A 72,089-nucleotide genomic window follows, 5' to 3' on the forward strand; every position below is an offset into this window, starting at 1 on the left:
ATAATTACAAAAAGGTATTTGATCTTTCATCTGACTAATGATTCCAAAAAGGTTCATCTAGAGGGAAGCTGGCATGACACTGAGTAGGGGACAAATGAGAAAAATGAGAACAATCAGAAAGTTACTTTTGCTCCAGTCGAAAATAGTGTGAAAAATTTGATGCAGCTGCTCCACAGGGACTCTGCAATGCCAAGACAGAGAACTTTGATATTACTTTCCTGTACCTCATGCTGCAACAAATGCTTGCCAAGATACATCAGATCAGTATTGACATTTACAGATAAACAACGGATCATGGAAGTTTGAAATGAACCTTGAGAGGAATAACAAGTAAAACATTGTCAGGACTTAAAATATCAAGTCATAAGGGGTAGAGGAAAAGAGAGAGATGACAGGGAGCAAGATGCCAAAACTAATGATAAGCAGAGTAGAGTACCATTTGGAACAAAAAATATATTACCACAGCTAGAACCTGATAAAAATTTCCTACAAGACGGTAACTAGATGTTTGGATTTTTAAGGGCACAGTATTCCAGTGGAATAAGAAATGAAGACCATTCGTCCTGTATCCCAGGTTTATAGGCCAGGAACACCGTTCAACAGAAAGGAAATGTGATCTTCACAAGTGTTTAAGACTACAAACATCAATATCTCATGAAAGAAATTTGGTGGTTACAAAGCAGAGTTTAGATAGCAAAGAAGAGTGAATACAGTTTTACAGGCTAGTATCCAAACATATTGTAACTTGGTTCTGCAAAGGATCCTCATCACCGGAATTGAAACTGTGCTTCAAGTCCAATTTTGAATTTACTATTCAAAATGTTCATGGGACATCTCACTCTGATACTTAAGCATCAATTAAAATCTGCAGATGGTAAAATTTAAAGAAACAGTTAAGTAATTTTAGCTATTTCCCATGCTTAATTTACTGAACTTTAACACACAAAGCTCTCAGGACAAATATACTCAAAGTAAAACCAGATTCTGTCTCTTGTGTTCTCACATAGATTTTTGAGAGACTTTTTATCTCTTTGATGAAATGAGACCACTTTTGCCTCTTCACTATCTTCCCTGAAGTTGACATTGTAGCCTTCCCCCACTGCCAGCAGCTTAAACTGTCATCTAATCCCACTGCATCATTTTAGCTACTGGCCTCTCCTGTCCATTTGCTCCTGGGGTCTCACTTGCTTTTACTCTGGAGGCTCTACTTCCTTGTCAGGACCAAACAGGGGAACTGGGATCAGTCCTGAAAGTGGGTGGATGACCACAAGAGAGAGACGAGTTTAATATCACATAAAGAGAAAAAAACCTGCCAGCATTCAAAGACACTTTTCCTCTGTTCTGGTGGCCAGAACACCTTAAAAGTACAAGCAAAAATCCACCATAAAGTAGCTCCATAGTAAACCCACAATGGTGGAACTAAGATAACAGGAATGAATAGCAATACATTTATGAAAGTTGACTCAAAAAATAAAGAGAGATGCCTTTTGAGAGAAGCACTGAGTAGTAGGGGATATTAGGATAAAACTAAATAAATGTTGAGTTCATAATAAAATCACATTGTACAAGAAACTTTTTTTAGTGGTGTGTTTACAGGGCTCTATTTAGACTGGTGAATGTCTGGAATATTGTAACAGCAGAAAAAGGCAAAGAAAGTTGAGACAGCAAACTAGTAGTGGCTCTTGAACATATGGCTCACAAAACAAAATTAAAAATATTCGTATTCTCCCTGAGGAAATCAAATTTAAAAATGAACACAGCTCTGCATAAATACATGGGATCAATGAGTAGGCAAGTTAAGTGTTTAATTGAATACTAGCAACAAAGTGCAACGGATACAAACTAACAAATATGGCACAGTTATTTTCAAAATGTTTCATACTTTTGCAGTTCAAACATTAATCTGAAATATGTATTCCAAAAGCCTTTGGCACTCACAGATAACAGTATAATGATAATGGTATATATAAATATGTATATATAACCTGCAGATATGTGTGTGTATATATATATATATGAACACATGTACATATATAAGTATCCCAATTTACAGATAAATAATTTCATACAAGTAATTCGGAAATACAGTGATTAAATATTAGGGAAAGAAAAATCCATATTCATTCTGATATCCAACAGCCATCTGTGAGAACTTACAAGAAGTAGCATTCAAAAATATTCTAAATAACACACAGCCTGCACTGATCTTGAAATATCCTGGCTGAACTATCGCACAGCTCTGAGTACTTCTGAGGTAGTCAATGGATGATTCACAAATTTAGACCACATATATTTATTAGAAGTAAACTACACGGTAACAGAAGGTACTGTAAAAAGGTATTAGTTGTGATGAAAAATTGTAAACATTTGGGTCAACTTTATCAAATCAAAGAGAGTTGCCCCCCCCCTTGTAGGAAAAGAGTCACTTGAAAAACAGCAGAAGCTTTAGCTCCCTGGAGATGGACTTTGTGCATGCTTGAGGGGCTCTTGCAACAACAGAAAGTACTTTATAACTCCTAATTAGTTGGGAAAGTAAAGAAGATTGGAAAACTCAGTCCTAATTCAGTAGGACTACTGAATTAGTCTACTGCATCTACTCCAAACAAGTTTTACGTTCCCTAAGAGGGTTATTCTAAAATAGTTTCATAAAACAGGTTTCAGATACTTTGGCAAGGTACTTCATGATCCTGGTCCCAATACCTTATTGGTCTTTCTAACTGCACCCACACATCTGTTAAACTCTGCAGAAACTTTCATCCCTCTTCTGTCCCTCTTTCATCCCTCTTTCTTCTCCCTCCATCTCCTGCCCCTTGTCACTGCTGCCTCCTTCCTGCTCCTTCCCCGCAGTGCTGAGCCCCCCCCACCCAGCACGGCTGTCAGCCCAGGCCAGGGAATGAAATGGGATGAAAGAATAAAGGTGAGGACAAGGAGGCTTTATTTTTAATCTAAATCAGTCCTCTGATCTGATTTGATGCACTTCACACCCTCATAAGCAATTTTCAGGGACTTGGCAGTAGAAGATATGGTCAGGGAAAGATACTACTTAAACTGTCACTGTGGTATCAGGGAACTATATTCTCATTTTGTGCTTTAACCAGGTGACAGCTCAGTAAAAGAGTAAGCATGATAGCAGATACAGATGGACAATTCACTCTATCCCAGTATATTGCCACTCTGGTTAAATTCCCCTAAAAATGCACATTTTATTTTCTCACTTCTTAAAGTCTTAAGATTTCCAAGTTATCAGAGTGTCAGAGGGATTTAAAGTGAGATTTCAGCATTCAGAACATTCTTAACCACTCATTTAGGTAACACAGCTAAAAAAACATCTACTACACACTTTATTGAGTAAAACAAAGACGAGATTAAAATAAAATTAATCTAAGATACCATCTATTATTTCATCTTAAATCTATAAAGAAAAACTGTTCGCCATCACCCGATCAATTTAATATTACTCTAATGATCTTAAAAAGCACCTCTCTCCCAATACAATAATTCATGGAAAAAATGCACTCTCTCACATGTACTCTGAAGGAAAGGTCCCTTCTCCTGGGTTCAATGTATTTGGTTGCCTTTCTGTAAGTGCTCAAATCAAGGTAGATTATAACTCCATGGATTAGCTCTAATTAACTTTCAGAGTTGCAGCAGTGTGGCCTGGCATGAGGCAACGAATGACTTGGGCTCACAGGCTGAACACCTGCAAGAAGGAATTTCTTGAGCAAGGCATTAGTATTGTCAGGGTGGATGGAAAAGGAAAGGATTTGAGCACAACTGGCCACCTGAGCTCTCCCTGTGAATAAAAACAAGTGCCATCACTAACCTTCTGTTTCAGAAAAAACAGGGGGTTAGGTCATCCTTAAAGCTGGGATTTTAGGTCGTCTCTAACCTTTTGAATGTATATTGGTAAAAATAATCTCTTTATATGTAATAACACTTTATATTCTGATCTATTTTTACCCATTGATACAATGGAGTAGAATTTACTCACACTATACTTTCAGCTAACCTTCATCACTATCACTTGTAACACATTTCTTTCGTTTTAAATCCCCAGAAAATTTTTTACATCCACAAAATATTTGCTTAATGGCATCTGTGTGAATGCTGAGTCATCAAAAATGTACTTAGTTATCACTTTTATTGCTGTTGAATGTGGGCTAATGGTATATAAATGGGAACTGAAGAAATCTCTCTGCTTTATTTTGACTTAGCAAGACCAAATGTAGTTCATACAGCCTCTGTTTTATCTTTACTGCCGTTGCCTCACTTAGGTAAAGTTTTCTGGTAACATTAGTAGGAGAAATTATGCAATCTTAGCAGTAAGAAATTCTGCTACACAGTCTGACCTATGCAGTTATCACAGTGCAGGCAACAGAGAGTCACGAGGAGCCAGAGGTTTCTGGCTGCTTTCACGTCAATGTTTAAGTTCTGGTATTCAAAACCAAACTCCTAACAGCCATCATTGAAATTAGAGTTTTTAACAGGGTGAATTCAACTAAATAAAATCATTCTCCATGTTAAGTTACATCTTAACTTCCATAGGACCTTACATACCTTCTAGAAGAGAGAAAAGGATATAACATCTAAATTTTATGTTACTCACCCGCCTGTACTTTTCTATCACGACAATTAGAGAAGAGAAAATCCTGTACCAAAGTTTGGCACAGCAGACATTTGGCCTTTAGTGTGATTAGGTTCTTCTATTTGAGTAATGGTCCTTGAAAACAGAATATTGTGTGTTACTGAGGGCCAAATCTTCAGATGGCATAACCTGGCATAACTCCATTGAGTCAGTGATATGGATCATAAACCCTCTGAGCAAAAGATGTATCATTTTATGCTTGGGATGCACCACTCACATTTTGCCTGTTATTGTAATTCAGCTGGATAAAAACTGCTACCAGCTGAAAACTGAGCCTTTCCAGGAAAACACAAAACCAGCTCCTAAGTAAAGAGTCCAAAGAGTAACTCATTGGAAAAATTAATCATCTTATAGACTATTCTGGCAACCATTTCTAGCAAGTTCAGCACTGACATTGTCCTATGGCATTTTTTCACTCCGTAATAGTGTTCATTGGTAAGAGAACACCATAAATTCCTTTTCATTAACATGTAGAGTTTGATTTTAAGCCATGTTTTCCTGAGGCTGGCTGCTGGTTAGTGTGAGTATTTCCATATGATGGAAGATACTAATGAAAAAATCATGCACTGGGACACCAAAAAGAGAAGGAGGAGTACAACAGTAGGAAAATTATTAATAGTGCATCCCGTGTAACAGGGATAGCTTTTAGACATTCAAAAAGCTAAAAAAAAAAGAGGAGGGAAGGAAAAAGATATTTACTGACAAAAAGTCAGCATTGCAAGAAGACAATCCAGCAGCCCAAATCTGTTAAGAAAAAAACTAAATAATTGCTCATCTAATTCAAAACTGAGCAAGCTGTAAATTGATCCTGCAACAGGAAACCGATCAAGTGGTTAAAAAACCAGGAGGGGGAAATTTTCTGTGGTTGCAACTGGATGCTTTCTCATTTTCTCAGTTGCAGAAAACCAGGAGAATTGGAAACTAAACCCACAGGAATAAAAGCTATCATTTGCTCCCTGAGCATATTCAGTTCTGACTGCCTGCTCCTAATAACCAGCTTGTCACCAGAAAATGTTCCTTATTAAATTGTACATGTCATAAATTATTATTATACTAATGTTTCTCTGTTTCTGGTCATATTAATGTAACCAGACTGGCATTGTATTCGCCACACTTTGTACTTTAAATGTAAGTATTATCAATTATTTTCATTACAAAAGTGATGTACTGGTATTAATCCAATTTTCCTACCACCAGCTTTGCTCTTTTTCGGGTAACCCAGGTGATTACACTGACAGACAGAACAATCTCTGCTACCAGACTGTGGCCATGTTGGAGTTAATGTAACTTTCATGCAAGAAAGTCAGAGGGAGAGGCAATAGGAGAACATTTGACAGCAACAGAATTCAGAGTTTACTACTATAATTTCAGAACATACAGGGGGAAATGGGTCTATCTTGCTCGAGCTAGCAGTGTCTGTTGTACAAGTACTTTGAGATTAGTCATATTAATGAGCTGTAACACATTTTCAGGTCTCTACAAGGAAAGCTGGCAAAGTATGAAAAGAGAATGGAGACAAGGGAAAGTCTCAGCCAAAGTGAGAACAGAGCTGAGGGAACTACAGAAAGAAAATGAATCAAATTTAGAAATCAAATTGAGATATACGGTATCAAAACGGAGACAAATTATAAATGTATTTGTTATGGCCTCATGCTTTATCCTGAAATACTAATGCTGACAAATTTGAAAGAATACTTCAGTGTCTATTTCAAAACAATATTATCATTCACTGTACTCCTGTTTACACCTGAAACTCAGTTAGACCGTTCAATGACCCACGTGCTTTAATGGTACTTCCACACTAGATGTGATTAAGAGAAGGAATGCTAACAGAACAGAAATTTCAGGAGGCATTAATGCCTGTGAGAAAACAGGAGAGAAGAGGAGGGGGGAAACACAAAGAACATTTTGTTACAATTTCAGGAACCACCATCCCCTTTGGAAAACAGCCACTTTTGCATGCTTAGAGATAATCCTTCTTTCTGTGGTCTGTCTAGACGTACCTGTTGTCTTTCTTGGTGTCTTTAAATACTGTTCCTGCTTAATAAATTTATAGCACCTAAACAACCTTCACTTTCCCTTAGACAACATCTAAAGAAGGAGCATATGAGGAGTGTCTCAGGTCACTTGGTCTGTTCAAGCTGGAGAAGAGGGGAGACCTCAGTGGAGTTACAACTTCCTTGTGAGGGGAAGAGGAGGGGTAGGGACTGATCTTTTCCCTGGGGTGACCAGGGGCAAGACCTGAGGGAATGGTCTGAAGTTGTGTCAGGGGAGGTTTAGTTTGGATATTAGGAAAAGCTTTTTTACCCAGAGGGTGGCTGGGCACAGGAACAGGCTCCCCAGGGCAGTGGTCACAGAACCAAGGCTGACAGAACTCAAGAGGCATTTGCACCATGATCTCAGGCACATGGTGTGGCTCTTGGGGTGTCCTGCACAGGACCAGGAGTTGGACTTGATGATCCTCATGGGTCCTTCCAACTCAGCATTTCTACGACTCTGATTTCTATGATTCATTTTCTATGATTCTACAGAATCACTTCTATGATTCTATATGACACTATACAATAAAATGCCTGTATGATAACAGGTGTGGAAATGCATGAAATTGGGTATTTTTGTCTTGGCTTGGTTTTTTGTTTTTTGGTGGTTTTTTTTAAATCTTTTCTGTCTTTCCTAGCTACCATTATATAATTATAGAGTAAGGTAAAGAATGTTTAAACATCTTAACAGATAATTTTCAGATCTGTTTCCTAAATGTTCAAATTCAGAAGTGCTGGGGTTTGGGTTAATCACAATATTCCTGAAATAATCTCTGTCATTGACATAACGACATAAGTGCAAAGAAATCTAGAATATTGCCTTTTAAAAAGACATGGTAATGGTCAACATCAAATTCCCCAAAGCATGTTATCACTCACTATTTCTAAGGATTTGAAGATGTATTTTTAAAAAAATGGTGAGATGCAAGGATATTGGGTTATTTTACTCTGCTTTGGGAAAGGACATACTGCAAGTAGCACTTTATGAAAATCTCAAACCAGAGAATTCTTTCCCTGATCCTGATAAAAGCTGGAATAATAATAAAGAGTTCCAGAAAACCTCATTATATCACTAACAAAGAACAACAGGGGAAACATCAAAACAGTCTTTACATCAGAAACATACGCTATTTTTGTAAGTTGGATTCCAGAGAATATTCAAAAATTTTTTTGGATCAACTGTACAAAAAAGTAATGTTTTGAAACTGACAGTTTTCTGAAAGAATAACTTGTTTAAGTGCTTTCAATTGCTGACTAATTAGTTAGACTATAAATGATCAATACTCACTTGTTATTATTAGAAAACTACAGTATATTTTTCTGATTCTTCTGAAAAAATAAGCAGAAGGATCTCAATTTAAAGCTGGGATTTCTGCCCATTTCATATTTTTTAATGTTCAACTTCTACTTTGCACAGTGTTTTGCAGAACCCAGGCCAGGCAAAAGTTCCTAATCCAAGGAACTCAAAATGCTTTACCAGAGCAGGGAAATAAAACATCATCATTCACATTCCACAGAAGAGAAGCCATTGTCAGAGGGAGATTTTAAATCAATTGCCTGAGGTCACAAGTTAAAGTCACTTGCACAATCCTTTGTTAAAATTAAAATTAAATCCCCCACTATTGTAATTTGAATGAGCAAACAGCCTTAGCATACTTTAGTAGTAAAGTAGGCTCTAAAATACTAGAGACTTATTTGCAAGACATCTGAAAAAAGACTGTAGGTCTTGACAGTAGTGAATAAATTGTACTTCCAGGAGTGGCACAAAAAGATGCAATCTGGACCTTGCTTTTCTTGTAAACTTAAACAGGAAGACACACTTTTGTCCCAGTCCTCTGATGATTGTGTGCAACAGAACCAGCAGTTCACTGTTTCACAGTCTACCTCTTGTAACAACTCAAGAGTTTCCAGCACTAGTTCTCTGTTCCAGACTTGTGTGGGTGCAGGGGACTCACTGGCCTCATGAAGACAGAACAGCATTTCCTCTTGCTGCCTCTGTCTTCAGACCTTCCAGAGCTGCTTGTTTCTCAGCACCACCTTTACAAGTTCTAAAGGGCATCTGTTGATTTTATGTTACACTTTTTTTTTTTTTTTTAAAAAATGGACTTTTAAACGAAGATAGCAACTTTGAGCCACTACATCTGTCTCTGTGAAAAAAAAAACCAACATATATCCTACTCTTCTCTGTGAAGGTTTAGTCTGTGTAAAGGCAGCAGCCAAGAAACCAGTCATTTTTCATGCATTGCAACAGATCTTCTTAACACTGTTATTTACATACTATTGATTTGTTATGTTTGGCCATCTGTTTGTGGGTGAAATACTGTTGGCATATTTCAATTTCTTTTGACTTTGCTTAAAAAGCTTACCAAAATCTTATCTTTTTCTTTTTTTCCCCTCACAAATACTCTATATTCTTTTCATCCTGTGGGGAAAATGCTACATAATGGTAATCCAAGACACTCACATTACCCTCACTGAAGTATCAGCAGTATGTTTCTTTGGGATGTGAATCACTGAATGCATGATTCTAAGTACTTCTTTCACTCTGGAGAGTTTATTTTTACACTTGTACAGTTAAATGGAAACCATGGTTTCACATAGTTTAACTCTATTTAAAATCCTCTAAACAATGCCAATAATTTTGAACCAGTTAATATCCTCAAACGATAGATCAAGATTGCCCAAAAAAATACACACTAGGCAAGGAAAATATAAAGTCTACATTCCACTTCAAATTCAGCTAGGAGAAGACTTGCTATACTAATACCCTGGAAGAAATATCATGTATAAATCCTTTAACAGCAGCTGCTTTGAACAGAGTAGCTGATGTGAAATGTCCTCTGATTTAAATCCAAGTCATATACAAAGTAATCCTCAAACAACTGAATCCTATTTAACTTCTCAAAACATCTGAATTTGAATGTAAGAAAGGCAAGCATTTTTAAAACCCTACTTTTAAATACACATTTAGCCTTAATCTCTTTTTTCTGCTTTTTTCCCGAAGTATACCACCTGTACAACCATCTCAATTATATGTTCATGTATATACATATATTTGAATGCATAATGTATGCAGCTTACTAAGAACAAATTCAAATGAGAATTTTCCTCAGTTCTAAGAGTATTAATACAGCTATCAATGCCTGCTTACTGTTTGGACAGCAATACCATGGACAGCTCTGTGCTTTTTAAAGTTGGTAAGCAGGAAATATTTATTTGGTATTCCTTTTCTTTTTTTTCCCCAATACAAGAAAATTAAAAACAAACAAACAAACAAACAAACAAAAAAAAAAACCTAAAAAAACAAAGAAAAACAAGTAAATCCCATTTCCCACCAGGCCCAAACCAAGACATTTCACAATTCACAGTAAGAGAACACTGGATAGCCACAAAAGAAAATAAGAAAAATAATTTATAGTAAGGCATATCAGTGTCATATCAACACTTAGACCTATTGGTATGGTAATGATTTGCAAACAAGTATTGGAGAAGGTGCAGAAGATTTGTGAAAGTCCTGGTTCAGATTACTTCTCTCTCAACTGGCCTGAGAGGAAATTTAATCTCTTTATTAATCCATCACCGCTCCAAATCTAAGAGGGTACAACTCCGCTATATGGATTCCAAGACCTGAATACCAAGAATGCAGCTCAAGGAGCTTTCTTTTAGTTACTGGCCTTCTGTCAGTGGCTATGTTTTTCCTGTCAACCTAAATCCATGACTGGGGGAGATGGCTATACCCTCTAGCCTACCCCACATCGTGTCTGGAGAGGACCCACCGAAGCTGTCAACTCCAAATCAAGGAATTTATTGATTTTATAGTTTGTGACACTCAGAAGCCTTCACTCTTAACCACGAAGGCCACAACCATAAGGATTCAAAAACTAGTACTTCTCCAGCTTCTTAATTTTCACTCCTTTGCTTGAAACTATCACACACATCAGAGTTGCTGAAAAGGATCACTCTGTTCTTCAGCCCCAGTTCAAAGCTGTGGCTTTACCGAGCCACAAGAAGAAGAAGCAAAGGTAGGGGCAAGAGCCCACTTCCATCAGCTTTACTCCACAGAAGGTAACTTCCACAAAGGACGAGGACCAAAGGTTGGAAGTGGTACCTTCTAAGTGACTGCAACAAGAGTCGCCAGCAACTATCCATCAGAGAACTCAGTGCCTCTGGAAGCTAACATCTATGCTCAGTGTCTCTATATTTTTCACTGAGTACTTACAATTTAAAAAAGTGGGAAAAATTATAAAATTTGCAACACTTGGTCTAACAGTAGCAAACTAAACTAATTTTATCTTTCCAACTATTCAGCTGCTTTTCACCGTGTGATGGTACTCTTTCTCCTAAGCAGTAATTCAGCCACTGTTTGGTTTTCAAAGGCTGAAAAACTTTAGTTTCTTTGAAAAGGTTTGTTGATACTGATAACTTCGCAGTGTGATGACACGCCGCTGTCGTGTCATTTTATTTGTATCAGACTGACGTCTATTCAAGCCCTAAAAAAAATAAATCTGTTGTGTACTTTCTAAGGTTATTTCTATGGAACAACTTTTAAAATAAAATCAATAAATAATGTGACACAAAGGTACAGTGAGTTGCACAAACTGCCTATGTATTGCTAGTACCAGTCTCCCTCAGGCTCATAAACTTCCTGTCACTTGTCCAGTAGTGTCCAAATTCAACACAAATTTGAATGATTCAGCTGGACACACTGGGACAAGTGAACTTAAAAGTAAACAGTGAGAAACAGTCCTCTGACGTGACATGAATTCTGAATTTTTTTCAAGTATGGGAGTCATTGAAACAGCCAAAATGAAAGTGACATTCAGAACATAGTGTATCTCTATACAAGATTTAAAAATGTTTCAGAAGATACCTTTCTTCCCCTCTGACAGCTCCCATTTTTAATTCAGCCACTTACTCCATTTTCGTGAGATAGAAGCTTTTTTTCCCCCTTTCTTCTGAATGCCAGGCTGTTAAGCTACCCCATGACATGCAGAGGGACATGACTTGGCATAAGCACATTCAGTGGGGTAAAGGCTCCCAGAAACACAGAAAGGAAGACAAGGAATTCAGCTCATGCAAGTAGGAAAATACTGCTAAATTCCAATGACTGTACTGACCCACACAACCCTGTGTAATTTCTTGCCACTTAAAATTGTGCCTAGAATAGAGCTATTGTCTAAAATAACTATGCTAGCACAGCTGTTAATGTGAATTCAGTCAAGCTTTGCAAAGGTAGCTGTAACAATACATCTTATACATCCTCCTGGATGGGATGTAGAGGTCTAAATTTATGGTTATGCTCATGGGTAAAGAAAACCTTAGGGTAGGGACACAAAAACCATTTTTGATACTGTTGCTGTCTGTTAGAGTGATGTTTCTATACTGACAATGGCTCCAATGTATCTGATGCTATACCAGTAGCAATTACATTAAGAGAAAGTTGTTTTCTGGGTTGGTCTAAGTAATATTGATGTAACACTTCTCTTGGCGTTAGCTTTATCAGCTAAATCATAGAATATTAGAATTGTTAAAGCCAGAAAAGACCTCTAAGATCATAGAGTCCAACCCTTATCTCATTACCACCGTGTTCAACACAAAACCATGACTGGAGTGTCACATCACACACCTTTTGAAACAGTGGCCCCTTTACCAGAGTTGGCATAACAAACACATGAGGACTAGTCATTTTAATGCAATATATACAATAATAATAATAATAACAATATTTGAAAAAAAATACAGAGAAACAGGGAAGCATGACTACTGTTTCTTCTTGCTCTCTGTTTCCTTGCTTTCCATTGACTATGAAGAAAAGTACATTTAAAATTGATGGGAGATAGGGGTAAAGAAAACTAGAAAAAAACTCCTCACTGAACTGGCTGCTGGATGAGGATTCACAATTTCTCATTTGTCCTTAGTGCTATGATTACACCTGGACAAGAAGACCACAAAATAAGATACATTTGTATGTATCTGTATCATATAACTATGAGAGAAGTAAAAGGAGAAAGAGAAACGAACAGTTATTCAGTAAGTTTAGGACCCCATAATATAGTGATGTCTCATCACCATCACTGAGCAGATCAATATCACAATCAATATTCTCATTTGCAACTTCATGGGTATTTACGGGGAACAAGGCATCACACACTTAAAAAACTCTCAAACCTCCTTATATAAATCATGCTTGGCAAATAGCAAATGCTTATCTGACTAACTTTTCTAATGTTTACCTAAAGGAAACTATCTTCCATCACTTAGAGTAATTCAACACCAGAAACCAGAATAACTGTTTCCTTCAGCTCTTATTCAAAAGTTCCCTCAAACTTTTAACTTGTAAGTTAACCTAAGAAACAACTACTTTGAGGTTTTTTTCCAAATTACCATTTAGCCTACTCCACGCACAGACAAGCAAAACACTGAAGCAGTATCTGAATGATAATACTCACTTGCCAATGAGCCACAGGTGCCAAGGCAGCAGCAGTACATACCAAACCAATGACACTCCCTTATTTCTCTCTGAAGGCTGTCAGTTATTTCATTAACAGTCATTATCATCATCCCCACTGTCTTTATATTCCTATGTGCAAAACTGTTCCACTTTTCTAGAAAAACAAGTGAAGAAAACACAGCCAAACTTTACCAACATAATCTTGTCTTTTCATCTTTTTCCATCCATAGAGAAACTGTTTTGATGGGAGTCTGCTTTACAAACAGAACAAGCAGTCCAACAAAACTGGTTTATTTGCCTGCTTTAATATTCACTGGTATGACGACATACACTTGAAGAAAGAACAGACAGAACTGAAACTTCTACCTGTGGAAATCCAGTTTCCTGTGACCTGAAGCAAAGCACAGTCCTCAGCTATTTTAGTGCAAGGCATATGTTGAACCACTCTGATTCGATTGCAGAGACAGTGGCATTGTATGCTGGTCAATTTATTACAATACCCTATTGCTCTCCTCCTCGACCCACAGATATCTACACTTATAAAAAAAGAAACTACATTTGAAAGAAGAAAGGTGCTCTTTGTAAGGTCAAGAGTGTGTTACACACGCTCTGAGCACAGATCATAAAGTAACCCAACATCAAGCTTGTTCTTTCAACTGTGCTCAAAACCATTCATTTGTTTTCGTGTTATAAAGAAAATATTGCACACATATCTGAGCAATTTTTATGATATACCTTATTTTCTATGTGAGGGTGACATAGCAAAAGGATATGCAGTTGTCTCCCCTATATATCTACATGGTTGATTAATTTTGTAATGAAATAATGATAAAATATGCAACTTGTGCAACCAAGAAGTTCCTGGCATTTTTTAAGTATACTTATACAGGAATACACACACATATAAAAATTGGGCACTTTGCATTAATCTGGAATGGATTGATAAAACACACTTTGGTTAATAACTTTGCTGAAAAATAAGTTGGCAATTATGACAAATCCAAATGTTTTCAACTGAAAACAAACACTGAGAAGGGTTAGAATAGGTGATTTAGTTTTGCTTCAAGAAAAATTCAAATTTTATGGCAATCAGTGAAGCAATATTCAGGTGACAGCCTTCTCTAACTTACATCTCCTTTCCATTCCCTTTTCTGCCTCTCACTTTATGTAAGTCCTGTAGCTAGGGTGCTGACATGAGTCCTAGCGTTGACTTCTTCGGCCTTAGTGTAAAAGGTAATCTTTTCCTAGTTTAAAGGCTGTCCCAAATGTTTGAGAGAACAAGCCTTCCCTGGAAGAAATTCCATTTTGTAAAAAATTATTTAAAATATACTAGAGCAAAAACCAGAAGGAACAAGTATGCAATCATGGAATTAGATGGTGGATGACAACAATCAGTCCAAGTATTTAGTGGATTTTGTGGGAGTCATCTAACCTCCTTAATCAATATAATTTTACACTTGTACAAAAATACCCAGAAGAAATTTGTAGATTTATTAAAAAATCTGGAAAACTATTCAGTCAATCTTCAGACTGATCCGAATCAATTAGTCCTTAGGGGAAATTCTGAACAAAGAAAATATTAGTTGCCCTACCCCAATGTAAAGCCATGTGTTAGTCCCTAACACAGAAGTATTAGTTGCCCAACTCAACAGTCAAAAGCTTTATGAGTACTAACAAGGAGATGTGAAGAAAACACAGCACAGAAAGTCAAAGAGGAATAAGAGGAATATGAAAAGGCACAAAAACTTCTCCACATAGCATACAGTGATGCACCGTGTTCTGTTCAAGAAAAGAAAAAGACATGAATGCATAATAAAAGCAAGCATTAATGCTGACTGAAACAAAGTGAGAAGACTGGGAGTTTCTGTTCTCCCTTATTTTCAATTCAGGAATGCCTTCTGATAAAACGAACACCAGTTTAATTATCTGAGGGGTTTATGTCTTTTAGTTTGTTTGGTTGTTTTTTTTCCCAGATACAATAAGATTCCTTATTGCTGAAGGATATTATTAAAACAGGAGAATTTTGCATGTTCAGCAGCGCTCTATATGGAACAGCAACAATTAATGACAACCAATCATTCTAGAAGTCTTACAAATTCAAATTGAGAGCCTAAAACATTAGATCCCAAATTCTGCTGCTTATTCACTGCTTCATGTTTCTAGTTTGAAGTTGAAATATAAGAGAAGAAAGGACCACAATAAACAAGCTTGGAAACCACAGCCTAAAAGGAACATTATTAAATGTAATAATAATTGAAGATCAATAAAGATTATGTTGGGAAATAAGTGTGGCATATTATAGACTTTCTGGTCTCTGAAGCTTCTAAAGATAGTTATATCCAGAGATAGATTATTAAACCAAGCAGATCAAAGTATGAAGCAGTATGATTTTGCAATAAATTAAGAGATTAATCATTCAACCACCTACCTGTCTCGCTCATATCTTGTACTGGCTCTGCAAGTGCACAGCTAGACAAACAATCTATACACACAGATAACTGTAGCTTTGGCTCATGGACACACAAGAGTAGCTCTTAATAGCTCTTCTAATAGCTTGTAAACAACAGGTATTATAAAAGGTGACAAGAGGTAAGCAGTTTCCATAAGAAATATTACTGAATATTAATCACGAGGCATGGAAGGAAACAAATACTAAGGATGTCCTTCCGTATCTGCTGACTTTGAATGCCAAACTGTAGCCTTAAGCAGTAGAACTTACATGTATGTATGCTAAAAGTAGTATTATTAGTATGTTCATACAGACTTGACTTAATATGCAGACTTAATGCTTGGATGTTACCTTTTTGTGCTTGCGTTTGTAGGAACAAAATGACAATCTTCATCATACCAGGAATCTTGGACCTTGTTTCTCCTGAAACAAAGAAGAAAATCAGTGCTCTTTCCTTCCAATTTGTCAAATTTTCTGTCATCTCCTCTGTGACAACAAAGAAGTTACTCCCTTTGTATTGTAATCAGCTGCCTTTTTCCCTTCTGGATGTTGCTGAGTTAGAACCAGTGACGTACATTTTTAGATGTCATCGTTTGGTAGCTAAACAAATACAGCGTGGGAATGAACGGGCTATTAAAATATACAAAGGTTGCAGTTTTCAGGCTTTACTGTTGAAGCCTGACAAAGTACATCACTCACCACCCAGCTCATGTTTTCAAGTTATTCTTTGCATTTTTATCAAACAGAAAGTTACTTTCCCATTAAATGAATGCTGAGACTCTGCTGCACAATTCATCTGACTTAAAGAAACCATTTTTTTTTTCTCTTCCTACTGTATATTCCCTCCTGTTTGTGCCCTGCTGGCATTTTTCAAGAGCCTTTTATTCCATTGTTTTGTCAGTGTTGCTTTTAACATCGCATATATAACACCACTCATCTGCATTTGCTTGCAAAGCCAGTTAATTTTCCATACTGGCCTCACTAAGCCCCGACTCAACAGAGGCTACAGCTGTGTGCTTTCCAACTGAATACAGATAGTGTGTTTATCCCGAGCTCAGACTCTTTTGCTGACCTGCAGGCAGTGCTTAGAACACACGGTGGGATAAAGCAGTCAGAAGGGAGCTATCTCTGTGCTATCAACTGCACAGTCAGTGTACTCTGAGGCCATCTCTGTTCTGGAAAGTCACCTCACTTTCCCAGGCTGGTGTAGTCGATACAGCATCACCTGCATTGTTTGGTAATCTCTCATACCTAGAAGCCTGACAGAAATCTGACTCTCTCATTACCTCTGCTGAACCTGAAGAACTGAGTTGAACATGAGTTTTCTGTACAGGAGGCAAACAGAATAATCTTTATATGAAGAAGTTATTTTTATAAAAGATGACACAAATTATTCTGGTACCTTTATAAAGAGGGTCTCCCATGTTCCCACAAGTGGGTCAGTGTAAGTATTGATTCATTAAGGATAAATTTGGGCATTCCCTGACCAGTTCAACAAAGACACTGTGAAGGAACAATTAAACACTCTCGCTTATGAAAATGCATACTTGCTGCTGCTTTTTTAATTCAACTTCCTCATTGAGGACTGTCCATTCATTATCAAATCTAACTCACTCTTGTTTTTGTCTTGAAAAACAGCTTTGAGACTTAATTTATACTTTACTTGTTGTCACCTGCCAATTGGCCCCAAAAAAGGTTTTTCTCTGACCTTACTGAAAATCTTTAAAGTCACTTATAATGTTATGTATTGCACTATTTATATAACATCTGTCCTACATTTGACTGAAAGACCTTGCAAATTACTTGAAGTTTTGTTCATTCAAAACTAATCTTCTAACTCAAAGCCTGTCAGTGCAGTACATCCCCCGACAGCTTTGTTTGTGTGCTGTTTAGCAAAATGATCATAATACTTTTTGACGCCAAACAAAAGAAATGTTTTGAATATCATGTCATCAAGTGTCTAGTAAAACAAAAGCCGTCCTTTCAGTCTCTGAAGAATATTAATAAATATTCATCTGTGCTATATAACTAAATGCCATTCATGTTATACTGGACATATTTTTGATAGCTTAGAATCAGCCTAGAGAACCAATGCTATTTATTTTTTATCTTCCTGACAGAACGTCTTATTTGATTTTCCTGCTCAGCCTACAGTACCCAAACCTTGTCTTAGCAATAAAAAACAAACTCTACTTATTCACTCTTTCTCTGTAATATTACATAGATATTCATACATGGAAAATTGATTATTTCTGTCTTATCTCAAGCTGAGAATTTGTTCCATTATTAATTGGAATATTTGTTACATTTCCACCCAAAATACATAGGGCAGCACCTTATTCACTATTCCAGTATTCTATGTTTAACATGACAGCAGTCACCCTTCTTATTTATATCACTTTCCCCAGACATTTTAGCTACACTGAACAGCAGCAGAATATTTATGTACATTTCAGATGCTTCATTAGTTTCATAAAATGTGGTAAAATAAACTAATTTTTAATTCAGCTTAGTACTTTAGGAAACTGAACCATATGCTGCTGTTTCCCTCTTCTTGGTCCATTCCATTCGGATGAATATCAGTACATTCACAGATTTCTGCAGAGGTGAAGGCAGGTAGCAACAGCTGCAGAAAAAGGAATAAGAAAAAATTGGGAGGCTGCTACCAAAATTTGCCTGTTTTTCAGTGCTGAGTGCTTCTGCTGCCTGATTGCTATAGAGACTAGTCATCAGTCTAAGAAGGAGCTGTTATTAGCATCTGTGGGCAGGCAGAAGCAGAAGGAGAAAAACATCCCTAGCTAAAATGAAGATTTCTGTTCCAAAGGGAGGAAGGATGAAAGGACTAGTGATGGTAGGGGAAAAAAAAAGAAAGGTAAGAAAAAAGGACAATAAAACTGAGAGAGAAGGATGAACTTGACAACAGTGGTGCACATGGAGAGCCATATGGCAAATCCTGACACTCCTTTAGGCTTAATGGGATGGGAGATTGCCCTAGTCTGTCTATTAGCATTTTCTGATGCAGTACATGCTCTCTGCCACAGGAAGATGCCTCACAGACACGCCATCTCTGATCAATGCCACATCCTTATTTCCTCATATTCTCAGTAGAATCGCTTTCTACGTAAGCCCTTGATCAGTTAATAACTATGGGGTTATTTTGCTAAACCATAACAAGGGTTCAAAATTCAAAATCAGCAAAAGTAAATTTACAGTAATTATGGACTACATTTTCTAAAAATCTGCACAACTGCTGTTCCTGTAAGCTGCCTGGTATTCGAAGCATTTTTAATCATTGCTATTTTACGCTGCCTATGCACTACAAACTCTATAGGATCAACAGAACATGGTCATAACCTGTCATAACTTGATTCATGGCTGGATCTCCTAGATGATATCATATGACAGCTAAAACATTAAATATAACTTCTTAGTGAACGAAAAAGAAAAGATAAAACCAAAGCAGAAGTCACTTTTCCTATGTTTCTTTGTTGCATATGCAGTGGTAGGTGCTTCACTGACACACATGAAACAAAAACACTTGGGGAATAAGAAATAAGCATGTATTCCAGCAAAATCTCAAAGACAGTAGTACATAAAAGTGTGGTTACTATAAGTCAAAGCCCAAATGTTCGTAGATTTTCATACATTAGTACAAAAGGCGAGGGGATGGGAGTTGCATTTTTTTCTGTTTTTTGTAGCTCTTATCTGAATTCAAATGCTTGAAGTTTTGAGGATGGCCTTTTTTGCATGTGTTTGTACTTTTCCAGACACCCTGGGAGAATTTCCATGATACAGAAAATCACAGGATTTCTGTGGCTACCAAGGGCTGTGCCACTGCCTATAACATGAGGCATCCAGGTAAAGCAAAAAATACAGATCTGGTTATATTTCACTGCTTTCTAGTACAACCTAAAGCAACAAGCAAGTTGTTTTCCAAACTGTGTTTTGAGGTTTCTCTTTTGTTCTTTTATGATTTGGAGTTTTGTACTGGATATGTAGCATTTTCCAAGATGTCCAGCACAAAGATTTTTCTTTCATGTTTCCAATTCAGCAGTGGTTAGAAACATCCATCAGACCAGGAAGTCACATACAGGCAGTACTGTAAAGAGATAAAGAAAAATATTTTTTAACCACCTCCCAAAGTTTCTCAGAGGGTCAGTAAAAACTGAAATCCAACATGTCTCTAAAGATAATGCTAACACACAATACAGATAACGTTAGCACAAAATTATACAGGTGATTGTTTCCAGCCTGGTTTTGATGAAGAATAGCTCTGAATGAGTGATTAAATCCACTTGTATTTCTCTTAAATGGTAAAACCAAACCGTAACAAGAAAGATGTCCAAAACATTATAGGAATTATTATTCAGTAATAAGGTTGGGGGTTTCCTATTACTTGAGCTAAAACCAGTAGTACTATACCTTTTTTATGTCATTCAAGTAACATCTCCATTTTTAATTTGTGTTTTATGTAATTTAGACTTAAGTTTGTTTTCAAAGAGTACTTTATCTTCTGAAAAATTAACAAGTAAATCTTCAGGAGATAATGGAATTTTAATTTTGCACGGACATTTGTAAAGTACATTCTTTTGTAGTTATCCCATTCAACTATGGGATTTTTTCCCCTTATAAGGTTGCAAAGAGGGCAGCATTGTTAGGTTAACACCTTTTGTCCTGAAGTACTTGGCCTAGTTCTAAAAAGACATTCTTTTTTCTAGTTCTAAAAACCTGATGGCAAGAATATGTCTGCTTCCATTCAAATCAAGTTCAGAAATCATAGCAAATTAATTCACTGTGAGCTGCCCTGTAATAAGGAACAATTCAATCTGCTCAACTTCATAGTGTTTCCTGTCTTAATGCTGACAAATTCAAAATTACTTTTTTTTTGTCCTTCTCAGACATCATGATGCCTTATAACTCTAAATGATATTAGAGAACTTCAAGATTTCCATGGTCCATAAGTTTGGATGACACACAGGCACAGGTAGGAAGTTCTGTATTCATAGGAATTAAAATCACTACAAGATACTTCATTAGGTTATAAAATAAAAGTATGATCAGATACAATGAATGACATTCTGGATTTTTGATCATATATATTCGACGCTTCCTCAAGAACAGAGACTCTCTGCCAACTTTTACATCTCACAGTATTTGTGAAACATACAACATTTTCTGTGTAGGTGAAGTTGTGGTGAAATATGTGAATGTCAATGATGTTCTAGACCTTATTACTTGAATTTTCAAATTTTATAAAGCTGCAATCTTCAATTTTTCCAATACATATGCCATACCTGTGGCATCATTATGTACCATTTCAACATTTCTATATTTTTTTTGGTTTTTATCTTTTATCACAAGCCAGGGAATCTCACCCAAAAAACTTTATGTAAACACAGACCTGCCTGGGCTCACACAAAGAGTTTAGAAAGATGTCCATGGTAGAAATGCTAAAAGTACTTAATGTTACATTTCCATGGAAGCCAGCATATGGAAGCAAAGCAAACTGAAGCTACAGAGAAAGTTGAAGTATATACTGTGAACAAGTCATTAATCCTTTGGGAAGGACAAACAAACTAGAATTTCTTCCTATAGGAAATGATAATGCAATTTTTGTTTTAGAAATGAATGGTAAGAAATTTTAGCTTACATAAGACAAACATATAAATTTTTTTAGACAGTTTGACATCAAATCTGCATGTGCTAAAAAACAGTGCTCCCACATCAGCCTATAGAAGATGTAGCACCATGTCAGAATAAAGTATTGAAAGTCGGTTGGATGAATTCTGTTATTACACAGAAATTTTGATTTGTATGGCAATAGGGGGAAATGAAGACATTTTGTATTTCAGCAGAAGAAAAGGTGACATTATTCTATAATCATCATCAAAACTACTCTCTTTACTTACGTGATAGTTTTATTCTAGATAATGTACCTTATTTTAATATACACATAACTTCATTCAGAAGCAGCTAATGGATAAGTAAAATCTAATTAGACTATATCTTGCACAAAGTTACACAGATTTTCCCAACTGATTACTGTAATTATAGATTATGTCCTAAAACCTCAGAATGGATTCTTGTTATTGGAAGTTTACTCTTTCATATTTCTTAATTTTGAGAGCTAGCTAAGCTACTTGAATACTGCAACACAGGGGTTTATTACAGAATTTTATGTAAGCCTGTTTTTCTAACCCAATTATAATTAGGAATAGCAACTAGACACAGCAGCTGAGTTCCAGTGGTACTGTTGTTCTTCATTTTCTACTAAATTATTATGTGAATTTGATAAATTTTAGCAGTCAGGGAAATGAAAAGCCCCACTGGCTAAAGCCAAGAACAGTTCAGACATGCTAAATCAGGTTCTCCAAACAGCTGTGCCAATGCTCCTCCATCCAAAACTGCTAGTTGAGTCTCAGGTCTTTACTGAGCAGTCTGCCAGCTGCATGAAGTAATGCCAGATTGTATGAAATATAAACAAACATCTACTTGGACTTATATTTAGACCAGCAAACATGCTGTTTTTGTGTCCCGGGGTCAGATTTAAGACTAAACCTCCAAAAATGTATCATACTGTATTGACCAACTGTGCCATCTAGCTCTCTTTTAAGGTAATCTTATTATGTAATGAATTATTACGAGAGATTTTAGCACTGGTGAATTTGAGTTAAATAATCCCTCTAAGCAGTTGGATAGTAAAAGAAAATATTTCTGCTGTACCAGGGCCAAGTCTGAAAACAGCACCGTATTTTTCTTACCTTTCTTTTTAACACAGATTAATTCAACATCATTACTTAGTTTTTACTAGGCAAGTATTCATGCAAAAGGCTAAATCTTGTACATTTCCAGTATAGTCCTCTAAAGAAATTAACTCAAAAAAGTTAATAAAACTGAAAGGTATGCTTGCTTTAATCATGGATGTTAAGGAAAAAATGGGCTTATCTCAAATCTTATGAAGTGGAAAGTCTTTCCTTTAGATTTTTATCACTTAATGGTCATTTAAACACCAGGCTTCAGCTAACAATCCATTGAGTGTGACACTGGAACAAAGATTTATCACCAAAGCTCTTTCAGCTGTCATCTAATATTAGCACCTGGAGGAAAAAAAACTCCAACCAACCAAATGGAAAAAAAAAAAAAAAACAAAAAACCCAAAAACCAAACAACAAAACCACTCCCAGATTGTTTAACAGGAAACATTTCAAAGGGCCTGGAAACCTATTCAGCAAACCAAACAAAAAAGAAAGGAGAAAATTACAACATTAGCATGAAAATACTGCAACTGCAAAATACACAATTATGGTAATTTAAGGAATAAAAGAAGTAGAGTTTCCTTCTGAGACAAGGACTCAGAGGTGAATCCTTCACACAGCCAGAAGGCTTGTACTTGATAAGCCCTAACTACTGGAGCCTCTAGATTGGGTGTTCCCTCAACAACTGCTTATTGATTGAAAAAAAGAAAAAGGAAAAAAAAAATTAAGGGCGAAATATAATTTATTAAATGAGGTAATATCATAGAATCATAGAATCAACTGCATTGGAAAAGACCTCTGAGATCTTTAAGTCCAACCCTTGATCCAACAGTGATTACCAGCCCATGGCACTGATGCCACACCCAGTCTCATCTTAAAAACCTCCAGGGACGGAGAATCCATCACCTCCCTGGGCAGCCTATTCCAATACCTGATCACTCTCTCTGGAAAAAATTTCTTCCTAATATCCAACCTAAACCTCCCCTGGCACAGCTTAAGATCATGGCCTCTTGTCCTACTGCTGGTTTCCTGGGAGAAGAGATCAACTCCCATCTGGCTACAACCTCCTTTCAGGGAGTTGTAGAGAGCGATGAGGTCTCCCCTGAGCCTCCTCTTCTCCAGGCTGAACAACCCCAGCTCCCTCAGCCTCTCCTCACAGGACTTGTGCTCCAGTCCCTTCCCCAGCCTCGTTGCTCTTCTCTGGACCTGCTTCAGGACCTCAATGTCTTTCCTGAACTGAGGGGCCCAGAGCTGGACACAGCACTCCAGGTGTGGCCTCACCAGTGCTGAGTACAGGGAAAGAATCACTTCCTTGGACCTGTTGGCCACACTGTTCCTGATCCAGGTCAGGATCCATTGGCCTTCTTGGCCACCTGGGCACACTGCTGGCTCATGTTCAGCTTCCTGTCAATCCAAACTCCCAGGTCCTGGCTGCTCTCCAACCACTCTGTCCCCAGCCTGTAAAGAATGACTCCGTGTGGAGCGACCAGTCTCTGGGAGATGGATCCCGTGCAAGATTAGGGTTTTAGCCAAAGCACTACAAGTGGTAAGATAACACACTCCTCACAACAAGGAAGTCAAACACAGCACTGAATGACAGCTGCTGAGAGCAGAGAATACCTGACTGGTCAGGAAGTCACCCCTCAAAGTGCTGAGGAAGCTGCTGTGGGCAGCTCACCTTTTCCTTGCCTAACCCTCACCAGCCCTACAAAGGTACATGCTCAAAGGTGCAATGGATCATCAGGTTCTCCCACTAAAACTGAGCATAATGACTTAGTAGGTTTATGAGCTAGCAGGTTTTCTTGCCTGAGGGGACAAAAATACCGACTGTGCACACCTGTGGATGCACATGTGCAAAAAACACGCATAAAAACCGGAATGAGGAATTATATCCACTCAAAACTACACATAAACTGCACTATTCCTGTCTGATTTCTTCTGTCTTAGGTCTGTCTTTAAGGCTTTCAAATGGAAAAGAGACAAATCAAGCATTGATCCTGCTGTTTGAGTGGTGCTCTTTCCCAGATAGGAGATCTTGATCTGTGGTGAGGCTAAAATGCCTGATGACAGGGTCTTACCACTGGTGACATCAGGAGAAATTACGACTCAGGGTTGCAGGACTTCAAACAGGTCTCTCATTAATCAATCCAAGCAACAAAAAAGGGGGGGACTCAGAAGCGAATGCACAGTTCTGGGAAGTGAATGAGGGGAAAAATAAGCTACAGTGATCTTTTGGCCACTCACCAACCCTGTCTGGTTGATGTACTGTGGCCTCAGTGCAAGAGTGCTAATTAGGAGCCACCAGCAAGCCATAGTGCTCCTACCATGCACTTTTTCACCTGTCTTAAATAAACTGAGAAAAACCTCGCTGGTTTTCATGTCACTCAGGGATTTCCCTCGCACTAGGAGGTATCTCAGATGGAGAGCTAGGATATTTCAGTTGCCCTTGAAGCAGCACAAAGCTTGAGCACACCCCAGCATCTAAGGTGTACAGAAGAATACCAGCCCAGCCTCTAAACTAAAATATTCTGAGAGGAGGGGTCAGATTATTAAGGAGTGGATAAAGCCTCAGGGTATTACTGGAATAGTCTGCCTATAGGTAGAAATGCAAGTTGAATGCTGATCACCTTCTGCACTGCCTGAATTTTTCCCTTGAATGACTCCAAGGGAGAAAGTGGAATTCTCCAATGTAACCAGAAGATATCTAACTCATAGGTTGGCTAAATTTTGAGCTCAGAGGGGAATGAGGGAGGTATCCCCTTTGGCAACATGTTCACCAAATTAAATGTAAACTATGATAGTATTAAGCAAGATAAATTCAGGGTTCATGGCTGAATAATAGAAAGAGAGGGACACAGCACAAATGCAACTGTATATTTTAAGTAAGGTTTCATTTTTTTCTTTGTATGGGCCTAAGGCAAATTGTCCTTCTACTGCTGTGTTATTTTGATGTGAATTACTTCTGTTTTGAAAGGGAAGAGGAAGGGAGGGTGATATTTTTCTATGAACATTCTGCACCAACCCAAGCCATTTACACTCCAACAGAGACGCTGGTCTCAGTAGAGAAAAGGAACTATTAATTTCCTTATAGTGATGTGTGAAATGAGAATAATTCACATTAAAGGCAGCTACAGGGGAGGATCATCACTCCACTCTTCCCTGCCATGATGCCACCTATCGAATATTTGCTATGTTTGTTAAATAAGAGAAAGGAATATTTTTCTCATTTTAAAATACTACCAAAAGCATAGCAGAAATGTGTATGTGACAAACAATCCAGAGGTTTTGAGAAGGAAACATATAATGAACAGATGGTAGTAACCAATTCTTTCTAATCGTTTCACACAATAGCTTCCCTACAACTTTTTTTTTTTTTCAGGAAGACAAAATTGACAATTGAAGTTAAGAGACAGTTATGAATGTTTTGACTTATGAGAAGCAGAAAGCTTAATTTTGGTTTTCAGATCATTACAATATGAAAAATCAGAACTAGCTTAGCATGCATTTTGTTCTAGGTCAAAACTAGTTAAAAACTTCTCAAATATAGGTATATTTCTGCTTAATATCCTTTGACCCCATATGGAATAGGAACAAATACCTTGTTCCTGCACCAGTTTAAAACTGATGATAGCAGTATATGTGATCATAAAATACTGTGCTTCTCTCAAGGGGAAAAAAAAAACACATCAAAACAATTCTAAAACACGTTTTAGAAGCGGAGTCATAAAAATGATTTAAATATGCATGCAAGTATAACAAAGGGAATCTGCCTCCTGGGACCATTATTTTATATCTTAGAGGGGAAAAAGATGCAATGTAAGGCACTGAAAGCAGTGATCTATTTAACAAAACATGACAAAAATTGTCTAGGCACATTTGTGAAAATTTAGTTCTAGATTAACTTTAGTTTGCTATGGTCATGACCAAAAGTATAAAGAAGACAACAGCCTTTGTTGTATTGCTCTTGACCCAATAATGCATTAATCTCTTACACAAAAACCAACATAAAATCTGTTACAGATTGTGGTTATCCAAACACAAATAGACTCCGGAGATAAAATACTCAGAGTAAACAATAAACTTTTTCATAGGGAAACATATTCAATCCATGATAATGATGAGCATTCCAAACAATGTTAATTGTCTAGTCAATACTAGATTCCCCTAAAACAAGAGTAAACTGGACTATGCTGATGTGGAATTCCGGCTTTCTGATATGCACTGTTCTCGTTAGCACAACCCTGCTGCCCTCTGTAAATATGCATGCTACCTGTGATTTTTGTTTTCTAACCATAACATGCCAAGGTTGAAAGTCAGATATTTTCATAAAAAATAATCTAGAGAGAAATTAAATAGAATTTCACCTTGCTATGTTTCAATAACTATGTAGAACTGAAGAGACTGATAAAATTAAAATGTACTGGATGTCCCCCATAACAAAAGCACATACACACACCTACACACACCTAAGTGTGGTAAGAAACATTATTTCTTTGAATTTTTGATTTATTCATATAAATTATTTGACACAGTCAAGTTTGGCCCCAAAAAATCATCATTTAGTAAAAAAGCTAATTAGAAATGGCAGGTAGAGGGCATTTGAATAATACAAGCAATAGCAGAAGAGAAAATAGCATCCTCTCTCTTCCTTTAGGTAACATAGAGAGGAAATAAACCCAAGTATTTTAAAGACTATTAACATAGGTCAGAGAATGCAGGAAACAAATGAAATAGATGAAAAAAACTGAATTTTATTTTTTGTCAGTTCAGTGCATACAGACGTTAATTTATGAACTATGCCATGTGTTCCTGGTATTCATTTATAAATCACTGTCAAAGGATAAACTGAATTTTATTACATACACTTTCCTGCTTCACCTTAAGTCTTCTAGAATTATCTCCACCAATAATTGGCATGTAAATAATTCAGACAGCTGAGAATTAATACAATTAGAAAACAAACAAAAGAACAACCTTAATGTCCAGACTGCCTGAAAAACACTCATTTTTCCCTCTACTTTGAAATTTACACTGGCCTGAAGCCCAGAAATGGCAATACACAATCCTGCACCTGTGACAAGTCAAAGATTGATATCTTTTGACCTGTTAGGATAGAAATGGAGATAGAAAAAGAAGCCAAATATCTTTCTGATAGAAATAGGCCTAATTTTGTCTGTTCAAAATAGTAACTTTTAATGCTACTAAAGTACTCAGGATGAAAACATGATTTTACACTTTTAAAGCCTTTTTGGGGTACCATTATAAACTATATATCAGTGGTTTGCACACCCTCATTGAGAGGAGTCTACAAACAGAGGGATTAATTCTTAGGCCCTAGGGCTGCACTTTTTGAACTTAATGGCATAGACTCACTCACTGTGCCAAATCAGACCCTACACTGCTTCTGCACTAACTGGAGACTGATTTATTTATTTATTTGCCTTTCATAAATGTGACACATCAAAGTATGGGGAAGAGTTGTTTGGCTCCTGTTGTAATGGCACGCACAACTCACTGGTAGCTGAGCACTCTGAGGATTTAATTCTTCGCTGAGTGTCTAAACTGACAAACACAAAGCTGAATTCCAAGTGGGACTCGATATGGAAAAGCATATGTTATAAGTGTGCATACAAAGGAACAAAAGCAGAGATTAGAAACGCTGAAAGTTGGGTAATCCGTGAAGTGGATCGGTGTTTACATCTACTCTCACACCTTGTCTCTTTGACCACAAACCCCGCACTGCAATGAAGACAAGTGTTTTCTTGTTCCCACTTTTACATTAGAAGGAGTAGTTAACATCCAGGAGAAAGAATATCAGTTTTGATTGAAATGCAAATAAAACTCTTTAAGAGTGTTGCTAAGCACCACTTATGCAAGGAAAGTCTCAGAACAAAGTAACCAAGATGGTGCCTGAATTATCACAACCTCCAGCTCCAGGACCTAATGTATTACTCATTGAATAGGCAGAGTTCCTCATACTGGTTTGTTTTCCTGCATCCTTTTTCAAGGATTCCTGAAATAACTTCAATTTAAAAAATCCAACTCTTTTAGATAAGGCCCTCCACAGTAAATCCAAAAAACTCACTAAGGAGCGTTATTTCATCAAAAATAGGAAAAAGAGAAATTTGTCATCATCTATGAATAATTATTGTGTGCATAATTAAATCACTGAACTGTCCAGAAACATTTCAAATATTTTCATAATTAAGTAGCACTCAGTGATGTCTCACACTATTAAGAAAAAAAAGATGGAAAGAAACGGTCAACTTATTTTAAAATTGTTTAACATCCAAAAATAAGTTACCTTCCAGTCCATAAAACCCTTGAAAGAAAAGTTGTGAGATTTAGTCTTACAAAATAATCAGATCAACTGTGTCCACCTGGATCATATGCTGCATTTTTCAGGTCTCTCTTCAGAAAAGATTAGAAATTAAAAAATAGTTAAAAAAAATTTGTTCACTCCCAGACACAGTCCTGATGCGCATTGACATATAGGTTTTAGTAACTAATAATCAACATGAACATAACAGACAAGCACAGCATCTAGACATTTAAATGAATGTTTAAATATTAATTTAATTTTCCAGATACATTTACAGATCAAAATATATAACTGGTTGTGAATGTGTACTTAGCAAATATTAATGTTAAGGGTTTCTTTGGGGGGAGGGGGAGTTTATGCTGTTATTTGATTGCTAAAAGATAGATAAAAAATTTCAGCTGTTGTCTTGTGGTCATGGTTCTATTCCTAATTTTTCCTTTTTCTCTTTCTACCTCTTTCAACAGTAGCTACAGTGTTCACTCTCTTTATGTTTCACTTTGCTTCCTGGCAAATGGGTTGCAATACTCTCTATACAAGATAGAACTTTTTGTAAAGCTTAATTCATTATTTATAAGGTACTTTGAGGTGTTCAGAAGAACAGCATATAGCAAATGAAAAGGAAGTGGAAAGTATCCAAGGATACAAGTCCTTTGAAGGACTACAGGCTTTTAAAGGATTGCAAAGAACCCTTAATAAATGGCAGCTTTTCATTTCCAAGGATTCTGAAGATATAGTCCATATTTTGATCTGGAAATGTTTATGATCTAGATGTAGTTATGTTTGCTGATTCCTTGACATTTGTTTAACTCCATTTTTTCTAAACATGTAAGGCTTGGAGTTCTAGACCAGAATCTTAAAAAGAAAGCATTCATAATACAGTATAATAATAATAATTTGTATGCTCAATGTCAATTCTTCATCATTGCAGTAAAAAGTCACAACACAACTTTTCTCCCCTCATTCTCTGTAAAAACAACTATTTAAAATTCGTAACATTTTTTACAGTTTCTTATACAACATTTTTTACTTACTGTGATTTAGTGACATTTGTGAACTTGTAAACCATTTTTATATCATTATGTAAAGCAGACAAGATGAAGTAATCCATAATAATAAAATGAATTCTTCATCTCAAAAATTGTCAACTGTAATGAGAAACTGTAAGAAGAAACTGGGAGAAGAACAGAGATGAATTAGAGATGATCAACCGAGATGGAAAAATTCCAACTGCCTTCTCAATATCTCCGATTAAAATGCATGAAGTTGCATGCATATTACTTGTAAGTTGTTTTTGAAAATGGAACCTATGCAAACTTGACATTTCTATTATAAATATTTCCAATTTCTCCCTCTTTCTCTGATATTACCTTCAAGTAATACTTAATATAGATGTAAAAATAAACAAAAAAAAAATCAAGCAACCACCACAGGTAAGGCTTTTCATGGTGCTACAGATCCAGCCTTACTTCTAAGCTGATTTAGGCTGCCACTAACTTGCTAGACAAGGAGTGAAGTTTAGATCACAGCTTCTTGACCTGTGTAGTTCATTTCCAACCCCAGTTTACAATTTCTTAGACACTGCAATGCGGTGTCTTTAAAAGGAAATCATTTGAATTCATTTGCATGCTCTAAAAAACTGCAGACAAGATACAAAGTCGTGGTTTTTCTTTCCCTTTTGAGATGGCAACAGTTTGCAGCAATCAGCTGCTAATACCTTGACTGTGTCTTTTGCAAGGAAAAAGTATTTTTAATAAAGTCTGAGAAAGGAAAGAACAACTGATTTTGTATCAACCGGTTGCCCAGAACTCAACATTTCTTCCTTATATACATATAAACTAACCTTGAATGTTGTTAAGACATAACTGTCATTTCTTATAGAAACCGCCTGTCAGTATTTCCATTTTTTTCTAGCACAACAAGGCCTCCCTGTTTTCCTTATTCTGCAGCTTAGCATTTAAAGGAAAACCTTTCAGTTGAGAGCTGGCTAGTGCCTATATGGTGAATGTTACACGGTTTCCCAGAAAGAAGCAGACCTTTCCAGGCACCACTGTCATTCTCCAGAGCTGAGGGGCTGTTAGCTCTTTGTTCCCACAACAACCAAGCCCGAGGTTTTGTTTGCTCCCAGCACACGACACTACTTTGTTGTTTGGATAAGAATGAGAGGCTGAAAGCAAGGAGGTAAACAGTTGCAAGAAAGTGAAATCCCTCGGAGGAAGTAGCGTTTTCTCCCCTTTACCTGGAACCAACTGATCGTGTAGAACTGGGAAAAACTTCTGGAGGATGCTAGCAAGCTTGTAGAGTGGGGAGTTAGTGGCAGAGATGGAGAGGAGGGGTCTACAGAGAGGAGCTGGGATGACACACATGAGCCAAACATCAGCACTGAGGGAATTAAAAAACTTCCCTGAAGGGCCTGGAGAAAGATGCCATAGCTCTATGCTGCTAAAAATTACTGCTGGTCTGAGAGGAGGATGCCTCAGTCCTACAGGGACACAGTGACCAGGCACGGATAAAAATACAGTGGCTTCCAAACGGGTTTGCCTCATTCTGAATTTTCTCTGTGTGAAACATCACCATGTCACAGCCTGTTTTCTACTAAAAGCATTACTTATTTAAGCCCCTCAGAGTGTTCTGTGGATTCACATCATAAGGAGAAAGGGTAGGCTCTGGTTATTGAATTATGCCTCCAAAAGGGAATGCAAAAGAGGCAGGGACTGTTATCCACATCCTCACTCACTCCAGCAATGCCACCTCCAGTCCATAGGGTTTTGCAATTTGAAAGGCTGAAAAGTAGATAACCCTGAAACATTTTGAAAGAGGACATTGAGAGATGCAAGGGCTGAAACCAGTGTGTTCTTTTAAAAAAAATAAACTGCATTTCCAAGCTTTTGGCACTTCCATATCTGTTGAAACAGAAAAAAAGCAAAGACCCTTGAAAAAAATATCCAGAAGATACTAAGATAATTGCTTTTTGTTTTATTTTTAAGCAAACTTGATCCCTTCAGTTCAGCTCACATCTTATTTCCTTAATTTTCATTTGCCTTTTATCCTGCATAGGCAAAAGTTGTGTAGAGTCACTTGCTTCTAGACACTGTAGAAATAATGTGCTAGAAAAAAAAAAAGAACTCTAATGGCTTTGCAAACCATCAGGCACCTCATTAAAAAACCCAACAAAACAAAACTAAAAGCATCTTACTAGTTCTAGCAGCATTTTCCACATATGAATATATAATAACAGTAAGAATCTCAACCCAAATTCCTAACTGAAAAAGTTTTCAGTGCATTAGCAGTCTTCAGTAGGTGGCTTAGAAATATGAAACTAAAGATCCATTTCTGTAAAAGTCTGCATCAATCCCTGATTTTGCATGCTCAGAACAGTAAATTTTTAGAGAGTCACTTCTCTCCTTTTGCATTTTTTCAGCTTTACAATATCTTTGGAGAAGTACAGCTGTAACACAGGGTGCCCACAAATGTATAGACTTACACCATCCGACAAATAACAGAAACCAATGATCCAGACAGTACTGTGTACAGAAATGTCTTATATGACATTCATTTGAAAATGACTGAATTTTCTACTTTTTCCATCGGAATTTTCACCAATAAATTACATGTGTCCAAAAGCAACGTCTACTGTTGTAGAATTTTAAATAGGACTTGGCAATTTACTCTTTTCTATTTGTTTCAAGTCAACCAACCTTTCCTAAATGTTTCAACTGCTGTCTGCTTATCTCAGTACAGTACTAATTGGTTCATTACTGCTTACCCCATAGACTTACTTTTAGACATTAGTTTGAGGCATCAGCACAGATTACCTTTAAAACTAATATAAAAGTCGTATAAGTCATATAGTCTCAGCTTTTAATGGCAGTCTTTACTCCCTGTTCTTTACTCTCATCCTGTTTGAGCATAAACGATACTGTCCTAACAATCTCTATAACTGTCTTACTTTATGGAGACTCTCAAAATCCCTGCATTTCCATGAAGCACTTTCAGTAGCTGATCACGCTGCCCTAAAGTTATCAAAATCCCAGTTCATTATGTCAGAGCTTCTGCTTTGGGTGGTTTTCTAGGAGCAGCAGTTGTTGCAGTCACCTGAAATTCCGGTTGGTAATTAATGTGAAAAGTTTCAATGAATTTAAGGCAGAAGACAGATATGGAATTACGTCTCCAAGGTCATGCATAGCAGACCCTGTATTTTTCCACCAACTTGCCTCTGGTGAATACAAAACGAATACGGAAAACAGAAAATAAAAAATTGTCTCATTGAATATATTCAGGATGCATCAATTTAATGTTCTAACAGTGAACACTATTACAATGACTAAAATTTCCCTTGCCATTTTCTACCACATCACTCTCACATGTGGCAGAATACACTTTCCCTGAAGGATTTTGAAAGAGAAATGGCATTTGGCACATTACCTGTACTAGATCATACCCTTAAGAGAGAAAGAACTGCCCCAAACGATAAGCAACGTGGCTTAAAAACAGCTATTCACTAGAGACTACTCTGATCATGGAGCTGGTTTGTGGATAACAGAGCTCACATGATTTTCTGGAAGTCTCTCTTTGAATTGACTGTATTGTTTAGTTGTCCTTCCCCCAGTACCAGATATTCACCACCAGCAGCTCACCAGTGATGGTAATCAAAAGTCACACCAATTTCTTCAGTGGTTCATTGCCCTCCCTTTATAAAACTCAAAAAACTGCGGAGTATGATATACTTCACATTGAGCAAAGTGACATTTTAAAAGTCTCTAGAGAGGAACAGTAGCTTAAATCATCAGATGAACATTCTTAAGCTTGATTTCCTGAGAAAACAAGGTATGTTTAATGAAGATGTTTGTATTTGTTTCTCTCACCTCTGGGATATACAAGAGTCTGTGTATCACTCTAAGCTTCCTGGCTAACTTTAACCAAGTTTGAGACATCAGGACAGACCTCCTAGATCTTCTGTTTTCACTAAAACAGTGAAGAAAAAAAGACTTAATTTGTGCCTCTTGATAAGCAAAATAATGCAGAATATACTCTTGGGATAATGAACCAACATTCAAGTGAAACATTAAGAATGCCTTTGCCCACAGAAAAATACAAACCCTAGTTGGAATTCTCACATTTATAGGCAGAAGAGAATCCAACCAAGAGATAAAATACATAGGAAATCATTAATGTTATTCATTTTATATGTTGACTATAGATAATACTCTGAGAGCACAAGTAGGATTTCTGTAAAAAAAGTAGGTTATTGCCAAAATGATAAGTGATGTAAATGGAAAAAATACCTCTACCACTCTCCTTTACACGGATAACCTTCACATTGGCATAATGATGTTCCACTTACAGAAAGTAATCACAGTGATTTAAGCAATATTTTTCTATCTTAATCTGTTGACAATTTTTGTAGAGATTTTAAATATACAGCATTCACAGAAAATTGAAGGTTTTGTCCTGCTGCTGTCCATTCTACCTGAGTATGAATCTGGATTCCAAAACCAGAAACTTAGTCGCAGTGACCTGCTAAAAAAAATGCTTAATAAGAATACATTGCACACTTTTGCTTCTTTTCATTCATATCCATGGAAGTTGTCAGCCTTCTCATTTTGTAATTTCTATGTTGTTATTGACAGTTTCTGAGATATTTTCTTAATTGCTTTCAGTTCTTAAATATGACTGGCTTCACATCCAACCCATCTACTCTTCCTACTCGCATTCTTTAGTGTACAGTTCTTAACCATTCAGTAATTGCAATCATTCCTATGTGCCAATTGCTACGTGACTATTCACTATGTACAGGTTTTCTGTCATGATGAGGACAAAAGTTTACAATATCTCCTTATTTCCATCCCTATTTTCCAAACATTTGCTGATATACACAATTCAGTGGCTATACAAGTATTAATAAGTTTGGATAAAAGTGATCCATTTGTGCACAGAGGACACCACTGGACTTCAATTTCAGAATATTTCGTATTTGAAAGAGAATTCCTAAGGTGCTTGTGTATTCTGTTCCTCATGTGTAAATATGTGTTTATTGTTCATTCAGTGTGTGACTTTTTAGATCATGAATAAAAATTCTGATGTACAAATCCTGAAGTTCACTCTCACGACTACAACTATAAAAAGACGAATGCAACCATGAACTCTCCAAGAACAAAAAGATATTTTCAAAGAAAAATTACATTCTGTATGCCTCAGGACTAATACAAACTCCAGAACTGCAATACTTTTTTTCCAAATTATATAGCTGTGTACTGGTTCATGATTGCTGCACACCTTTCAATGATGACATAATTACTTTCTTTTTACCTTGGCAGAAACCAGTGTTGAAGCATAGATCATTTTAATTAATTTATATCATATATGCGTACACAACATCCTGTAGTTAATTGAGTGAGAACCACTCATTTTCTAGTAATTTCATATTTTTTTCCTGAAAAAAATCCTTTAAAAAAAATGTTCATATCTGAAATCATAATATAAACTGTATAATCACAGCACAAGTATTCCTACTATGGGCAAGCAGAACATAAACAGAAATACTGTGAAACAGCATTACTTTGAAGAGTATAATTGGATGCATTTCTCTCACTACTATTTTGCTTCCACAGTACAGGTTATTATTTCTCATAAAGTAAGTTGCAGAGGATTTTCACCATATAAGTTTTTTTCACAGCATTCTGTTCAGTACCATGTCTGCTGATTAATTTTAAAATAATGTTTTCTAAAACCCTGTTGACTCCATTTGGTCCTTTGCTGACTGCCTTCAATCTTGTTTTAAATTCTACTGCCCACACAGCAAATCCATCTGGGACTCACTTAACCCTATCACTTCCATTTTTGTACACGTCTTGTTCTCCTTGTACTCTTTACATTTTCTATTTCCTTACTTGTTCAATTTCTGCTATCCAAATTACCCCACCACATGAACTGCAGTATGTGTGCAATTCATCCTTCTCCCCTACATTACTGTTTCCACTGTAAAATTTCCAGGGCAGACACTATCTATAGCTGCATATGTGCAAGAACTGTCCTCTTGTTGATCAGTCCCCAAGCCTAAACATAACTAAAGTTGATTAAAAAAAAATCAGTAAAAACATGCTAAAATATGGCCTCTTTAGGATAAGATTTTATAATGGAAATTATATTAAGGGAAAGTTATAAATTAATCCAGTTGGAATATGGTTTTGATTATTGATCACAGCTTTGTAGTTTAAAACAACAGGGAGGTGGTGTTTTGTTTGTTCTTTCATCATCCAGTCCTGAATAAGTTTGTATCTCCCTATTGACCCAGTCCCTCTATTCATCACTCCAGTCTGAGAAAAAGCTGATAGATTTAACCTGGTTCCAAATGCACTCTAAGTCAACACTTACTTTAAAACTACTAAAGTGATAAGAAGTGGACATATTAAGTTGTACGGCATCTCAATTCTTTGCTAAAGAACTATCTTTTTAGTAGTTTGCTGATGCATGTCATAAACACTATATGAGAATCATGTGTCTTCTCTTTATAGGAAAAACATGCAGAATAGCCTAAAACCTTCAACAATGCATTACAAAATTGTGCTGCCTAAGTAAATTCTTATTATATTATCTAGTTATAAGAAAAAAAATGTTAGGCATAATAAGTCATTGAAATTACTACAAATATCTACTGAAAAGAACAATATTAACTCTGGTTGCTTTATAAGGGAAAGTTAGAACATTAATATACATCAAAATCAACTATGAAGCAATAGTATTTTTCCATTTCTGATTTTAAGTCATGTTGCTTTTTAGCAAAATTGACAATTCAGCACAGGGGAAAAAAATAATCACATTCTCACTAAAAAACCCAACGTAAAAACATGTAAGAAATTTTACAACAATGAAGATTGGCACGGTGAAAACAAAGATGTGAAACCTTCTGACTCAGATAAATCTTACTGCTGGTTTGGGCCAGTGATCACCTCAATTTCTGGTTATTGATTATTGTGTGAAGGGTAAATGAAGGACAGGGGTTCAAAGCTTCCTTGTCCAATGGCAGCCTCCATGTCATCAGATGCCCATTTCCCCCCAGGACATTCAGCCTCCTCAAAACAAGTCCTGCCTGCCTTTTTTTTCTCCTGGATCCCTTCACTGAGCACCTTAAAGCCTCACACCATAAATTCTTCTCCTCATGAAGCACACCCCTACTATGTTCGGCCTCTCCCCATTATTTGTTCCAGTTTTCTCATAAACCAGAAGGGAAGGTATGTTTTGGAGTTTCACCAGGACTTACTTGGTGGTAGACAGAACCTACCACTGCCGCCCCAACTCAGGAGAGGTACACAATTTTATATTTGCTTATGTGTCAGTGGTTGATACGACAGTTTGAGTGCCTAAAGTCTTGGTGAATTCTTGACTGCTGCTGATGGTTGATGGTGTGGACAGGAAGTTAAACAGCCGCAGGACAGCATGGATTAACTGTAAAAAGATAATCTGCAAATAAAAGAGCAATTTTCCATGCACTTTGAACTCAAAGAAAAACAAAAAGAAACTTCTGGAATAAGAAGAAACTTCCAGTCAGAACATAAATGCTGGGCAGAGAAGGATTATCAGCATCCAAGTAAGACTGAGTAATAGTCACACAACAGTAGGAAATTATAGCAGCATACTGAAGCCATAAAGCTCTAAATTTCCATTTATATATGATTATAAATGACATATAGCATACAGCAACATGACCTTAGAGCCCAGCCTTTGCCAAGAATATGTTCCCCAGCCCACTTCAGCTGAGAAAGAATCAACAAATATCCCAAGTTGAAAGGGACCCATAAGGATCATAGAGCCCAAGTCCCTACTCCTCACAGGACTATCTAAAACTAAACCATTTGACTAAGTGCATTGTGCAGACGCTTCCCGAACTCTGGTGCCATGGTTGCTTCCCTGGGCAGCCTGCTCCAATGACCAACCACCCTCTCAGTGAAGAACCTTTACCTGATGTCCAATCTGAACTTCCCCTGAGGCAGCTTCATTTTGTTTCCTCGTGTCCTATCGCTGGTTGCCAGAGAGAGAAGGATAATGTATTCTCCCTTCAGCCTCCTCTTTTCTTCTCTCACTCTCTCTGGGATGCTACATTTATTTTACAGGCTATTAATGGTGTCTGGAATTATTTGCTCTCCATATCTCTCTAGGGTGACTTGCAATTTCAAGCAAAACCAATGGTAAACAAGGTCACAAGAGAGCTCTTACCCCACCCATCTTCTCCTTCCCCTACACTCTGAGATGATCCCATATCACATCCAGACACATTATAACCAAAATGCCTCAGATTCTCAGAGTACATCAGCAGTGCCAGCCAGGTGTCAACTGATATTTTTGCATCCTGTTAAAGAGGAACCAAGTCTCCCCCAAATTCAAGACAGTAATTAATCACAGAAAACATCTACTTGCTTTTACACAAAACAAAGTTATTCTCTCCCCCATCTCCACAAACACCGAAAGAAACTTTAGTTATGTTCGAGTAATTACCGCTATTGCATGCAAAACTAACATTTAAATATAGGAGACAAACATGGACACAGGAGCCAAGATGGCCCCACAGCTGCACGACCTTGACAGCATCTCCAGATGCACCTCTGCTGGCTGCCAGCAGCAAAACTGGAAAAGGAGCCAGCAGAGGTGACACCAAGGAGTTAGCAACAGACCCGTGTGATGCTGCTAGAACAAGCATTGCAGAGTTTGGCAGCTGGTCCCTACTTTTGCCAAGTATGCCCTGTTTGTTTCCACAGCTGTTAAGTGTGTTTGTTAAAAAAAAAAAAAAAAAAAGAAAAGAAAGAGGAAAAAGCAGGAAGAGTGAGAGGCTGGAGATATACTGGTGACTGCAGCAAGAAGTATGAAGCCAACATGTAATTTACTCCCAGATAACAATTTGCGTGGAAAAATGTATTACTGGTTATTAGGACAATTTATGTAAGAAATTCATGCATAAATTCATATGGCATATTTATGTTTATATCTTCAAAACACTGTAGGCAATTATCATAGGGTTAACAAATACATTTGCTGTAAACAACTTTTCCCCACTTTCTATATATATTTTAAATTACTCTGTAATAATCTGCTCCATCCAGCAGAGAAAATTATTTGAGGCAAACTGAAAACTGTACCAGTAATTCTAATTTACCTGAAGGTAAAAGGATACAAAATTAAACATCAATGTTAAGTTAGATAACTTGTAACAAACTTGTGATGCATTGAGCATAAACGAATTTTACAAAACAGAACAGCCGTTAAAAACACTAAAGTCACAACACTCTTGAATAAATTAAAAATAATCTAACTTTGAAGTAGCATCTCCTTTTTAAGTTTTGCTCAAAAAAAGTTAAATCTAAGAAAATGAATTGTATTTAGTGAATTAAGAAACTCTAAATATTTAGACTTAAGAATGGGTAAGGTCAACACATCAATTCAGGATGCAACAAAGTTGCAATATTCAGTTTCTGCCGAAATCTTATCAATTTCTTTTCTTCTGGCAGTGTTTTGGTCTTCACAGGGGAATAATTTCTGGTTTTATTAACATAACTGACCCTGTTTTACACCTGTGAAAGCAAACCTTGTTAATATGGCTAAACAGAATGCATATTCAGTTAAAACATGACCTCTAGATAAGATACAAGTGAAAAATTGATTTACTCAAATTCAGCTACCCTTTCACAGGTAAATATACAGATCCTTTGAAAATATAGTTATGAGCTAAAACCAACTGTCTCATGCTATGGTATTAATTTAGAGCTTAAACAAAATCATCTACATAAGAGTTTTTTTTATAAAACAGTCTTTGCTAACCTGAAGGTTAATAAAAGAAAATAAGCTTAAAAGTCACATTGAGTATTTAATCTCTATTAGAATTCACTACATGGTTTTATCCATTCTATATTTTTCATAATTCATATAATTTTCCTTTTTTTTTTCCTTCCTTGCAACAGTAAAGAAATTTTTGCAAATTTAATTTTACTGATTTTTACTAGCTAGTAGGAGAGAACTGGAAAAAAACAACCCCACAGATCTTTTTATTTCACATTATTTTCCAATTAAAAAAAAAGGGAACTGAATATTCTAAAATATTGAAATTTTCTCTCTTTTTTTATTTTTTACACCAGTTTTGTTACACCTGATGATAATAGTTTCACTGAAAAAACTCTGGAAAGATATCTGCACCCTTCCTTGTCCTGTTTTTGTTTTTTTTTTTTCAAATTGAAGACCTCAATTCAAGTGTTGTTTTTCTAGCAGAAAAGTAGGGGATATAATGTTGATTCTGTTCTAAAGAATAATTTCTGGAAATATCAAAGTCCTCCTTAAAGACTGATATTTTATAAGCCTCTAAATATATGTTTTGTTGCTATTTTGACAGCTGTTTGCCCCCTTTACACAAGCTGTAAAGTAAGAATTGATTTATAAATCTGTAGCCAGGTGTGGATTCTGCTGGTAAAGGATAGATATGGATGGAACTAGGGCAGGGCTGTTGGATGGGGAATGGTCAGGGAGGAAGAACCTTTGACTTCTCTGTCTCCTGACAAACAAGAAATGTGGCATGGAGGCTATGCTGGTGCTGCCACAGTAATTTATGTCACACACAACTAAACACTGTCTTAGATGGTTTTCTAGAGCTTGACATGGTAAAAAACCCCACATGAACAGGGTTGTGACTGAATTTTCTAATCAGCTACTTGTGTTGTTTGGTCAGTCATGGGCAAAAACCGTGAAGTCTCAGGAAGATTAGGAACCCCTCCTTTAAGGCTGGTAATCCAGGTTTGATGCTGTTAAAAGTTAGGCAGCGTAGACTATCTGATTTATCTTTTAAATCCTCCAGAACTAAAGTAAGACTGAATTGTTTTGAAAGAAGTACAAAGGAGGAGTTAGTAAACTTCTACTGATATGTCCCTAGCTATTGCCTCTCATTTTTCTGCCTGTCAAAGTAAATTTAAAGTACATCTTGCATTTGTCTTCCCTTCAACTGATGTTAAAAGAGACATCAAGTGTCACCAGACATTTTATATTGGATGGGTTTTTGGTCAATGGGGGACAGAGTATCAACAACATCAGCAAAACCCATTCAGGAAAGTAACACTGATTTTGATGTGAAATTTTCTAAGGGAGAACCCGCCACCATTTGATATGCAGTTCTGGTTACTTAGATTATAAATCTGAGAATCTAATTTTAAGGACAGGAAAGAACTGTCTTTTTTGAAGCAAAGAAAGTCTTAACAGCCACAGATAATGGCAACTCAAATTATCATTTCCATCTCAACATAGATTATAGGACAAGAGAACTTAACGGGAAATTAAAAAATAAATTCAGTGCATATATTAGAAAACACCTTTTCATGTAGAGAATAATAAATACTTAGAATAGCCTGCAGGCAAGTTGTCAAGGCAAAAAGCACCAGTGTCATTCAAGAAACAATTAGATATTATCCTTGGGGAAACAGTCTACTAAAAAGAATATGTCTTGATGGACCAACTGACCTTTATTCATTCTCCAAAATTCTCTCATGTGTTTATAGTTCTATTGAAGAATATTTCAGCATTTTGGCCTCAAGTGATGTCAGTTTTTCCTTGAATTATCCTGTTCATCAGTTGACTGATGAGGTTGATCCTTTCTTATTCTACAACAAATGCTAAACAATCACCTTCCCTGTAACACGACAATGCTTTGAGTACATAATCAAAACTCATTTTCAGTCCCATGACTGTACCCTGTCTGACCACAGAAAGTTTTTCAGGTATCTGGAAAATAAAACAACAACAAATACTCTCTCAGGTTTTTAAAATTAACTGTAAGAAATAATAGTTATTCTCCACTCCTGGCAACACAGCACACACCTTTTAAATGAAACCCCTACAGGAAAACTACAAGGCAAACCTCTCTCAGAAAGCTAAGCAGGTTCATGAAGGTCCTTGTGCCTGGTCACTAAAGTAAGTCTTTTAGTCTTTTAAGTTATTGCTGGTTTGTTGGCTTTTTTTTTCCCAGATGTTTACTTTGTTTTAATTTAATATGAATAAAAATAAATATAAAATTAAGTACTCACCATTATTTTATTTCTTTTTATTGACAAGGTGTAGCCCACTTCAAACATTTTAAGGGGAATACTAGGAAAATATAATTACAGCCATAAAAAAGGAGAAGCATTGTTTATCTGTACAGACGTACTAAGGTGATTAGAAACAATACAGTTGAACAAAAGGAACTTTGACAACTTAGGTTACAGGGAAAAGCCTAGTGCTACCAGCAAAGTTGTGTCTTTTTCTGTTTTATTTTTAAAACACTTGACTCACACACAGAAGTCACAGGAGCTCTGGATTAGTCTCATGTTTCCTTCCCCCTCCATAGTCTTAGGAGGTACTTCTGAGTCTGTCAGCACTCCACGGTGCACCATCAATTCCCACTGAAGTTTAGAAACACACAGCATTTCACAGGACTGGCTCTGTATACCTGGAGAAATAGTAAAGGAAAAGGTGGAACTAGAAATTTATCCCCGAACAGTACCTCTATAGTTCTCTCTACATGACACAAATTGAAGCTCAAGAGGAGCTGCACGGCAGGAATGCAATCGAAAAAAGCTGTAAACCTGCCAAGGAAAGTGGGTGTTCACTAAACTATATAAATCCAAGCTAGAGTAAATTACGCAAATATTTCAGATTACCAAAAGAGAAAGGTTCTGAGGTATTACAGAATTGTGCTAAATCGTACAGACTATTAAGCAAAAACGTTCACTTAGCCTAGGTTAGAAAATGTATTAATATTGCTGTATTATACAAATTAATTGCTGAATCCACAAAATATTAAAAATAACAAATTATATGAGTAATTTAAAATGCAAGAAAATTAATTACTCCAGGTTCTCCATATTCCATTAAACTGGATTAAAAGATCTAATACACCAACACTGTTCAGCAATAAGGTATTTTTTAAGCATTGACACTTTAAATATCTGGAGAATTTCAGTATTTTATAACTTCGAAGGACTAAATTGAAGTTTAATAACATGGACACATCAAACCATTACTTTCATTGTGACATTGCTACATATTATTACTGCATTGAAAAATTCAGATTCTGTCACACAGACTATTTGTTTTAGAAATGTAGCATGCAAGTATTATCAGAAAAGACACAAAGTCTACATAAATTTCCAGAGAAATCCTTCTGAAGACAATTTTTTTCTGCATAAAGAAAGGCAACATTAATATCAGTCACTAGGAGTGTGTGAGTTCCGAAAAAAAGAAAAATATCCCTCAGCATATTATGGTTTCCACCTGCTAAATCTCCACGTGTCCACTATAGCTTAATTTCTCTTGGTATTAGAATTTGCAACACTGACTTTTCTGCAATAAAATGGTTCTGCTCCTTTGAGTTTTACACTGGATCCTATCACAGGTTATTTGTGCTACACCTCTTGTTCATTACATTTCACTCTTGTTGTTACCATTTTTCAAGAACTTTCCACAGAAGGACACTTATGCACATTGCTAAATTAATGAAGTAATCCTATTAATTGACAGAATCACTGACATTGATATTTATTGGCACAATTTAATCCTTTACAGGTTCCCTCCATACCAGAATATTTCCCTGATGGTGAAGGTTTTTTGTCACTAGTTATACACAAGGTCAACCCCAAGGACCAAAGTTTGAAGTGTGATTCCTGAGAAAATACATCAATTTTTCACTGGAATCATTATTTTGTAGCACACCACCTTTGCATAATATTAGCTGAGATACTTACTGGTGGGAGTCATTATGCAATCAACTGCTTTCTTCAGAGGTTCTTTTTTTTTTTTTTTTAAATTTCAGAACCTTTACCCAAATAATTTATATAAATATTTTAAAAGGTCCAACTTAAATAATGAATTGTGTAGTAAAGTAGTAGTAAAACCTACCCAGTGCAAAAAGGAGTCAGTTATAGTTTTTTAGGCGCTGTTCTTCAAATTTGACAGAGTCAGACAAATTTCTACTTAATATATTAAAATATAGGGTTTTTCCTATTTAGTGAAAAACAATGTCCTCATTAAGTGTTTAGAACTGAGTATATTACTCTTCTTATTTTCTGGAAGATAATTCCTATTGTTCTTTGGTATTTGTATCTTGAATTTGCATAACCCTGCCCTTTCTAAAAGGCTATCTAAATGAAAAAGTTGAAGAAAGTTTTCTGAATAGGCAACCTTTTTCATTTGTTTGCCTACACTTCAGACATTTGAAAAATATCATCCTTTTATATTCTTGAAAAAAAAAAAGTCTGAAACACTACAGCTAGTCAAAAATGCTGAAGAGACATTTCAAAGGACAGTGGGTTTAAACCTTAACCGATCCCCAGCTGCACCTTTATATCTATTAAAATTGGCTTTAAAAGTTACATAATGTAATAGAGGGTCTTCTCAATGCAACGCTGTACTACTCCCTACTGTACACTTGCAAGGGCACTGCCCAATCCAATCTATCTGCAGAAGAGGAAAATGATACTTAATAGGTTTATAAATTAATCCTGTTACTGTCTTTATGCATCTTGTTGAGTTACCTAAATGAAACAGGAGCCCACCGGCCATTTCTACAGTGAAATTTCTGGGTGCACAACGGATATTTCCTGTGTCGAAAACCTTTTTGCTTCAATGGATTTCCACCAAAATATCTTTTGGCACACGTTATGAAAAGTAATCTCTAGTGAGAAACAAAGGGCACAAAAACAATGGACAATTCCATTTGCTCACAAAAAGCTTTAAGTCATTTAGGGGTTTCATTGTTTACCTGGGTTTTGAGGGTTAATTCTTTGTCCTTTGGGTTTTTGTTGGTTAGTTGGCTTTTGTGCATTCTTTGTTTTCACAGAATTGATATCTTCTTATTCAAGTGCGATATCTTCAAAGGCTCAGACACCCCTCAGTTGAAATCATCCTCAACAAATACAGCTCCTAGAATTTCTGGAGACTGGTACAGAAAATGGAAGGACAGGTGAGTGAAAGAAGAACAAGAGGAAGAAAACCACCACATTATTTTCTTCTTGCCATACTCTGTGTGTTTCCTCAGTCTACTCCACAGTATTATTCCTAGCAACAGTTTAATTCTACTAAAGTTAAGAGTTAACGCCAGAAAAAGTTACTCAACAGATGTGGTCACTGACTTAAACAAAAGCAACAGTGCAAACCTTGTACTTCATGGCAATGCAGGAAAGGGCTAGAAATTTCCATTTTGAAATCCCTGTCTCTCATCTTCTGTAATTCAATGCTCAAGTTTAAAGGGCAGTACAAAAATAAAACAGGTTCAACCAGCAGTTGAACCTGTTTCAACTGTAAAATTGGAGAGGTCTTCCATTTCAACTATTCTGAGCAGCACAAGAAAATCTTCTCTGTGGTGTCACGAACATGGAAGAAAGACATTTAACCTAGCTGAATCTGTCCCATGATGTAACACAAGATTTTCAGAGTGCAGAGGATGTAGCTACAGTCAGCAAAGAGGAGATAAAACTCAGTGAACCTCTAGAGCTTGAAAAACAAACCCAACTGTATCTTGGGTTTAGATTGATATTAGGAAGATCTTTCACTTAGATAAAGTAAAGAAAGAGAATGTCTGAGTTGGCAGTCATAATTCATATCTGAAGTCATTCCCTGGTATCTAATAAACAAACAATTTTTTATGTCTACTTCCATATTATCCCCTCCTTTTCTGTCAGTGGTACCACCCAACTGAGAACATCTGCAAGGTTTCTCCCTTGAAAGACTGATCAAAGAGACAAAGACAAAGCCTTGGAGTACAGTCATTCTTCTGGCTGGGTACCCAGAGGAAAGGTCCCTTCAAGCATTGTGGTCCTCTACTGAACTTTGTTATTGCTTTCTCAAGTGTATCCCAAAGCAGGATTTTTAAATTTTATATTCCCACTATTATGCCATAGGATTGACTGCATCTGCTTGCTGCACTCGGGCATCAGTCATACCTGAAAGGAGCTCATAGGCTACCAAAAAAAGCCTTTGCCCAGAAGTTTCTATATCCTCTTATGTTCCTCTAGACCTTAACCCCCAAAATATCAATGGATTGTTTGTATCACGTGTTCATAAAAATTAAGGAAAGCAAAGCTACTGAAGTGTTTTATAGGCACCTCAGTCTATGAATTGTTGGTCAATATTATGAGCATTAGGTCACGCACTTTGAGCTGCAAAGAGGATTTTTTACCATCATGCCAATGAATCAGAGAGATTAACATCATGACTTACATAAAAATGTAGATGAAATAACTGACTTCAGTCCTTTACCCTTATTTTATTGTTTTGAGAATCTGTGAATTATAGGCTTCATTAATGAATAGTTGGTATATACCAATTTACCTCTCTAAGTATTTTTTCAAAAAAAAAAAAAGTTTCTAATTCTGTCTCTTCTTTAGTTATGAAAGTTTCTGATAATCTTGAAAGAACAAAATTGCTATGCTTTGTTTTCTGTCAATACCACGAACTCACAGGCTAACATTTTCATTTGGAAAAGCTGATTAACATAGTTAAGTTGTATTCTCACACTCGCCTATTTGAAAAAGGCCTAGGGAATGTAACAGGCATTGCAGCAGGGGTTTTATAGAAAAATTTCAAAACCAACTAAATTTACGGAAAGCCTATAATTTTCCACTGGTAAAGCCATCTTACACGTTAACACTATCACTTTTCACTATATTATGTATCCCAGTATTAAAAAAAAAAAAAAAAATCACTTTTTTTTCTTTTCTTTAATTTACTCCTTGTTTTTCTCTGTAAGATTGCCACTTACAAGTAGCTACATATGAACTCACAACAAAAACTCCTACCAAAGGGTTCTGGGGACAAAGAGTAGCATCATCTCCATTTCTTTTGGAAAAATTATAGCTTTTAATGCAAATTTCTAATACAAGTTTAGAATTACAGAAAAATAAATATGATTTCATACTGAATGCAAAACAAACAAAAAAAAAAAAACCAAAAAATTTTATTTCTGAACTAGCAGTCTACTAAATTCAGGGTTGTGAAACATAGTTTATCATCACTGCTACTGTTTTTGTCAACTTTAAATGTATAATTCTTCACCAGAGATAGGGATTAATCATTTCTTGATTTCTCTAGGAAACTTAGTGTTGTATATTGAGACACACTGGTAATTTATTGCTCTCTCTGAAGAATTTTAAGGCTTTTGAAAATTCCAGGTTTACTGTTCAAAAATCTATCCAAGAGACTGCAGTTACATTTTGCAAAATTTCAGAAGTAGTGTCTCATTTCTCATAAACTACCTTCATAATCTTAACCATGAATGCACATATTGGTCTTGCAGTCCAAATTTGGCCAGCTCAACTGTTCTTTCAAGGTACAAGAAGGTTTTCTGATGTTAACATAAGCTGCCCAGAACCTGAAGTATAAAATGAAATACAAATACACTCTGAGTGACAGCAAAAGAAGGACATTAATAGAGAAAACTGCAAGTGTAGTTTCTCTCACACTGCTGTATTCACCAAAAATATTTTTTCATACAAAGATATTTCAGATAAACAAACAAAAAAATCCAATTATTTTTACTAGAATGGTGAAGCCAGCATCGATGATTGGATTATCATTAGAAATTAGGCAGTGCAAAGAAATGAGTCCATTTTTCATTCACACAGAATCTATGTGTATTTTCCGAGTCAATAATATGAAAAAAAATGAGTCAAAATAGAAAAATTCACATGTACTGAAGTTTTTCTGGACAAATAATGAGACAGCAATCAACTTGAGATTTGACTGTGTGCAGGTGAGCATTCACTCTCAGAATTTTGATAATACAGACAACATTCAAAAGCTGAGCAACTTATGTCTTATATTTCAATGAAGTCAAGTGATAGGATGGCAAGAGGGAGGTAAGATCCAAGTAAGCAAAAGGAAATTGTTTTGTAAAATGCATTTGAAGATGGATAACTTCAAAGTGTTTGCAGAAACTTGTATCACTGGCTCACAATTAAAAATTCATTAGATCTTGTGAGGCCTGGATAACATTCTGTAAATAGAAGCAGCATGTGAAAAATTTGAATGAATGCAAGGGCTTAATAGAATAATCATGGTTTGAACTAGTGCTCCACAACACAACAATACATAAATATGTATGTGTCAAGGACTAAATCATGCTCTCTGTACTTACACGGGCAGCTCCATTAACTTTGGTTATTCTGAAATCAACCAAACTACTTAGAGGAATAAAACAAGCAACACCCCAATAACTTTGGTGGTCATTCCACCACCTCTATTTCTACTGGTAATAACGCGTTATGTAAGCATAACCCATAAAATGCACGAGACCACATCAGTAACTGCAGCTGAAGGAATCTTTTTTCTTAGTAGTAGATTGTTTCTATTCCCATTAATTCCAATTCAGTTTAGCGATGGAAGGTTTAAGTCAATGTTAGCTTAATGTCTAGTAAATATAATGAAATATTTTTATAAAACTGTTTGTGTTGGAGATTATCAGACTTCTGTCACTTGTTTCAATGGACCCAGGATTATACTCTATGGGTTACATCAAAATCCATCATTTGCACTTACTTTTTTGTCAACCTCTGCTGTTTAATTACTGATACACATATTCCAAAAAACTTTAAAGGAAGTAAAAAGCATGCATAGCCCTAGATACAGTGAAAAATTGACTTTTAACTAAACCGAGGATCTCAACACACTTTTTTGCCTGAAGTGAGAAGTCATTGATATCTCACCATCACCAGTACAACTCATCTCTCTGCAAGTGACAGAGTATAAAATGAATCTACCTATTAAAATAAAAACTGGTGGAACAGCACACCACCAGTGCTTTCAAAACACTGATTTGAAATACTTTAGAATGATCTCAAGTTACTTGAATAATTGTGGAAATCCCTGCTTAACTTAGAACCCAAAAAAGAAGTATTCATATAGCTGACAGAAATATCTACTGGGTATAAGGAAATGGTAGCACCTGCTCTTTTAATCCTTCCACACTCTATGTTTGTTTTTTCTATCCAGCAGAAGCTATGGTGGATAACAAGAACCTGGAAACAGCTAGCTTAACCCAAATGTAGGAGATAAACAGATTGAGTTATAAGGAAGCTGAGGAATAAACTGGAGTTCAGCATTCAGTGTAGATGGTCTCTCTGCCAGATACTGCTGCTGCAATTGGTCTGTTTGGCTGGGATGACTCCTCAGCCTGTCATCAGTTCCTCCTTCTTCACAAAATTAATGAAACTTACTTTTACTTTTTCCCCTAGTAATAACGCATATTTAAATAGCCAGGAACATTTTGTTTCAACATTCTTCCTATTTCTTTAGGATCAAAGTCTTGGTTTTCTTCCTTCTCTGTTAATTTGCCACCTATACACAAATGCATAATGCAAAGAGTAACATACCATTATACTACTGTATGTTTTAAAGTTTCCTTACAAGACAGGTGAAAAAGAAGTGACTGTGTGTTGTTAAAATCCTCTAGTCCTTCCAGTAACGTGATGGGACTGTTTTTCAGACTTGGAGGGATTCAGGATTCACTTGAAGTGAATCAGGATGCACCATTAAGAGATTAAAATGTTTTCAAAAGTTAAAAAAAACATCTCTCAAACCTGTGTGTGGTTCAAACAAGGCAATCCCTCTCTACATGACCTTCTCATTTGAATTATGCAGATTTTCTATTCTGATCTCGACCCACCTGTCAAAAATATTAAAGGGCAAATAAAACACCCAGAAAACATGTAGAGTGAGAGAGATGCATTGTCAGAGAGAGCTATTATTATCTTGTAATACCATGGCAAATGCTTTATTACAGGGAACAATTGAGGGAAAAAAATGCAATATTTCATACTAGAAAAAGACATACAACTAGATGACAATAAATATGAATGGAATTCTTAAAATATAAATCATGTTGTTATAACTGATATAGATGCTACCATCCTTTAATGTTTTTTTCAGAAGAAATTCACATACTTATTTTCATCTGTCATATCTTTTTCAGCTCTACACACATTCAATTCATTGCCTTTTGCATAAATGCCCTTTTTACTCCTCTATACACTATTTCAAACTCTACTTTTTCATTTGGCAAGGTTTAATTTCATACAACTTTTTTCCTATCTCCAAGCAGCAGCCAGACATCTCACAGTGCCTGCAAATATAATTGACCCTAATCATTATATGACAATAATCACTTTAATGAGACCTGGTCTAGTCAAGCTACTGAAATAATGTCAGCTCTTTACTTACCAGATAGGAAATTCTGAATCAGGACTTTGGTTATACAGGCTTTTGATCACCATGTGTTTTCAAGGGGGTGTTATCAGTTGGATATCCAGTGAACACACTGACAGTTTGCACGGACGGCAACGCCAGCCACCGCTTGGAGCCCAGCTGACACTAATTCCTGCAGAAGGCAAAAATCCTGGTCTTCCAGCCTTAACAAGAGAGAGGCAGACATTTTCCAGTCAAAGGGGAAGGCCACAGAACATAGAGCACTGGTACTTTTGCTGTTGATCATAGAATCATAGAACCAGCTGGGTTGGAAGGGACCTCTGAGATCATCAAGTCCAACCCTTGATCCAACTCCACCGTGGTTACCAGACCACGGCACTAAGTGCCACATGCAGTCTCATCTTAAAAACCTCCAGGGATGGAGAATCCACCACTTCCCTGGGCAGCTCATTCCAATGCCTGCCTCTCTGGAAAGAATTTCTTCCTAATATCCAACCTAAACCTCCCCTGGTACAGCTTAAGACCATGCCCTCTTGTCTTACTGATGGTTGCCTGGGAGAAGAGACCAACCCCCACCTGGCTACAACCTCCTTTCCGAGAGTTGTAGAGAGTGAGGAGGTCTCCCCTGAGCCTCCTCTTCTCCAGGCTGAACAACCCCAGCTCCCTCAGCCTCTCCTCACAGGACTTGTGCTCCAGTCCCTTCCCCAGCCTCATTGCCCTTCTCTGGACCTGCTCCAGGACCTCAATGTCCTTCCTGAACTGAGGAGCCCAGAACTGGACACAGCACTCCAGGTGTGGCCTCACCAGCACTGAGTACAGGGGAAGAATCACTTCCCTGGACCTGCACTACACTCACGCCAGTAATCAGCTTTGCCACGCATCTTCTTTCCCGACTCTACAAAGTCATCTGTTCTCCCCTGCCAATCAGTGCCACAGTGGCACAGTGGGGAGGACAGGCTGCTCCCCTGCTTGTCATCTGTCTGACTTTTAAAATTAGTTTCAGTCTTTCCTGGAGAAGCTCACAGAGTCGCTTTGCCGAACAAGCAGAACCCCGCTGGTGCTGAGACCTTCCCTGCAGCTCTGGGGCTCCAGTTGCACGAGTTCCACCTGCCTGGGCAAGCACAGGGGAGCCGACCCACACGTGCTCATGCAAATGCTAACAATAAAGTTCACCCTGAACCTGAGAATGAAAAAAAAAAACCTCAATAAACCAGTGGAAAGGGTTCATTAAACTTATTAATTTATGCTGGAATTTTATATAGACTTCACAGCCTGTCTTGGTTTTACCACTAATTAGAAGCAAAGCCATGATGACACATTTCAAACCATTGTTAACATTTAACTTAAAACCTTGATGTTTTGGGATATTTGATTCATGAGTTGAAATTTCCAATTCAGAGTCAAATGAGGAAACTAAATATTTTAGCAATTCATACAGTCTTTTCCAAAGTTCAGGTAGATTTTTTTATCTGCTAATTTACTCTTGGTATTTGAAGTGCGGGACAGGGAAACCAAAACACCACCTGTGGTTCTATTTTATTCCTAACACATACTTCACTTATCATTTTAAATACTGCATCAAAAGGAGCCTGCTAAGGTGATAGTGTTCATTTTCAATTCAGAAAAATAATATAGTATTATCTCCTAATGATGTGATTCACATTTATAATAGAACTAAAGCCTACTTTCTACTTAATTCTTCCCTCAAAAAGTCTTAATGCTCCCTGGAAGATAACTAGAGAAGGGAACTCATATCTGATCTCTACACCCTCAGTTTTATCCAAAATGTGTTGTTTTAATTAAAAGTAGCATTGTTAACACTTGAAGGAATACTAGGAAAAAGTAGAGTGATTAATATTCCATATATGAAAGGGAAGAAATAATCAACACTCTCTGAAGGCTTGGAACATACATTCATATTATGTAATGTTACAGCCATTAATCAATCCTTACTCTGTCCTTTGGGAATGGTAAGAAAATACTTCACAATTACGTTAACACATATAACTTCACATTCTCCACATAGCAAACAATTTAATTTATCCATAAGATAAATACAAAACACCTACTGTGGCTTCACAGCTTCTAGTATTTTAACATGTAGGTAGTTAAACTTTACAAAACTGTAAGAAACTTAGGTCAACTTTAAAATACCAGTTTTGTCGAAAGAATGAATTAGTCACAACAGGTGAACACCGAGAATTTTATCTACCCTTACCTTTCAAAACTTTTCCTGACAGTGATGAGTAGAGCAGCCTAATATGAAGTCACATTACCTCTTTAATTCATTCCCTGGGACAGACTGAGGAACCCAATGTCTCACTGTTCATGTCTCAGCCTTATCAGAGGATGACAAGGGTGCTCATTTGTTTGTTAGGTAGCTGGGGTGTCCTTAGCTCTGCTTCAAGTGAGTATCTTTTATTCCACAGTTAGAAAGGTATAAAATTCTTTTTCCACATTTTCAGTTAAAATTTTTTGAGATTCTTGCGTGTCTGGGTTTTCACATTCCTCTTCCCAATCTGACAGCAGATGATACCACGCTTCTAACACAAACCAACTCTGTTACACCTTTTAAGTTTCCTGACATGTCAGGGGCTGATCATACGAGACGCTAAACGGAGCTGATCCAACACTGTTTTACACTGGAAACTATTTGAGAAGTGTGAGAAAGGAAATGTTGTGAAGTTTATAGTTTCAACGTTATGAACAGGGGCAATGTGTGTACATAACAGATGAGTCCAATGTACCCTCTCCAAAATTTTCCTTCATTCTTTTAATCAAGAAAGTAGTAAGCGTCCTGGTGAAGAAAAATTTCAGTCTAAAGTCTCCTAAGCATAAATATTAAAGCCATCTTTTCCACTTTGTGTTTATGCTGCCTCTAGGATTATTTGGAGTAGCCACAGTTGGTTCAGCTGTGAGAGGAGCAAAAGTCTTTTCTGATATGGCCATTATATCTACACCTGAGTCTGCTTTAAAATTGACAGTCTTCCCACAAACATTCAGTTCCACTCTTCAGGCTGGCTCTGTATCATTTCTTGTGACTGAGCCCAGGAAGAAAGTAAGGGAAAAAAAATTGGAAAAGCAGACTTGACCCAGGTGCTTTCTTTCCATGCTGCCTTTGTGTGACATAAATCAACAATTTTGTATGTTGGTGGCATTTGGCTGCTGTAACTGAGCAATTACCTTCAGATATTGGTGTCTCTACCTCAGCTGTACTCTGGGGTAAAGCCATGAATTTGACCTGAAGTGTCCCACATAACCCATTCAGGTCCACTGTAAAAGCAGTCAGTAAGGGAGACCTCATACAGTTGCAATTCTATAACACCAGACACATCCTGGGACTCAGAACTCCACTTGTGCAAAGGTCAGGTCAAGCTATTCAACCATTTTTCTGGTCACCTCAGAATCCTTCACACACCATCTTGTCTCTGAGAAGGCAAGATATATTTATAAGGTGCATATGTTAATATCACTCTTAAAGAGCCTCAGTAGTGAGTTGCTAATATCTTGAACCTTTGTATTGGACCCTAATAATAGAAGGTGCTTTTTTTTCTTAAGACTCAATAGAATAGTTTTAGAATCCAGTTATTAAAGATAAATTATTAAATTATTAAATTATATCAGTTTCAAGTTATTATGTCATAATCCACTACCCTTCCATTTCACCATGGATTTTATGCTAAAAGAGTACAACCACAGCCTTACAATGCAGAAAGTAAAGAGAGGATGAAACTTGGAAACGAAAAAATCCTGTATCTCAGAAGATTTTTTTTTTGAGTTTCAGTGTCATGGTTTATATTTGAACTACTTGTTTCCATATAAATTACTTTTAGCTACGATAATAGAGAGAAGGAAAACAGGAGATATCCAGGCTTACGTAGTTTAAGCACTGCTTTTGCAATAAACATAGACATACAGAAAAACTGAATGGAGGAAAAAGGATACTAAAATGCTTTTGTCTGGCTGGCAAGTTAGGAGTATCTTTTATTCACTCGATTTATTTTCTTGGGAGGTTTTTTTGTTTACTGTTTTGATGAAAAGAAATATCTTCAGTAATCCTAGCATGTGCTCTTTGTACCCCGAGAGAGCATCTGATAAAATATACTTGAAAGACTTCAGCACTTGCAATGACATTGCTATACTTAGCAGCTTTTTCCTACAGTTCTGATAATGTTATACACAGAAAAGAGGATCTGTGCACACTACAATGACTTGCCTACTCTTATGGAGCCTTAGCTTCCTGTTTTGCTGTCCCAAATTGCCTGTTGAACAGCAATAGGCTGACAATGAACCTTGCAAAATGATAACTCCTAGAAGTTCACAGTTCCTGCCAAGAGCAGCTGCACTTCAAGACAAGATGTCTTTTTGTTTCCAAGTATGTCTTCCTTAGGCATCCAGGGAACCCGATGGACAACATGACAGACTACTCTGATTTCTGATGTCTTAGCCAGGCAGCCCCACAGGAAAGTGCTACTCTCTTTCCCCTTCCTAGTGGTGAAAGAAAAGAGGCTACACTGCTCTACTGCAAGTGTGCTCAGGACGCAGGTACCGTGAGTAAGGAGGCGGCCCTTCACATCTCATTTACAAACTGAGACTCAAAAGCCTTCAGCTTCATTTCTTGCACACTTCCTTTGGATATTGAGTGAATTAAAACACATAACTTACTGTAGAAAGGGTTAAGTTCTAGAACATAAAGGATTGGTTTACGTGTGATAAAGGGAACATCGAAAATTCGCCGGTGGGTGGGAGGGTTGTAACTCAAAGTTCTCCACTCTGAACAAGCAAGAGTGTAGTTTACAAACTCTCTGGTATTTTGAAGTTAATGGAAAAGGAGAGAGGGTTAGATTTTTTTATGTTTGTGCCTACAGAATATTAATAGATAAAAATCAATCTATCTCTTCCTATTTATCTTGTTGCTTACAGGGTCCTCAGAAACAGCGTGAGAGCTACAAGGATTTGGAGTAGCACCAGAAAAATTCAACTTTTACAGAGTCTTAAATGGAATGGTTTTCTGAAATCAGGAATTAACTTATATTTGAGAGTTCTCATCCAAGAAGTCACTTTTCCCATCCTTGTCCATTAATCTGTACTGATGTGGTAATGTAACACATGATCCCAACACATCATCTGTCTGTGATCGTTTTTACAAAAGCAGTGGGTTGCTTTTAAGACAGTATCACATTATGCAGAGATCTATTAAATTTCTTAAATGCTCTCTGAGTCATGTTATAAACTGTGCAGAGTACAGAAAGAAGATGAAACATGGAAGTAGCAGTGTTAGAGTCTTTTAGTTACTGTTCAAAGGACAAGTATTCAAGAGTAGGATGCACTGTACACTGAAAAGCACAGAAACAAAAAGGTAAGAAAAATACTTCCTGGACATGTTACCTTCTCCAAGAGACAAAGATCCCATCATTTGAAAGACAACAGGTCTTCACGCTTGAAATAACCACAGTTGGGATGCATATTAGCAACTTCTGTCATTTCTTGATTGTTATCAAGAGCTAAGTCTGTTAATGTCCAGGCTGGTAATGTGAGACCCCTTCTCTTGCAATTTTCATATTGATTTTCACTACCAAAATAAAATGCTATTTTTTTTTAATGTTTTCTAACTCTTTCCACTATCTGGTAAAAATCATGACACATTAATTAAATCTTTATGTTAATGGTCTTAGGAGCAGTTCCCACCTCAATAAATCAGGACCGTCCAAATCTGCACAGTTTATTCCACTTGCAATCAATGTTAATTTCCTTTTGGTTCAGCAACTTCATTTACTTCTCTATTGAAAGTCCAATTATTTCTGATTAAAATTTCAACGTATTCAAATTAATGTGATATACTATCTATATTGTAATTCATTGCAATTTAAGTTTTATTACACTATGATGTTTGAATTTATTTTGAAGCTAATCTCACAGAATAAATACCAGTGTTATTATGCCAAATTTTACTTTCTGATTTTCGCACCATTCCTCTGCAATTTAGCCATAATCACTATCTGGACTGTTAACACCATGAAGTTTATTTTTGATCACATAACATGTGACAAAGAAAATTAGACATGCAAAGCTTTGGTTGCTTCTTCAATTATAAAAGTATGTCTGTCAGAATCTGTGGGCTCTTGTAAAATTAACATAATCACATGTTCTCCATTTAATGAGTAGTTTCTCTGCTTTGTCAGATCCTTACAAAAACCTGTGAGGCTTTTAAGATGTTTCATCACTTGCCTCTTTTTTTATATCTCTGCTTTATTAACAGTTCTTCTGGTAGTCTTTCATGATGTGTTGTCCTTCATTTTAACATCACTCTGAAGTAATGAGTAAGGAATTCCTAATGTTTCCTCTTAAGGCAGATTATATAATGAGAACAACTTTTTGAAGCAGATTGTTTAACATGAAAACCTATTAAAACTGCTGTGGAAAGGAGTTTCTATGAAGTTTTTTTTTGAAACTTATTAGGATTTTCCTCTATATTTGTATGCATTTGCCATGATTCTGCATTCATTTTAATCTTTTATAATAAATTATACCTAACTGCAAATTTCCAGTCTTGCAACTGATGGCCTTATTTATGCTTTATTTCCTCCTTTGCAAATTGTTTTTGTTACCTTTGTGACTTCTTTCATGGATAGAATCCATTTTTGGCATTGCCTGTCAAAGCACAGTAATCTTCTTCTAATTAGCAAATTAGACATCAGGATAAACAGCCGAAAAAAATGATGAGAAACTTGAAGTACTCCTATAGTTCAATGACTGAGAGCTTTAGACAACAGTGTAAATCATTGACTAAATCTGACAATTTCTTTAAATCATTTGTGGGACCATTTGAGAGGTATTGACACCTCATTAGGCAAACAGAGTAGAGTTCCTGGATGTATTGTATAGCACTTCATTAGATCAATCAGCTTAGCTAATTCACCTACATTATGTTAATATGACCAAGAAAAAGGAAGGCAGAGGTAGAATTTGCTACCTTCTAACTGCTAAAAGAACTCTGGTAGCGTTTAAGGAAGATCCCTTTCACTTTCATTCTGATCTCTGATTTCATTCTGATCAGACATAACTCTCCAAGGAATCCTGGCTCTAATGAGTGAATATTTACCCGTTGATTTCAGGAGCTCCAAAATTTTTGAGGTTTGCATTTCTGGATAAAATCCACCAATCACTTAAGCAAAAGTACTAGGTGACTTCAAGTACAATGATTTTTGGATAATAGGTCAGTTCACCAAGCAGAAATAAATGTTGGAGGTATCAAATTAGGCTGCTGCAAAACACTTTTAAGAACAACATAGGCTGACTAAGGATTAACTGTTCACTGTGTCTCCAGTGGGAAGAGTCAAAGGAGGAAAAGATAAAACTTAAAAGAAGCTAGTAGAAGCCACATTAAAATTCAAAGATCTGTAAGTAAATTCTGGATTAGGATGTTCTGAGTGGATTTGGGGTTTTTCTGTTTGTTTGAGGTTTTGTTTTGCTTTTTGTTTTGTTTTGTTGGTTTGGGGTTTTTTACCTTGTTTAAGGTTTCCCAGAGCTGCAAAACTTTTTTTTCCTCCCCTGGTGGATATTGTGGCTACTCAAGTTTTTATGGGTTCAAGGGATGAGGTAGGTCTTGGAAGAAAAAGCCACTGAGATTTGTTAGACACACAGAATCCTATATGGCTTAGAAACTCTATTCTGACCGAAAAAAAAAAAAGTTGGAAAAAAAATACAGGCAGAAGTCCCATATCTGACTGTCCAGTTCTTACATACTTTTCTCAGCTAGGAAATCTTTTTCTTAGTAGCAGTACAACATTTAATCTAACAAGCAGTAGATTTAAAACAAAACAACAAAAAAGCAATACTACAGATGTATGAATGTTTACTTGGTGCTGTTAGAACGGGTCACAGGAATCACCAGGTCATTCAGACAAATTTTATATAAGTTGTGCTTTTCAGCGAGGCACTTGAGGGCTAAGCCTTAGAAAAATGGCTCTCTAAATGATAGTTTTCTGTTCATAATCATCTTCAATCATTCCTCTTTCCTTCTCCCTTGTTCCAAGTCCAGAGTACAAAAGTATTAATCTTTATGAAAAATGCAGAACAAAGCTGGTACACAAACTACGTAAGTTATACTTCAGCTCTTATGGACATTCAAGCCAGTATCCCTCAGCCCTCAAGGAAGAAAAAACACCAGTAGGCACGTAGCTAATCTTCCTCCTTCTTTTATATTCTCTATTGCTTCTAAAATAAAGAAAACCTGTTTATGGCTTAATTAGAATTCATATATTTTGATTATTTCTTACTTAAAAATAACAATCTAAGGTATGAAAATGTTTTTGTTTGTTTGTTGCAGGTTTTTTCCTCCCCCTTCATGCAGTTCAGTCTCACAATACTGGTACTGAGAACAAGTTACAATCAATCCTTCTTCCTGGAGTTTAAAGTATAGTGCAAAACATAACATTAAAATAAGAAAATCAGCCTGCATTTTGAGACTATGATTCCAATTCTAGACAAAGACTGCTGTGCACAGCCTCAGGACATCCAGTAGATTAGGTTTCAGCATTAAGTTTTCAGTTGTTCAAAAAAAAAAAAAAGAAAAAAGCAAACAAAATTATTCAAGCAAACTTGCTGATTATTTGAGTAGAGGCTTAGTAAAGCTGGCATTGTTAGTTTAATGGTTAAAATTATGCAGCTGAGGCAAATATGTGGAAGTCTGGCCTTAGTGAAATCAACTGCTCCTGATAAATCCTCCATTACAGTCATTGCACTTAATGGTCATTTAAAAATGGGATTTATCAAGAGGAAACCTTACATAGCTATCTACAAAAGTTAGCTTAACAATTGTTACTTAGTACAACCATTGATATTTTTCAAGCAGAGAAATAAAACACTTTCTTCTAAGTACACTTATGTAATGAAGTTTCAACAGCTAGTTTTAACTCTTGCCAGCAATCAAAATATCTAGTGCCAAAATATATTACAAAACAGATGCAAATTAAGGTTTTAGAGGACTGTGTTAACATCTGGGACCCTCAGCACAAGAAAGGATGTGGACCTGCTGGAGTGAGTCCAGAGGAGGGCCACAAAGACGATCAGAGGGCTAGAGCACCTCTCCCAGGCTGAGAGATCTGGGGTTGTTCAGCCTGGAGAAAGCATCAGGGCAACCTTCCCGCACCAGAAATAGAGAGAGACTTTTTACAAGAGACTTTTTGTCCTAGTGATAGGACAAAAGGGAATGGTTTCAGACTGAAAGAGGAGAGGTATAGCAAGAAATTCTTCCCTGTGAGCATGGTGAGGCACTGGCACAGGTTGCCTAGAGACGCTGTGGATGCCCCATCCTTGGAAGTGTTCAAGGCCAGGCTGGATGGGGCTTTGAGCAATATGGTCTAGTGGAATGTCCCCTGCCCGTGGCAGGGGCTCGGAATTATATGACCTTTTAGGTCCCTTCAAACACATCATCCTCAATCATTCTATGAACATAACCTGCCCCTCTCTTCCACAGTCATAGAAAAAGCTTCCTGGAGCACACAGCAGACAAAACAATCCCCTTCACGTTTTCAAGGCAGCTCTTTTGCTAAAGGTGAATTTGCCAAACCTGTTATGCTTGAAGTATAAGTAAAAGAAGAAACTAGCTGATTTCTTTGTGGCCAAAGGCAGGAGACAACACTGTTTAATCCAAATAAATTTCACCTATATAAGCAGGGGATGCAGAATTAAGGTCAAGTTTTTTAAAACAACAGTCATAGATACTTTTTACTGTGGCACACGCTTAAAATTTTGAGTCCCTGTTTTCAGAAGTGCACTACCAAATGCAGAAAGACTAAGGACTTTCAATACAGAATCCCCTGCCCAAAACTGTCAGCAGACAGGTAGAAAAGTTATGGATGGAACTGTCTCTCTCTGCCTCCTCTGAGATCATTTACAGAGCAACAACGTGGAAGAAATCCCTGCATGTGATCTGCAAAGGACTACACCAGTGCCTTTGGTCTGTAAGATCTGTAGTAATTTGGTCTGCTGGAGGAGGCAAAGAAATGACACCCAGAGATTTTAATTCATGCAGAATCGGGTCTGACTGCACGCCCAGGACACCACAGTGACAATAGGAGCAATCACTCTCAACCTGATTTTAACATGTTCCCTGAGGTGTATATCTTTCACTAGAATAGTTAAATGCTATTCTATGGATATGTCACTGTTAAGGGAAGTAACAACAGCAACATAATTTTCTTCTTTTTACATAACAGTTCCAACACTTCCCAGGCAACACTAAATCCGCTAGAGATTAACCATACTGTAAATACATTTATGTGATAAAAATCACACAAATAATAAAAGCCAAAGTAATGTTCTATGCCAAAACCTATTTCATCAAATGCAGCAGTGAAAATCTCTTACTACTTTTGCCTCAATATTACTGATTTTTCAAGACGACAGTAAGTCACATTTTCCACACTTTGAAACTGCAGGTGCAGAGCTTTACAGACAAAACACTTTTGTCAGCCATAACCTCTGAAAGCCATAACCTGCCTTCCAGGAACTGAGACCCACTTCCACACTACACCAAACCAGAGGGGCAACACTCTGGCCTAACAGCAAGGAAAGAGCAAGTATTAGCAAGTTCGTCAGTAAACAGTTTTAAGGGTATTTTTTATTAGGTTTTCCATATTGATATAGACCATATTTTGCCTGTTTTCTTTTTCATAACTACTAACTTACTGTATTACTTAAGATACTTTTTATCCTTCTAGTTATTGCAGGATTATTGTCTCTCTATTTCCACAGAGCTTAAGCATAGGAAGTGGTGAATAAGAATTTCCTTAAGTTGCCAACATGTCTCTCCTGGGGAGTGGAAGTCCTGACAGTCTGATATCAATTTCTCTTGTTTCTAACAGTTAGTTCCTATTGTTTCATTAGGTGCATTTTCTGTATCACTGCTGTCTATTTATGTACAAAGTACTAGATTCATATATTGTACATAAACAATTTTCAGACTGTTGATTTATTTTATTTTTCCAACAGAGATACTCTCAATTTAGTTATTTATACTTTGCTCATAACTTTTTCTTTCATGTATCTAGTTACATGATCAAGTTTAAAACAAATTTGGTAATTCAGCAATTTTGTAAAAAAAATAGCTGATCTCAGCTCCTCATTTGTTATTAATAGGCTTCCTTCCCACTAAAAAATTCTTTTCCTTCTGAATACTGATAACTCATCAGGACTGAAAATAGGGATTACAGCAGCTATGATAGAGGGTACCAGGAGCTGGAAAACACAAAGCTGGGAGGGGTGGCCGATACCCCAGAGTGCTGTGCAGCCCCTCAGAAGGACCTCAACAGGTTGGAGAGATGGGCAGAGAAGAACCATCTGAAATTTAGCAAAGACAAGTGCAGGGGCCTGCAGCTGGGGAAGAATAACCCCAGGAACCAGCACAGGCTGGGGACTGAACTGCTGGAGAGCAACTCTGTGGAGAAGGACCTGGGGGTCCTGGTGCACAACAGGTTGTTCATGAGCCAGCAGTGCATCCTGGGGGACAAGGCCAATGGTATCCTGGGGTCCATTAGGAAGATCACTGCCAGCAGGTCGAGGGAGGTGATCCTGCCCCATTACTCAGCTCTAGTGAGGCCACATCTGGACCTCTGTGCCCTGCTTTGGGCTCTTCAGAACAAGAGAGACATGGAGCTCCTTGAGCAGGACTAGCAGAGAGCAACAGATGATCAAGGGACTGGAGCAACTCTCCTATGAGGAAAGGCTGAGGGACCTGGGCCAGTTCAGCCTCGAGAAGAGATGACTGAGAGGGGACCTCATCAGTATCTGAAGGGAAGGCGCCAAGAGGCTGGACCAGGCTCTTCTCAGTGGTGCCAAGCAATAGGACACAAGACAATGGACACAAACTGATGCACAGGAAGTTCCACCTGAGCACAAGAAAAAATTTATTTACTGTGTAAGTGACCACGCACTGGAACCGATTGCCCAGAGAGGCTGTGGAGTCTCTCTCATTGGAGATATTGAAGAACTGTCTGGACACAATCCTGTACAATGTGCTCTAGGATGGCCCTTCTTGAGCAGAGAGGTTGGACCAGATGACCCACTGTGGTCTCTTCCTAACCCCTTCTGTGATTCTGTGATTCGACTCTAACTCTGGCTTTACATTTTAAATCCTGATTTCTGTTGAGTTATCTTGCCTCTATCTACCTCAGTTTTCTCTCCTACTCTCTTTTTGTCTTCTCCATACTATAAAATATTTTCTACTTTTGGTATTTATAGAATACATATCCCAAAGCAAAGACCCCTATATCAGTAATAAATACTAGCATTACTAACAATCACTAATTAAATTCTGCAAAAAGATTGCCTACCCTAGAAATTCTAAGCCAATTTCTACTCCTCCCTTTCCCTTTTCTCTCATGAATCTCTTCTGCACAAATATCTTAAAACACTTTTTTCTTGGTGTTCAAAAAAAGAGTTTTAATTAAAAACTGTCCTTTTTACTGAAGTGTGAATTACAAGACTATAAAATAGAGTAAATCAGGAGAGGGGGCAGACAAGGGGATCATAAAACTGCACTCACTACATATCCCAGTAACACTTCCTGAAAATCAGTTACTCAACCCGTAGATATTTTCTTTTCTCTTTCAGTCTGTAGAAGTCTTATAAATGACTTGTAGACACCTAAATAATTCTAATTGGGTCTTGTGCAATATAAAAAGGTGCAGACCACCTTTTTATTTGTCAGTAAACATCTAGTGATATTCTGGTCATACTAGTAATAATTTAAAGTTGGCACTTAATAGAGAAAGAAATATTCTACAGTGCCACTGTTTACATTTATAAGCACTTAGAGGGCAGTGATATTTTAATTGCTTTTCCTCAAACAGTTCCCTTGCCAGATGACAGAAATAAATTGTAAGCTATATGGTCACTGTTGCACTATTAGCAAATATTTGTCAAGATAAGTGAAGGAAATTTTTTCCAAAAGTAACAACTGTGAAGTTGAACTGAAGGCTCACATTGAACTCACTGCCTTTGTCCAAGATACGTGCAAGTAAGCCAAAGAAACATGAAGTATAAAGATTAAAATAGTAAGAAATTACAATAAGGAATATTCAGGATTACCAAAAATGTTACTTATTCCATAGAAGACAAGTTATTAATATGTTTTCTCCATGACTGTCAAAAATTAAACAAACATGTAAGTCTAACATACATTTAAAGATATTAAAGAATGTTCAAGAAAATTGAATATGATGGTGACAAGGTTGTATTATGCTTAGTAAGATTTCATTTTTCCTTAGTGCTAGTCCATGTATGCCATTAAAGTACCCTTCTTGCATCTGTGATTCCAAAGATCTCCAATAAAATGAGTGTTTAGTTGCACATTCACTTGCTGGATCACGAGAGGTTCCCACCATCACCATCTTCTTTTCCTTTTTGAAGAGAAGGAGAGAAATCCTACCATGTGAAGATTTGAAATTTTCTTTTTTTAAAATATTAATGAATATGCCTAAGGCATTTTGGCACACCAAATATTCTGGATGCAGGAACTAAGAGGAACTCAGCTGTCATTGCTTACAAATCCTGCATCCAGAATTCAGCCGGTAGAGTCTTAGCATACTTAATCAGTGTAAGACTAAAATAAATCTAAATACTCTGTTCAAAATAGAAATTTATGGGGATTTTCAAAGCCTGTGATAAATGTTCTGCAGGATGTGTTTAAAGAAAGGTCCCATCCAGATGAGTGAGAGAGAGATGAGGGGAAAAAATTTGTCGTATACCTCACACGTTCAAAGTGGTCACCAGGTTGTAAAACCTATTGTGCTCTTTGTAGGCAAAAGAAGTAACATTTTCCTTCAAACAATCTCCCTGATTTTCTCTGGTAATTAATGATTCCACTATAAAAATCTCAATAAGATATATTATAGAGGGCTACCTAAAAGATACATTTAGGTTACACAATGTATTTATAAGAAACACAGGTAACAGCAGCCATAGGAAATAGAGTTCATGATCCTCCCATCATTGTTAGAGCACCTATACGGAGACAAATCATCACAGAAACTCAGAATTGTTTCAGGATAGGAGTACCAGAGAAAGGGCACACATGTGGAGGAAGCAATAGGAAAAATGCAGGGCGATGAACAATAGGTTCATTAAAAAATAAATTAAAAAAAAAGTGTTAGAAAGGGCACGAGTCACTGGGAAAGAGGTTTTTAAAATTCATTTAACTTTGCAGTTTGCTATTTAACTTAGCCCTCTTAATTTTGATCATCTACCAAAATCTACTATGCCATGCCGCTACCAACAATAAATTTCATTTTAATTATGTTGGAGATTCATTTATATGTAGATGTTCAGCATCAGATGCATAAACACAACGAAAGAGATTCATTGAACATCTGCCTTAGAAATTTAACAGAGGGTCAGGTCTGTTCAATGTATAACATTGTCCAACTGCCTGTTCTTCCCATCAGATGTATCTAATTTACCTTTTTTCCCAATAAAAGTAAAAATATAAACGGGGAACTACACCTCCTTCTTCTTCCTTTTACAATTATTACATACAATTTGTAAAGATAATGATAAAATATAAAAGATTACCCAGTTGAAAAGGGAGCCGAGGGCAATACATTGTAAATAAACTTCTGTATTATTGATTTGGAACTAGAAACAGCACTGAGCCTTATACCAAGGGAGTGATTCATGTACTTAAACACAAGCATCAGGTGCCATTTTAAATGCCCAAGAGTACACAAGACATTCCAACAGAGCCTGATTTCCTGCTCTTCTGCAGCAGCAGCAGGTGGAGATGTGGGATATCCTTGGGCATCTAAACAGCCACCAGATTTGCAATTTTAAGCACCATTATCATTTGTGAAGTGACTTGCCTGTAAAAAGGTGCTGCTTTATATTAGTGGGAGCAGGATCATTTTCAATGGCAGTGTCTGCATTCAGAGCTACACTGAAAAGACAGCTTTGATCAGGATTTGTTCTTATTTTAGCTTGTGTTACTTCATGGAAGTGTAGTTTTATTCATGTTTTCACATTCTGCATCCACCAATGTGACACAGCTGCAGAAATACCATATTTAAATAAAGGAGCTAGATCACTTAAACAAGTAAATATAATACCTTTAATTAGCTTCTCTAATGCTAAGTGCTAATGCTGAAAATCCCAAGTTTTCTATGAATAAACTGATTGAGCGCCAGAAAACATACCTCCTATAGTCTGAAAAATATGACTTTGATAATTTATTTGAATTACTTGGCATCAACTTTTCTTTTTATGTGCGTGTGGGGTTGTTGTGTTTGGGGTTTTTTTTGTGTGTACGTGTGTGTTTTTCCTCCCTCAAGCCCTACAACATATGTTGCAGCAGGGATGGATACGCCAGAAAGCGATGGAGTTGTCCAAGTGCTGAGCCACTCTGCTATGGAATCATTCCCTCCAGCAAAGCTACATGAAGGGCAACACACCTGTAACAATGGGAGACACAATGAGGCACTAGGAGAGGGGTACACATTCCTTGGCACCTGTTCAAATGGAATTTTCTACCCTGGATGTCAGCTGTGCCTGGCACGTGGAACTGAGAAGCGAGAGAAAAGTTGCTGCACATAAAGTTGTCATCTCTCCTCCCAGGCTACTTCTGCCACATGTTGGTTTTTACAGCATTTCTGTTGCTTCCCAACAACTGCACACACAGTATCTATTCTACTGCATGTATAAAATCAGATCAGTATCTTCTGTATATGCTATAAAGTTTAAAATTTCAGGAAGATCCCCTTGGAGCCACTGCTGACCTGTGTAATTCCTTACTGATTATGTGGGTGAGCAAGTGGAAGTGCCTTCCCAGAGAAGAATTCTTTCTTCCTCACTCTTATCCCCTTACTTTTATCAACTAGAAAAAGATAGTACTCTAATTGCAGCGCTTTCCTCCTCCTTTCCCATATACTAGCAGAGATACTTTTTTTTTTTTGATTATTAAACCATACAACTCATGAACAAATTATAGGATGTTGAAAGGTAAGAGGAAGTTAACAAAGCCTAGAAAAAGAAAAAGTGATCATGAGAACAGTCAAAATTAACTCAGACTTCAGTGAGGAAAGATGGAATTCAGTTGTTAAATGAAACAGAGAATCTAAAATTTTGTCCAGAAAAGCAAGAACACACCTTGAATATTAAAGAAAGAAGATACCACAATCCAGGCACAGCATTACATGGCAAAACAGACAGACTTATGCAGTTTTCATATGCTTTGCTTCTTTTTTTTTTTGCTTTTACATTTGGCTATAAAGCTCAATAGTACTACAAGGGCCAACCCAAAGTAATCTATTTTATTTTGCTGTTTTGAAATAAGTTCTTTGGACAGCAACATTTGACAATAAGACTTCAGTTGACAACCAGACTATGGTTGCAAGATTGTTAAGTTTTACCCTACAGTTAATTTTTTTTTTTTAAATACATTTCCCACATAACAACTGTTGAAGTTTAGCTTAAAAAAAAAAAAACAAACCAAAAACAGAGAAGTGAAATGAAACACACACCTATGTCTTTTGACAAGTGTCTTACAAATTATTTGCTTCTTTTTTATTTATAAATACATTCTTTCTTTCTGTTAAATATAAAAATCCTCTTATTTTAAGAGAACTGTTTATGAGAGCACAGAAAAATGCAATAGCGCCTGCAAAATACAAAACACGATAAAACATGGTGCCAGAGTTTCTGCCATACACGTACAGAGCCTCAAGCATCTTGAAATTCAGAGTTCAAAGCGTTTCAAGTGACAGTCAGCTTTTTAGAGTCTCGTGACTGTGCCCCACTCACAGCTCAACTTTGAACGGGGAAGCAGAGAACAGACCAATGTGAGCTGTTTGCGCAACAGTCAATTCTACTTATTGCTGTTGACCTCAGAAACTCCTATCCACCTACACTTGTAAAATAGACCATTTCAGGTTGTGACTGCCCCTGTGATGCGCTTAACCCTGTCTATCCCTTTGTCCTGAGTATCTGGCCCATGTCTCTCTTCCCTACGGCCTCCTGAGAAGATATCTCGGATACCAGCGGTGCACGCATAACGAGATAAGATGAGATAGCAAAGGTTTAGTCACACTTCCCTCCTTCAAAGAACTATCATTCTTTCCAGAATTAAATCATATTTAATCTTTGGACTTGGGTATAGTGATCAAATAAGATCAAGGTTCAGAAGCAGAGGTAATGGTGTTAGATGGAGAATTCAGATACAGACCTGTCCTGGAGGCAGCTGCCACTCAGAGGGAAAAAAAGGAAGATGTGTAATTGATATGTGGTTATTAACAAATCCCTGCACACTGATGAAAGCCCATTATTAATTAATACACAGATTTCTGCAGTGTGACTTAAAAGACATGGGCATCAAGTCTCAATACTACCCATGACCTTTTTCAGACAATCAGAATCCAGGAAGCTGTAACACAAAAATATTATATATATATAAATATACATACTTTTAGGTAAGAAGGTGTACAGCAGCCCTGTCTCCCAGTAGGTTACATAGATTGGAGAAATATTAAAAATATTTTATTTTATTTAAAAAAGTATGGCTTCTTTTGACCTCAGACAACACACAACTTCCATAAATCACTGGACTTTTGTGTCTTGTGCAGGCTGTTACAGATATCACATATATTTTTAGGCAGATTAAGTAGACCCTTTGCTGAAAGACACAAGGCTGTAGTACCCATTGCAAACCATCAGGGATCAAATGGTTTGGACTGGGCTGCTTATTTTCTTTTTTCTTGAAGTTAGATGTTCCTGTTTACTTCCATGTCTATTTATTCTGAACACGCTTCATATTTGCAAAGCAGAAAAGTCATTCCCAGACTCTTGAAGGGGAAAGAACAGTTTATAATCCTACCTCTACCAAGTCCTATTAACCTTTTTAAAGCAATTCATACAATGCTGCTACACCACAGCATATTTAAGAATTATAATAGTCTTACTGAAATCGTGTTTTGGAAGCCACAAAGTGTGTGTTAGTATCTGAACCTCATCCAGACCATCATTTTTGTTTTGGCCTACACACACAACTCACTTTAAAGTCTTTTTGTATTAACTGTATGGGGTGTTGTATACAGAGGCCAGTGAGGAAGAAAGAGTTGGAAAAAAACTGTTATATTTAACGTGAGATTCTGTTCCCAGTGAAACATACTTCATATGCCTAGCAATGTTAGGAATAGGATTGATTTTGTGGGGGTGGTTGTAGACTTTTTGATTTGTGGTTGTTGGCTCCTCAAACATGAAGAAAGGGAATTAATCTAACCCCAGGAGAATACTCTAGAGTCCTTTTCCGCTGTAAAGAAACTTCTGAAGTTTTAATTAAATTCTTCCTAAGCTTGGGGGGGTGTTTATATATTTATTTCTTTAATCTTGCTCACCAGATAGGTGTTTGCAAATGCTTAATACCATAATTCTAAAGACAGTCCACTTCACTGATACTGCTCAGCTCTGAGAAGTTCTACAAGTGGGTACTATATTATTTTAATTACAAAATTAATTGTAATGATACTTACAGTTATGGGGATCTAAAGTATTCTACACAAGCTTCTAAGGGAAGTAAACTCCAGACATAAAAAGTGGTTTCCACAGAGCAATGCTCATTTTATCTGCTTTCTGCTTGCTCATTATTCATTCCATTCTTCAGCTCCTTGCTCCTCAAATGTTGTCATTCTTTCTCCCTCATTTACTGGGCTGCTTTTCACATTCATTTCTCAAGATGTTAATCTAATCCATCCATGCAGTCACGCACACGTACTTTCTCCTTTCTGTTTCTGTCCACTCTACAAAAACTCTTGGAACTCCATTCTAGGAGTCCAAACATGTCATACCTTAAGCTTAGGTCTAATGCATGCTGGATAGTTTGGTTTTCAGATAAAATATTAAGGAATATAACTCAGTATCAATGATTTATAGCTGTATATTGACAATTTGTCTCCACTGATCACCAAAAAGAAAAAAAAAAGGGGGGGGGGGGAGAAAAAAGAGATGGAACGGCTTGCAGATATTTTTGAGAAATTGTGTAAAAGCCAGGAATAACATCAAGAATTCTTCACTGGAAATGGTTTAAGAGAGAACTCCTGCCAAATATTCTTTGCTGAAAATAAATTCCTAACTGGAAAAATTTTTACATGCTCTATTTCTGACTGCATGCAGTCTCATGCCTTATTTACCAAAATAATTTCTATAATGCAAGGCAAGAGTATTCTCAATTTACATGACCAAAACTTGGCTATCTTCAAGGAAATTAGAAGTGTTCACATGAGAGTTTAAAAAATGTTAAATTTTAAAAGTAAGTCAGCATATGAGTCCTTTCATTTTCTTAATTGCTTACTGACATAGAATTATGAGAGGAAAAAAAACCAAGCAGGGTGCTTTTTTTTCCGTTTCATCATCTCCAGTTCTCTCAAATCTTTCTGCTGGTAGTAGATTTTGACAGACAACATCAAGCTACCTGTGTCATGTCACCCTATTGCTATGTGGTAACTTTCTCATTTCAAAAATCTCAAATTTTAAGGGTCATTGGTAACCAATAAATCCCATTGAGGTCATTTGCTAAGGAAAAGCTGACATCCTGACAATATTACTTCTTTCATCCCATACAAATTCCGTAGGGGTGAGACTGACATTTCCCTCACAGTGCGTAGCTTGAGGCATAAAGAGTATTTATAAATATATGCATAAAGAGGGTTCTATAGAGCTCACATTTACCAAAGAACAGTGTGAGGTAGAGACTAAAATAAGAACTTCTTTTTTTACGTAGCCTATAGGAAAAGGGAATGAAATGACAGATATGTAGCCTGATTAAGGGCTTTGTTACATTTAAAGATTCAACACCAAGCCTTTTCTTTATGAAATTGTACAACTGAGACTGTCTAAAATATACAGTTTATATTTCTACTGAAGAATTGAAGTGCAAAAAGAAATGAGAGCAAAGGCAATGGCGGTTCTGTGTGCCTGTTCCAGGCAGTACATGCAGTCTACAGGCATAAGAATGTGCTTTGCAAATATGTGATGGTGGTAACTTTCATCCCAAAGTGTTTCAATGACGATGAGATAGCAGGGTTAAGGAAATAATTCTGGACCACACGTTAGAAAGAAAAACAGAAGAAAAGAAAAGTAGTGTACAACAGTGAGCAGAGGAGAAAATTGAATCAGAAAGCAGGACATGCACTTTATCATCCTAAACATGCTGGTAGGCAGCCAGGAGAACAGGGCTAGCACACTGTAAGATGTAAAGGGGGTGTGGAAGTAAGGTGAAATAAAATTTATATTTGTGGTCTTCTGTTTGTAGAACTTCCCTGTCAGGGAAGAATTTCCAGTTCCAAAGTTCTCAAGATATAAAAGAGTTCAGGAGAGTAGCAGTGCCTCAGTGGTGCAAAATACAAAGGGATCTACTTGAAAAAAATAACATGAGCTACGCCACTGTACGAGGAATTTTCCAGCTACTGCTCTTGCAAATCTTGCTTGTATCTCATGAGCATTTCAAGACTGCTTCCTTCCTTGGGTTAGCTTATATGATAGATAACTAGACTGCCTTTTGTTTGAAGTTCAACAGTAATCTAAATTGCTAAATTTGGGAGGAAGAAAACAGAAGTGCTTGAGGTAGATATCACTGGCAGTGCTGGGATACTTTTGAATGTTCAGCTCCATACCACAGCACGGTCAAGAATATCCACAGAACAGTCAATGTGGGAAGGCATACCTGGAGATCACCTAGAACAACACCCTACTCAGAGAAGGATCTGCCAGAGGAATTGCTTGGTTGTTCAATCAGGTTTTGAATGTCTCCCAGGATGGACACTCCACAAGGTACTTAGAAAACCTGTTCCAGTATTCTATCATCCTCACACTAAAAAAGTTTTTCCTGCATTGAAACAGAATTTACTGTATTTCAGTTTGTGCCCATAGCCTTTTGTCCATTCACTGAGCAACCTGACTCTTCAGGTTGTCTTCTTTAGTCCTTTCTATCAGGTATTTATACACATGGATAAAACCCCTTAAGCCTTCTCATCTCACTGGACAGGTCCAAGCCCCTATTCATACAGGATTGTGCATTTTGTCCCTGTCATCCAGGTCACTAATAAAACAGCTAAACAATATTTAACAGACCAGTTTGTTTTCCAGATGCCAAGGATTGTGATACTGTCTTTTGACCTTTTCCCTCCTGTAAAGTATCTGAACACCACCATGTCATGTTCACTGCAACAAGGATATCCTCAACTTTCACATCCCAATCAGTTCTTCTGGTTTGTAAGTATAAAGCAAAATAGAAATATGAGGTCTAGCAGACCTTCTTCTCAGTAGTTCAGGTTAGGTGGCACATGCTCTCTAACTCTTCACGAGGTGAGATCTCAGTTTATAGCTCACAGAATCAAGGCCTAGACAACAGTCTGTCCCAGAATTGTGAGATCCTGGATACCCCTCCATAAGAAGTATTCTTTCTATAGCCAAGTGTACCAGTTTTATTACAGAAAAGTAGACCTAAAGACAGTGTTGTCTCCTAGGATTTGGCCCGTGGGACTTGCACTCTAAAACTCAACTCACTCTGCAAACTAAATTTGCAGAGACACTCCCCACAGCCTCTATTAAGTTAGTTTACTTGTTAAGAACTAGACTGATTACTTGTTTTCAGCTTCTGCTTTGACTTTGTCATCATGCCCTCATTATCATATTCAATTAATTAGCATGTAAAGGTAATATTCCAGTGTGCACACCTCCCTGAGAAACATTATCGACTTCAGCTAAATAAGGTAGACTTGCAACAAAATAAGGGGATTAAAAAAGAAGGTCTAGGGGTTTGTATGCATACAAAATTGCACATTTCTTCGGAAAAGCACGTTATAGTAAAATTATACTGGTTTCCTATAAGGGCACCAGAAAGAAAAGAGCAAAAGAGGAGAAAAATTCAAGAAAAGACAAAACTAAGGAAAACTGCATACCTACTGAAAAGTGCAATAATTTTTGCTTCACCTTGACCTCATTATGAATAACAAGAAGAGTAGAATAGAAAATTAGCGTATATTAAACCCATATGTTCTATTTTCCCTGTCTCAAAGAAACAAACAAGTGTTTTGTCACAATTTTGGGGGCTAATAGGGAATTAATTTCTTTATTAATTTTAATCAAAGGTCTCAAATGTATTAGGGGGGTAGAAAGATGTAAGAACAAAACCATTGTATTAGTTATAAAAAGAAGTCAAATCCTATGGGGTGTACCTATAGT

The sequence above is a fragment of the Corapipo altera genome, unplaced genomic scaffold (assembly GCF_003945725.1).
Source record: "Corapipo altera isolate COAL_440 unplaced genomic scaffold, ASM394572v1 74, whole genome shotgun sequence".
Taxonomy (NCBI): domain Eukaryota; kingdom Metazoa; phylum Chordata; class Aves; order Passeriformes; family Pipridae; genus Corapipo; species Corapipo altera.